This window comes from Solanum lycopersicum, chromosome 1 (assembly GCF_036512215.1).
Source record: "Solanum lycopersicum chromosome 1, SLM_r2.1".
Lineage (NCBI taxonomy): Eukaryota > Viridiplantae > Streptophyta > Magnoliopsida > Solanales > Solanaceae > Solanum > Solanum lycopersicum.
The window spans coordinates 91644928-91710482 of NC_090800.1; the positions used below are offsets into that span (position 1 = coordinate 91644928).

A 65555-nucleotide genomic window follows, 5' to 3' on the forward strand; every position below is an offset into this window, starting at 1 on the left:
TCCCAACTTTTTTGAGGTGTCAGTATTCTCTTTGAACTGTTTGCGTTGTTTTTTCCTCTTTCGGAATACAGATTCAGAAGATGACGACTAAGATGACTAATGTGATTGAAGGCTACACTCAGATTCTTCAGCAGAGCAGTAATCGTGGTTGTAGGATTGCCTCTGCATATGATGATCCTTTTCCCCAAATAGACTTAGCTTGACTTCTTCTACGCTTTTATAATCAACTATACAATTTTTTGGGTTTGATCATTTTATAGTAATAGATCTTGATAGCATTTGATGTGGGGACATTTATCAGTTTAACTTGTCGTTACATTTTTGGTGTACAAAATAATAGGCATCTCCTTGTATAATTGTTTCCCATATTTAAAACGGTTTAAGCAAACCATATTTACTTGGTCTACATCTGTCATTACATATTTGGTCCAAAATAATTAGATAAATATACACTATTTTGTGATAAAACTGTATATTTATTGATTAGTAATAATACGTTTATGAAAAAAAAAAGTATATATATATATATATACTAGTATATTTTGTGACAAAAATGTATCTAGGCAGCTATATTATAGTTTTCCAATATAATTTGCAGAGTCTGGCGAAAGAAATTACAGTCGGTAGATTGTCGAAAGAATTGACTGTACTAGCAATGGTAGAATACTTTATACATTTGATCAAACACTGAAAGAAAAGCACTGACACGTTGTTCGGATGATTGGTACGTTGTTTCATAATATATTATAGTGTTATATTATTTTAATAAATGTGTTTGATAAATTGTATTGTTTTTCGTTGTTACAGTGTTTACACATTAATAATTTGAATGATAAATCTACGAGAAAAGTAGGGTACAGGAAAAAATTATTATGAACTGTAGGATAAAATATAAAATATAATTATTAAATAATAAATAAAGACAAAATAAAAAGAAAATACTAAAATAAGAATGCGATTCACAAAATGAGAAAGGAGATTTAAAAAGGTGAGATATTTTGTAGATTGAAAAAAAAGAATGGTCCGTCACAAGCCACATCATATATTTAGTCTCATGGACGATGACTTAGTCAACTTTTTGTATATTGTGATCAGTTAAAAGAAAAATGTGTAAGCTAATTATTTCATGGGAAAAAACTGAATGTTTATATTAAAAATAAAATTAATCCAACTAAATAAAAAAATAATTCTTTTTTTAAAATTAAAAAAAAATCAACGTTTTAGCCGTATAGGCCATTTTATGAAATAAAACGAACTACTAAACAAGTACCGGCCTAAGCCAAAATTAACAAACAAACCTATTTCTATTGGTTAGGGCAAAGTCAAACCTTTCTATAAATACTATAAATACAAAAAATAAGTCAAAATTTGTAATTTATAATAAAAGTTTTTAACATAATTGTCGATATTTTCCAAGTCAAACACTTTGACTACTTACTACGTATTTTTGAAAGTTAATGACTGAGTCAATTTTTACTAAAATTAGAAGCCTGTACTAAAATTAGAAGCCTGAAGCCGTATGTGGCCACACGAGACCTTTTTAGCGTGAAGTACGTGGCCACACTAACAATAAAAAGTCAAACAATATTTATTTCTTTAATACTTTTGTCAATTGTCATTTATAGCAATGTCTATGTTACTTTTGTCAATTGTGGTCTCATGCCTTTTTAAATGAAATTTAATGGTGTTGACACATTATTGTTATGTTCCATCTGTTTTATTTATTTCGTTAAAAACTAGAAAAAAAATTGGTGATCAATAAGATGGATAAACTTCTTATAAGGCTTAAACAATTTTCTTTTATTTGACTTAACTCACTTTTCTTAAATGAATTCAAAAAATCGTAGAACGGTCCTATTAAATTATGGATTAGGTCACGCCGGTCTAACGAATCTAGTCCATATTGACGACTGTAGATGTGAGTTAAACCTAGAACCTAATTTAACATATTTGACTAATCTTTACTCGACACATTTTTTATTAGTATTAGATATCATTTGCTTTTATAAGAAATAATAATTCATATGAATATTTCGTCATATTATTCACATTAATTGTTGTATTATGTTATTACTTTTAAATAAATTTGTATCTTACAATAGTAGCGAAATTAAATGAGATATATAGTTTATAATTTGGCAGTCTTCCACTAATGCCAGTGTCAAATGCGAGTATACTCCAATTTCTTTTATTTTTGAAATTATGCATTCTTCAACTTTAAAATTTGTTTGTCATATCGACATTAATTATCACACATATATTTGTTTATTGTACTCATTGCTTTTCTCTGAATAATAATTTGACTAATTTATTATTTTTTAGATGCAAATTTGTAGACAAGACCTTTGTTTTTTTCCCTCCATTTTATAATGCATAAATGAGTCATGAGGATAACTACTTAATTAGTGCTATTACTATTTATTCAGTCACATGAGGAAACTGCATATACCGACGTCTGTTTTAGAAAAGAAAAGAAAAAAGGAGGAGGAAAAGTGTCGTTGTTTGAATTAAGTGACCTTTTTTGAGTCAAATCAAAATGAAACTTCAAATCAAAATGAAACTTATCATTGTTTGATTCGAACAGAAATACTCCTTCTATGTCGACTTATATTAGTTGTTTGATTTGAAACGAAATTAGAGAAAAAATTTTATTTTTTTAAAATGTATGGCCTAAAATAATATATTATGTCACTAAAAATTATTTTTAATTGATAAGATGAATATTTTAAAATTAAATTGTTATTAGATAAGAAAAATATTTTATTTTAAATTAATTAAATTTTATTTTATTTTTATATAAATGGAGACAGAAATATCACTGATAGAGATCGAAGCTAACAACAAAAAGGCTTCAAATCTATTTGTGTGGATAGAAATCCACATCTATCCATATCTTTTTTTGTCCTAAAACTATAGTACCATGTGCTTCAAATCCATTTATATTTATTTGCGTGGATATAAATTCACATTTATCCATAATATATGTTTTGTCATTTGTCTTATAACTTTTGTGCTATATACGTCACTTAAAGTAAGATATATCTAATAACTTTCAAATACGATTTGTTAAAACATTTAAAATTTATTTGTAATTCGTATGTATTAAAACATCTAGAATTTATCTATAAAGGTCATTCAACTTTAAGAAATCATCTAGTAAATTCATTAAACTTTGTTTAATATCAATAAAATTATTCAATAAAATCACTCAACTCAATTTATCTAAAAATATTAATATAGATCAATAAATTACTTTTATGCCATGTAAATATACACTCCATAAAAAAGTTTTTAAAAAATCATCAAGTTTTTCTTATAGTAAACTTAATAATTATATTAGGATATTATTATATAATTAAAATGTGATGTGATGAGCTTTATCAAAACAAAAAGAAGAGAGAGAAAAAAATAGTAAAAATTTGTCATGACAAATAACTGGGGAGTACATGACTTTTATCGTATAAAAAATATATATATACGTTGGCTTAATTACTGCAACTCTACAAATATTACTCTGTTGAGGCCATTGAATTATAAAAAAAATATTGACGTTCATTCTGATACCAATTTAAAGTGCATAAAAAGATTATACTAATATTTATTTTACTAATTAAATTTGTTCTTAAAATATATTTATTTTGCTATGTTAATTTTTTATAATAAAATTAATTGAGTGGTTTGATAGATACAAATGCATAAATCGAATGATTTTATTTATATAAAGCATAGTATGATGACTTATCTAAATAAATTATTAAAGTTGAATGATTTTATTAATACAAAGACATAAATTGAATGATTTTATTGATATAAAATTAAATTTAATGACTTTATTAGATAAATTTTTAAAGTTGAGTGATATTTTGAGATATTACTCCCCTTATAAAAAGAAAATTCTCAGTGTAATTTTTTGAATAAGATAGAAGGGATAAAAAATTTAACTTTAGCTTAATTTAAATAGCTAGGTAAATGATAAATATAATTGTCTTAGACTGTGTAAGGAAATTAATGATTTTTTAACCATTGATGTGCACTATAATAAAAATGATCATGTATTTTTGGCGGTAATTATCATTTTTTGTATATGTCCCTAAAGCCTTTAGCGACGTTGGTTCTAATGACACTTAACTAATGTCGGTAAAGGCTTTAATACTCTTTATTAATGTCAATTTTTAATGCCGCTAAAAATTATTTTTGTCATAGTGATAGTATACTGCAACACCACCCACACATCCAAGCTTGAACATATGAAGCTCGTACAATTTAAGACTCGGAAATAATGAGTTGAGATAAACCATTTTACTATTGCGATAAAGAAATAGACTTTAGGTCTAGGTTATTCAATAGAAAAAGCTAGCTAGCAGCTAAAAGAAAGAACTGTCCAAGACTAAAAAAAAATCAAAGACCCCTTATCCCACCAAATAATCCTCTTAGGACCCGTTTGGTAGGCGGTATTAGGTAGAATAATCTATGGATTGAAATTTAATTCAACTAATATATTGTTTGATTACTTCATTTAATTTAATTCATGGATTGCTTATCCATCATATGTGGTATTATCTTACCCCTTGAACATGGAGGGATAACTAATCCAAGGTTTGTTAAACCTTGGATAAGATTCCTAAATGACTAAACTAATCCTTTATTCTTTTTTTAAAAAAATTCTTTTGTAATTTAATTTCCTTTTTATTTATATTAGAGTGGTTATAAATGTTCTTTTTTAATTCTCCAAATTTGTTTGGTGTAATTTAATGATTTTACTAATATTTTTTTCTCCATTTTTACTTGATTTTTTTTTATATTCAAGATAATTTGTCAATTACCCACTTGAACTATTGTTTTAAAAATAAAAATAAAAATAAGCTTTAGGTATTAACAATTTAAGTAGTCTTAAATCTATGTTAAGTTTAAGATATATACTTAACCCACAAAAAATTAGAAATACATTGTGTCATCACTGATCTTCTTAGTGGTACATCATACCTTAAAATTAATAATAATTTTATATATATGTATTTGATTTAACTAATTAAATGGAATAAATAATTTTGTAAAAAAATTATCCGATCCGGTAGTTATCTGCCTTGACTTAGTTACATGAAATAAACACTCATAATAAAACAAGGGTATAATAGGAAAGAATTTTTTTGTAGAATTATAAATTAAATACAAAATTAAGTGGAAAGTAGTGAACCAAACACTTGACAAAAAACAATCCCTGCAATATTAATCCCTGCATTACTAATCTCTGTATTACTAATTCATGCATTACTTATCCCTGCACTATCAATGTTTGTACCAAACGACCCCTTAGAGTTTTTTAGTTCCACCATTGATATATAGACATTTGTACTTGTTATGAAGTAAAGAAAGAAGAAGAAGATGAAGAAGAGAAGACGGATTAATTGAAGAGAAGATGAGCTAAGAAGAAGAAGAGTATAGAGAGAGAATATCTCAGCTTTCCATTCATATTATTGATCCATATTCAAATACAAAGAAGTGTTTATATAGAAGACTTAATCAAAGATTCTTTTCAACTAACTACTTACTTGAATTGTAACTAACTACTTTATAGTTATAACTAACTAACTAAATGAACTAATTACTTTCAACACTCCCCCTCAAGCTAGGTAGTGTGAAAATGTTACAAGTTCCTAGCTTGGAATTGAGATACACATGTTGAACAGTATTAAGACCTTTTGTAAATAAATCAGCAGGTTGATCTTTTGTTGATATGTATCTTGTTGCTACCAATCCTTTGTCTATTTTTCCCCTTATGAAGTGGCAGTCTATTTCAATATGTTTGGTTCTTTCATGGTATACTGGATTAGCTGCAATTTGTATAGCAGCTTTGCTGTCTGAGTAAATATCAACAGGTAGTTTCAAGTTTACTCCCAACTCTTTCATCAGACCTATGATCCAAATTAATTCTGAAACTATGGCTGCCATGCTCCTGTATTCTGCTTCTGCAGAGCTTTTTGAAATGGTTGTTTGTTTCTTTGACTTCCAAGTTAATAGAGAATCTCCAAATTTAACCAAGTAACCTGTCACTGACCTTCTTGTATGGGGACATGAAGCCCAGTCTGAGTCACAGTAAGCTGTGAGAGTTGTATTCTTGTTGCTGGACAGCAGAACTCCTAACCCTGGTTGATTCTTTACATACCTTACAATCCTTAGGGCAGCTTCCATGTGTGATTTTTTTGATTGTTGAAGAAACTGACTTAGAGTATTGACACCAAATGCTATATCAGGTCTTGTCACAGTTAGATATAACAATTTTCCTATCAGCCTTTGGTATGCTCCTTGATCTGCTAATTGATCATTTGAGTTGAACTTTCCTAAATTTCTTAATCTGATATATTCATCAAGCTGTTTAGTTGTTAACTTAACATTTGTATCCATTGGTGTTGCGGCTGGTTTAGAACTGTTGAGCCTTGTCTCTGATATAAGCTCCAAGGTGTATTTTCTTTGATGCATAAGTATACCTTGATCAGACCTGGCAAACTCAATGCCTAAAAAGTATCTTAGTTCTCCAAGATCCTTCATTTTGAACACCTGTTTTAACTTCTCTTTTGTTTCTTTCACAATTCTTAGACTATCTCCTGTGACTAATAGATCATCCACATACACAAGAATAATCACCTTTCCAGATTCATCTTCCTTGATGAACATAGACTGATCATACTCACTCTGTTGAAACTTAAGCTCTACTAATGCCTTAGACAACTTAGCATTCTACTGTCTAGGGGCTTGTTTCAATCCATATAATGACTTCACAAGTCTACATACTTGTTTCTCCCCCTGACTTGTGAAACCTTGAGGCAATTCCATGTATATTTCATCAAATAAATCTCATTGTAAGAAAGCATTGAACACATCCATTTGGTGTACACACCATCCCTTTTTTGCAGCTAGTGCCAATACTGTTCTAACAGTCTTCATCTTTACTACAGGAGAGAATGTTTCTTGGTAGTCAATATCTTCTTGTTGGTTGAATCCTTTAGCTACTAGTCTGGCTTTATACCTTTCTACCTCTCATGTGGATTTATATTTGATTTTGAATATCCACTTGCAGCCTATTAGAGTTTTTCCTTGAGGAAGAGTTACTAAGTCCCAATTATGATTACTTTGTAATGCTTCAATTTCTGACTTCATAGCTTCTATCCATCTTGAATCTTTAACAGCTTCTTTGTAGGACTTTGGTTCAGTATGATTTGAGGCTGCAGCTATGTATGCACTATATTTGTCAGAAATATTCTCATAACTTATATAGTTTTGAATACCATAATCTGATTTCTTCTCGATATTGAGAGAAACAAAGTCTTTTAACCAAATAGGTGGTTTACTGCTTCTTCAAGACTTCCTAGATGGTTGTAAAGGGATCTGTGTTGTATCCTCATTTATCACAGTCCTTAACTCCTCTTCCTCATTTTGTTTGCATGATTCCCTACTTTCATATTGTCTGAGTTACTGAACTTGTTGAGTAGGTGTAGTAACAGGAATACTCGACCATTGACATGCATGATCTAAGATTGAATGAGTGTCTTTAAATACAGGTTCTAACTGTTTTCCTTTACCAAATGGAAATGTTGTTTCATTGAATATGACATCCCTGTTAACAAAGAACACTTTATTAGTTAGATCATATAAAATATATCCTTTTTGCACCTCTGAATATCCCATATGAACAGACATTATAGACCTTGATTCAAGTTTATCATATTGATTTGGCACTCTAGCAAAGCATAAACACCATAGAACTCTTAGATGAGCTATAGAAGGCTTTTTTCCATAAAGTTTGTTAAAGAGAGTTTCTCCTTTTAACACAAAACTAGGAAGCCTATTTATCAAGTAAGCTGCAGCTAGGACACAATGTCCCCAGAATTTTATAGGTATATTAGCCTGCAACCTAATGGCTCTAGTTATTTCAAGAATATGTCTATGTTTTCTTTCAGCTACCCCATTTTGTTGGGGTGTATATACACAAGTTGTTTGATGAATAACTCCTAATTGTTTAAATAATTTTTCACATACATAGTTAATGAATTCAGTTCCATTATCAGTTCTAACTATCTTAGCTGTTTTACCAAACTGATTTCTAGTAAAATTCATAAAATATTGAAGGGATACACAAAAATCATATTTCTGTCTCAAAAGAAATATCCATGTATATCTTGAATAGTCATCTACAACTGTTAAGAAATATTTGTGTCCATCATATGTATTGGTTTTATAAGGACCCCATAGATCTAAGTGAATCAATTCAAAACAACTATTACTTTTTATACTGCTATTCTGAAAAGGTAATCTACATTGTTTAACACAAGGACATACTACACAATCTCCTATCTGAGTTCTAATAGAAGTAAGCTCAATGTTAAAGAGTTTATGTAACACTGAAGTAGATGTATGTCCTAATCTTTTGCGCCACAAATTTATCTTGTCTGTTGACACATTCTTAACATCTTGAGCAGCTAGACTGATAGATCTTCTTGCATCTTTATTTAGTAGCCAATATAGTCCACTCTGCTCTCTACCAATCTCCTTCACCTTCCCAGTGAAGAGATCCTGCAAAACAAAAAAGTCAGGGAAGAAAGAAGCAGAACATTGTAACTCTTTTGTTAGTTTTGAAACTGATAACAAATTAAATTTGAACTCTGGCACATACAATACATTAGATATAGTACTACCATCAGATATACTACTTAATCCAGTATGAGTGACTTTTGTTTCATCTCCATTAGGCAATTCAACAGTTCTATTATAGCCTAACTTATTAACTGATAACTTGTTTAGTAGCTCTAAACTTGAAGCCATATGATTTGTTGCTCCTGTGTCCACAATCCAATTAGGCTTGTGAGACACATTCATAGCCATTGAGTTAGTCATACATGCTGTGTTTGTAGCTGTGTTAGACATAGAATTCTAGTTGACTTGAGGACTGTGTTGTGCTAGCATCTGTATTATATGATTGTATTGATCTTGTGTAAAGTGACTAGCCTCAACTCGACTTGGTTTGGATTGAACTTGATCCATGCTACTTGAACCTTTTCCATGACTGAACACATTCGTATCAGAACCATACTTGAACTCAGATTGCTCATTTCCAGCCTGAAGTACCTCATTTTGAGTGTTTTCTTTTGCACTCACATTGTAAGCTGCACTTCCACCTTTAGATAATTTCCTTTTTTTGAACTTGAATTCAGGGGGATATCCCACTATTTTCCAACAATTATCCTTATTGTGTCCTCTTATTTTGCAAACATCACAATACAAATGAGAATTTCTTGTAAACTTTTGATTACCATTTGTTCTGCTGTACAAGGCAGACTCATAGTTGCCTGTATGTGACATTGGATTTGCACCCAAGATTCCATTCATAGCTGACACAGACTTTTGACTCTCATCACCCATCACCATAGCATAGGCTTGATTTATTGAAGGTAATGGACTCATGAGTAGTATCTGACTTCTTGCTTGATTATAAGTGTCATTCAGCCCCATTAGAAACTGAAATAGTTTCAGTTTTTGCAAATGCACTATGAACTCTTTAGATCTTTCACAGTTACAACCAGGTGGTGGTACCAAAGCCTCAAGTTCCTCCCAAAGGGTCTTGAGTTTGGAGAAATAGACTGTTACAGAGTTCACTCCTTGAGTTAGAGTGGCTATTTCCTTATGCAGATTGAAGGTTCTTGAACCATCTACCTTGGTGAACCTTTCTTGTAGATCTTCCCAAACTGCTTTAGTTGTGGCTGCATACATAATGCCCCCTAGTAAACTCTTAGAAACAGAGTTCATCAACCAAGATTGAACAATAGCATCAACTCGATCCCAGTGATTCCACATATTTTCACTATATTTTTCTTTATCACAAGATCCATCTACCATTCCAAGTTTATTTCTTCCTAGTAGAGCAATTCGCATAGATCGAAACTAGATTGCATAGTTTTCCATACCTGTTAGCTGGAATGAAATGATTTGATTTCCACTAACATCTGATGGAGATAAGAACAATGGATGATTGTAGTCAATTTCTTGACCAATGTTGGCAGCTCGATTGGTATTCTCTTGAACAATAACTGGTTCATCATCTCCAGCCATTTTTCCAGAGATTTCGATTTCTTCAATGCTTTTCACGATTGATTAGCGGAAGCAATTCAGATTTCACAGGTTAGATCCCCTGCTCTGATACTATGTACTTGTTATGAAGTAAAGAAAGAAGAAGAAGATGAAGAAGAGAAGACAGATTAATTGAAGAGAAGATGAGCTAAGAAGAAGAAGAGTATATAGAGAGAATATCTCAGCTTTCCATTCATATTATTGATCCATATTCAGATACAAAGAAGTGTTTATATAGAAGACTTAATCAAAGATTCTTTTCAACTAACTACTTACTTGAATTGTAACTAACTACTTTATAGTTATAACTAACTAACTAAATGAACTAATTACTTTCAACAACATTCCCTTTCATACTCCAATGACAGTTATCATGGAGTAGTACTTCATCCTCAATCAGAGATTTTAAATTTTGATATTATTTGATATCGAGTTATTTTTATTAGAAAGTGTTTTACTTAAATATAAGACTTTTTAACGTGAATCCGATTTAGTTAGATACAAAAAATGTGCACCAAATAAGAAAACAAAAACCAGGAAAGAAATCAATACTCCCTGGATTCTAAATATTTAAACCGGCAATATAATTTAATAATAAATTAAAAAAATTAAAAATTTATAATTTAAACAAATTATATATATTTTTACGACTATAAATCATCTTACAGAAATTAAAAAGGAAAAAGAATGTAGGACACACAAAATGACGGAAGAAATATAAAGACAAACCCACAATTACTTATTTCTATTATTTAATTGAAGAATGATTCACAGCCAATAAGTTGAGAGTTAATTTTAGCCTTTATATCTAACTCATGCTATTATTATATCTTGACTTGAAAGAGGGAATCTTGAGTCTTTATTTGCCGACCTAAGGTGCACCACACTATATATTAACAACACTTATTGCTAAAATATAGAGTGTACGGACTATGTAATAAGTGAATATTAAACCTCAAAATTCTCACGTTGTTGGGGGCGTTTGGTGCCCACAAAATTACAACCTTATGATTCCATGAGACTTCTAATCAACATGGCTCCATAAAAGATATTTTTTTGGTTTTAACTTATTTTTCAAATGATTTAATAAAATATATTAAATTAAGAATATATAATTTGTTTGGACTGATTTTAAAAAGTAGCTTTTAAATATAAAAATAAAATAATAGTTAAAATTTAGTGATTTTAAGTTAAAAATTAAAAAAAGAGGAGACTTATTTTTTTAACTTAAACTTTATTAGAATCATTTTAAATTTATTATAAATTATTTTTAACTTTGTCAAATACTTATAGAAGCTAAAAGTAACTTTAAAATAAATTGTGTGAATGTTAAAAAAGGAAGGAAGAGCTTTTTTCACTTGTCAATATCATTTGTACAACAATCGAATCTGCAATTAGGACAAAAAAAAAAAGGAAAGTATCATTTGTACTAGCTCTTTCTTCTTTTCTCAATAGCACGAGTTTAATTGTTTCAAGTTTTAACTTTTTTTTAACGTCAAAACAATAGAGCTTCTTCTCTTTTTTAACGTATAAGAATCGAGAAATTTTGTAAGTGTTCCGTAACTTTTGGGGTTTTCATATTTATGGGGGGAAGAGGTTCGGGGGAGATAGTTTAAGAAATCAAATTACATGTTCAAATAAAATATCAATTTTATATTACTCGAATTTAATATCGTGGTTCTTATCACATGTTTAGATCGGCTAATAATGGCGCCGTCAATAGTCTAGGCCCGCCTGACCTAAACCGGGATTTAATAGGATTGAGCTATGATTTTTGGAGCTCATTTAAGAAAAGGGTTTTTTAGCCCGACCTAAATAAGTTTGCTGATTTAAGGGGCTTGAGAAATATTGATAGGGCAGGCCCGTAGGCCAATAAAATTTAATTTAAAAATATAATATAATATTAATATTTAAAATTAAAGAGAGTCCAAACTCAAAACAATTAGGTTAATATTTTTATTTAGATATTCATACTTTTACTTGAAAAAAACTTCATAAATATTATAAAGAGAATTGGCTTTGATTAACAAGTAAAAATATTAATATGATATAACATTATTTTATCGATATTTATGATAATATTTTTAAATTATAATTTATAAATTTAATCTAATAATTATTAAAAAATATATATTTTTTTTAAAAAATAGGCTGGCTCGCAAGCATGTAGCCCACGTACTTGTGGGTTGAGCCGTTTGTTATTTTCTGACCCACACAAAAAATGAGCTAGCCTGACCTGATCCTTAAAATATCAAAGCATGTATGAAATAACTCAAATGGAGCAGCTAGCATATATTGACAGCTCTAGTTAATAATATTGGTGGAGTTTTTAAAATAACATTGGAAGATTAGGAATCAAATTAAGTAATCAGCTGTGTTAATTGAGTTGTTATTGGCTTATGTTAGTATATCTGCTAAGTGAAACGCGGATCTCTTTTAGATATTTGGTCATTTACAGCCCTGAATTAACAATTTATTATTTGAAAAATAACACAAGAATTTATTCATTTTGTTAATGATGAATTAACAGACTAATATTGTATCATTATTAGACAGGCTGGATTACGACTTTGCGCTTTAGTTATATGCTCTACATTTACCATTTATTTCCAATGTAATATTTATCTAATTAATCAATTATATATACTAAGTATAATATATATATTTTGTCTTATTTTATAGGTAATGTTTTGACTGATTTCACGAATTTTAAAAAATTTATTTTATTTTTATATGTAAGTTAAACACATTGATTTAGAAAATAAGTGATGATAAGAGTTTCATATACATTGTATCAAAAATGATATTGTAGTTATTGAAATTTTGTGGGACTCTACAAGATGCGTTTAATTTGAGGTAGGACTATATAAATTGTATTCAACTCAAATTAGGATTCTTGGAGGCTACTCAATCCTAAATCCTAGTTTATGCCTATATAATGGGAACTAAATTTCCTTAAAAGGCATCTCAAAATATCCATAAAGAAATCAAGATCACAAAAATCATGAAATGTTCGGCTAAATCTAAACATCTTGAGAAATACCTTAAAATAATGGATAAATTTTAGGGTTAATTACTTGGGTGAGTCCCTTTTAATTAATAATTACTATTTTTAAACATATTCTTTAAATATTACCATCTATAGCAATTTATAACAATATTATGTATACTTATTTTATTAGATTCAACTTCTCTTTTGCGTTCTTTCTCCCTTTTTTTCTATCTCTTGCTTCTTCTTTTTCTCACTGCACCTTCTCTCTCTTTATGTTATTTTTCTCTTTCTTTTCTCTCTTCATCGTCTCTTTGTATGCTTTTTTATCTTTTTTTTTCTCCCTGCAACTTTTCTCTTTATGCTCTTCCTTGATCATTCAATATTATATATAAAAAAAAAAATATCAGAGGAAAGATTTATAAAATTTTTAGTGATTCATAAATCAAAGAATCGGGGTTGCTTAGTTTGTAGAAGAAGTCGATAAATTATTTATTTATTGCTTGAGGTGTGTCGACAATTTTCATCACAATGAAGATTGTATAAATAATTGCATTTATACTTGATCAGAATTTGTGGATTTGAGTATATATGAAGATATGAAGGTTTAAATAAATGAAGATTTGAAGATATGATGTCATATATATGGTCTATACTTTCTCAAATCTAAAGGTGTATTAATAAGAAAAAAGTGATATTTGAAGATATGATTCATCTTTTGTAACAAATGAAGATATATAATAAACAACAAAATGAATTAAACTTGAATAAAAATGTATTGCATACATATTAAAGTTGAATTAGAATAAAATCAAACATGAATATAAAAATGTATCAATCAATAACATGCAAAATGAATTAAACTTGTACTAAAAGTGTATTATACAAATACTAAAGTTGAATTAGAAGATAGAATTAGCATGAATAAAAAAACATCACTAATCAAACTAGTCAATGATCTATATACTGAATTAAACGTATATCAATAATGAATTAAACCAGTAATCTAATAGTCACAAATCAACAAATAGACTGCAAAAATGAATTAAACTTGTATTACACAAATATAAAAGTTGAATTAGAAGAAAGAATCAAGCATAAATAAAGGACGTAACTAATAAAAAACCACATTGATCTATAGAAGTGAATTAAACTTGTATCAACAATGAATCAAATAAGTAATCCAATAGTAACCAATCAACCAATAAACTTCAAAATAGAATTAAATTTGCATTAAAAGTGTATTACATAATATTAAAGTTGAATAAGAAGAGAAAATGAAGAAGGACTGAAAAAACTGAATTAAACTTGTATTATTCATGAATAAAACATGAACTGTATATGTCTTCTAAATTATTTTGATTTGTATCACTACGAACGTAAGTAATGCTTGCAATATGTATTAAAAATGTATTGTTTACGAATAAAATTTATATTATGTGTCTTGTAAATTATTTTAATTTATATCACTAAAAAAATGAGTGACGACTGCAATATGTATTTATAATGTATTGTGTGTGTTTTAAAGATGTATTATTAGTGTGTTACCTAAATTATTTTTGTTGGTATCACTAAGAAAGAAGTGAAGAGTGCAATATATATTATAAATGTACTATTCATAATAAACGTGTACTATATATATCTTATAAATTATTTTGATTCGTATCTCATAGAAAAAGAGCGATGTTTGCAATATTTTATTACAAATGTATTGTGCATATGTTATAAATGTGTTTCTCAAATTATTTTAATACAAGTTTAATACAATCATGAAGCATATCTAATAAAACTTTAATGCAATTGCCACATAATTTTGTAAACTTCACATTTTTTGGGTTTTAATATAATATTTCTTCTAAAATCAATTGTATAAATTTAACCAAACCTTGTTAAAATTGAGATAGAAATCCAAACGTCATTTTCAATTATTTGTAGGAACAACCTATCGAAACTATAAATTCGTAAAATTTAAATAATGAATTCAAAATTAGAAGCTTTAACAATGATCATCAATGATGAACTTTTGATGTAGTGATTTTAGAGATTTGAAATATCTTCTTGAAAATATAATTTTATACAAATTTTTGATATCTTTGTTCCTCTACTCGTCATGATTTTGAAAAAAGAAGAAGTAAAATATGAATAAAATTAATTTGAGGAGAGTTATTTAAATAAATATTTCAATAAAAAAGAAGAATAAAAAGAAGAGGAGGAGGAGAAAGATAAAAAATGATAGAAAGTTGAAAGAAGTAAAATAAAAAGAAACAGAGGAGGAAGGAAACAAGGGCACAGAAGCGAAGTGTGGTACTTCTTTTATCAAAAAAATATTATAATCAGTTAGAAAAATTATATTGTCATAAATGATAAATATTTTTTTGATATAGCATATTTATGTGATTTATCCTAAATTTTATGACAACAGAATAACGAAATTGTACTCGCAATCTATTTTGATCAATTAAGTTATGTTTCTAGTAATCACAATTTATTTTCTGTCACTTTAAAATTTATTGCAAATAGATATTTAGGGATAATTAATTATACACATCAATTTAATTGCTATTGAATATATATTTTTTTAAAAAATTAACACTTTTCGTAATTAATATTAATAAAAGTTTATTTATTATGTTAAAAATTATTACAACGATATATCTTCATCATCATTTAAAATAAGTAACAGCGAAAAGTTAAAATTTATTTTTATTAGAGCTATGTATCTTCGATCATTTAAAATAAGTAATAATGAAAGTCTCTTCTCATGTCTTTGTTATGTATCCCTTCGAGAGGCTCATATTATCGACTACTTGCTCTCCTGATATCACCATGTAATGCCACGTGCTTTAGATAGTTTCGTCAACTATAAAATTATGAGTAGTATTTTAAAAGACAGAGCATAAGACGATACATTTTATATTGTACGAGGTGAGGCATAAGATTTGAGATACGGAAAGTAAGTATCACGAATTTAAGAAGCGTGTTAGTAATAAAATAAGTAAAAGTAAATCTTTCAATGATTTTTACACATAATTTTTTATAAATAACCTATATTACATAGAAATTATATTATTATTTTTATTTGAGATAACTATTAATAATTAATAAAATATTATAATTACAGTTCGAAAAATATCATTATATTAATATTAAAAAATATGACTTGAAGCCAAAAAGGTTTAAAAAACAAATTTAAAATGACCCTTTATATTCATAGGACTTACATTATTATGCTCGAGGCTTGCGCCTCAAATTTTAGGACTTACGCCTTATTGATCTACATTTTTAAGTTACGTCCCAGAACATTTTTAGTACAATCCATCCCAAGACTCGCCTTAAAAATACTTTTGAAAATACTGCTTACGACATGTTAGATTTAAAATATATTTTAACCAATTATTGTTCGTGTAAAAAAAATAATTTACATTGGTATCAAATCAATCACTATATACATATTTAGAATATAAATTTAATCAGTTAAGCAATTAGGTTCTTATCACTAAAAATCATAATTATAAGTCCTCATTAATTCTTTTATCTTCAAATAGTATATACATACACATCCAATTTAATAATATTTAAAAAAATACAGTGCTCAATTTTTAATGTGATGAATTTGAAAATTTTGAGGAATTAAAGCTATATAAAAAATCAATAATCACTTTTAGAGGGTCAATATTATTCAATTTTGAAAAGAAAAATAAAACAAGAAATATAGACACTCTCTCTCTCACTCACACACACATATATATATCAAGAAATATAGACTCTCTCTCTCACACACACATATATATATTGTACAAATTGACATTATTATAAATAATTTTAAAAAGAAAATATGAATTTACGTAAACTCAGTTAACTCTATCACATATTTCCTCGCCGCGGTCCGCAAATGACTTAAATTGGAAGTATAATTTCTAATGCAAATCTCAACAATTTCTCAATTGATCATTCCAAACTTTCAAAGTTTAATATACTCTTTTATCTTGATTGCTGTGAATGTATTTGACATTGCGAGGATATATTTAGGAAGAGAATTATTTTTTAAAATTATGTAACTTTTTGTCACTGTAATAAATTTTATGAAGTATACTAAAATGAAAAGTTTAAAATTGAATGATTATGCAATATAAAAATATATTTTTTATATATACTAAAGTAATAACGCCATATAAATTACATCTTTAATTTTTTATAGAGTACAGTTAAATTTAATCGTGTGCTTATAATTTATTGCAAGAGATAGAGGAACGGACGAGTGAAAAAGAGAAAATTCTGAGATGTGCATCAAGCTGAAGTTGTTTTTACACAAACTTCTTTAGGAACATTTTGTCGTTTAATTGTATCGTTAAAATATTTAGAATAATAATTTCAAAAAACATCGTAAGAAATAATAAAAGTTAAAATATATAGTAATTAGGTATATAAATCGATGATGGAATGGATAATAATTTCATTTTTAAAATCATCTTAATTTTAATTATTTAATTTATGAATTTATTTATAGAATTATTGATTTTTAACTTCTAGTTGATTTTTAATAATAAAATTATAAAATTAAATGTATATAAAAAATTTACACCATAACCTATAACCTAAGTTATCTAACGCTATTAAAACGTCTCACCTTACGCGTCCACTTTTTAATTATTAAATTTATACGTACAGTTCTTAAATAGCCTAAAAAATTAGAGGGAGAAAAAATGGCGTTATATAAGTGGTGAATGGACCCCAAAATTATCTTTAGCGCAAATATAACTGATAAGGCGGTCCAGGCGAAAAAGTAGCGTGTGAACGCGCCCCCACAAATGGTGTCATCAAATACATCACCTGAATAACTGAATCAATTTTTTTACTTAGCTCTAAAAAAATTCTTATTCCGTGTATGGTAAGTGTATGAGCTGTCATCTTCCGCGGTATATAAACCACTGCTTCCCCTTTGACCTTACTTCATAACTCAACACTCTCAAACTTACAAGAAAAACAAAATCAAACGAAAAATTTCAAACATGCATTGGTTAAATAAAAGATTTAGACAAGAAGCAGGAATGAATTCGAATTCGAATTCCCTCCAAAATAACAATCAATTTCAACAGCAGCAACCAAGGCTTACTGGAGATGAAGAGTACTCTGTTATGGTTGCAACTCTGAAAAATGTGATCAATGGTAATATTCCAACGCAAAATTATCAAGAATTCAATGTCTTTTCGCCATATAATTATTCTACTGCCACCACAACCACGAATGTTACTTCTTCTTCTTCGCCTTCTACTAGTATGTCTACTAGTTTCGAACAAGTATTGGGTGTCTCTGCTGAACAAGAACCTTGTCAATTTTGCAGAATTCAAGGTTGTTTAGGCTGTGACATTTTTGGTACCACATTTTCTTCTTCTTCTTCAGCGCCTGCTGCTGTGGCTGCTCCTGTTGCTGATAATAAGAAGAAGAGTAGTAGTAGTAGTACAGCTACAGTCGCAATCGCGAAGAAAAAGAAGAAGAATTACAGAGGAGTGAGACAGAGGCCATGGGGGAAATGGGCAGCAGAAATTCGTGATCCTCGAAAAGCTGCACGTGTTTGGCTGGGAACTTTCACTACGGCAGAAGAAGCAGCTAGAGCTTATGATAAAGCCGCCATTGAATTCAGGGGTCCACGAGCTAAATTGAATTTTTCATTTGCGGATTATACCGTTGACACTCAAGAACAACAGAGCACTTTATCTTCTTCACCACAACAATTACCAGAAGAGCCTCAGCAATCCCAGACAGCGAATAATAATTCCGATTATGGAAATGAAATTTGGGATCAATTGATGGGTGACAATGAAATTCAAGATTGGTTGACCATGATGAATTTCAATGGCGACTCTTCTGATTCTGGCGGGAATGTTCACAGCTTTTAAGTTCCCGTTACTTAAAAGGACAGCCCAGTGCAATAAACTTTTACCGTATGCAGAGTCCAATAATATTAAAAGAAATTAAGCTTCAGTTACTCAAATTGAAAAAAAATAATAATAAGTTAGTATATTATGGTACTTTGCCCTGTTGTAAGTTTTAAAATCAAATTTGGGCTCTATAGTACCTAAAAAAAGAACATAAATTGCGAGTCTATTCATTTTCGGGTTGTGCAGTATGTAGTTCGGCAGAAATCATTATAGTCGAATGAAATGTAAAAATCATGAGGTATTAATGTAAGTAATATTTTGTTTTTGTAAATGTCTTCGTATTTTTAGAGTCAAATAATTTACTCGCTTTACGTTCTTATTTATCATAATTTTTTAGACATTTTATAATGTATATTTTTCATATTAATATGTAAAAAATTATAATTTATAATAATTTTTAAATATCTAATTTTTTTATTTAAAATATTAAATTTAACTTTAAAAATTAATCTAATTAATTTTTTAAAAACGTGATATGACATTAAAAGTGACAGAGGGAGTAATTTCAATCGTAAATTTAAACATATTGTTTTAATGTTCTTTTGACCTTTTAGTGTATGTAAAAGCAAAAAACACTATTTTGTTTTAACAAATATTAAACTATGAGCCTTAAGATTTTTTTTAAATATAAAATTCAAATAATGAAAGATGAAATTATACGGTTAGCGTGAGATTAGATGAAATCACCTGGTGATTTTGATGGCACCGGGCCCACTACATTTGGCAACATGATGTTAAAAAGTTTATTTTATATGTCGACTAAAAAAACGTGCCATATATTAAGCACATCTGAAGCATATTTAACATGTGCTAACTTTATATATAAGGAAAAAAATATTCCCATGAGCGGATATAAATAAAAAGAGTGCTATGCTATCTACTCATTAATTTATTGGGAAATTTACACGAATATATTATTAATAGAAAATATTTACTATTTATAGTAATTTTTTTATTTAATCACTTTTAATTTATTTATAGTATAAATTTAATATATATTACAAAAAACAATTTATCATTTATATATAAATACAAGTTTAAATGATAGTTAATATATTTATCACACATTTTAATACACGTATAATACAATGTTTCAATTTTTTATTAAACAAATATAACATATTTCAAAAAATAATTATAATTCATATAAATTGAATACATAATTCAATTTTAATATATATTACAGATTTAACATAATATTACTATAAATAAAAAATATAGCTAAAATTTATAATTATTTATTAAAATATATCAATTTATATAATTTTTCCTAGTTTTAATTATTCTACTATACCCAAGTTGGGGCAAAGAAAGCTAAACAATAAACATTAAAGTGAGTCCGATATATAGTCACACACCTCTGCTAATATAATATTTTCTTCATTTACTTAAACTTGATTATTACATTAATTATTGTTATTAATTTTTTACTTAATTTTAAAAATTTAAAAAAATAATTTATCACATAGTTTATAATTTATTATTACTTTTATCAAGTTTATAATTTATTATTATTTTTATCATTATACTATGACACTATTTAATTTAGCATAATATCTTTTATCTAAAATACTTGTAAAATTTATTGTCTTGAATAATTTTTTAAATTAGAATAAAATATTTTTTATCGAACTAATAAAAAGTTAACACATAATATTGAAAAGGATAGAAGTGGGATGGAGACATGGAGTGGGACAGAGTCCGTTACTCGGAATTGTTGACACCCCAAATATACCGCGTACGGATTTGATGTTTTTGATACTAATGCTCTTTAATTTCTTGCAAAAAAATTACTCCATTATATTAAATTAATATAATTTTTAGTACAATGTGATTAATATAATTTTTACTATAATATGATTTAACATAATAAAATATATATTAGTTAATTTAAATAAAATTAAATAAATAATAATATTAAACACATAACAACATGTATTTAAGTGGTGTAAACATTCGATGTGAAAAGTTTTACCCAAAGAAAATGAAATATTATATATATCAAATTTTTTAATATTGTAATTTTGGTGTTATAATAATGGATATGGTTAGGGTTATTTATGGGTTATGGTTAAAAAATAAAATTGAATTTTTTGCAATTTCAATCAAACCGATTAAAAAAATTATATTTAATGGGGTTGGTTTTAAATTTTGAAAATTGATATTATTTTATTTGGTTTTGGATATACTAAAAAAAATTACAAAAATAATAAAATCGAACAATTTATTATATATATAAATTTTAAAATTATTTATAAATAAAATATAATTATTTTTGTGAAATTTTAATTAATTTAAGAATTTTAACTTTATAAATTTTTAAAGCCCAACACTTTATCCCAATTGTAACAATCTTAAGTCTAAATTCATAAAAATTAATTTTAGTCTTTACCTTCACATAAAATAGTTACACTTTCTCTTAATTGAAACACTTTTTTCGTGTAATGATAATAGATTTTTGTGGGTTGTTCATGTATTAGGTGTTTGTGTTTTATCTGCGTAAGTTCTCAAAAAGTTACTATTACTTTCAAATCGAATAAACCAGACAAATTGAACCAAATCAAATCAAATCAACAATACCAAACTGACGGTCATTTTTTTCGTTTAGTTTGATTTTAAAAATTTAAAATTCGACTAGATTGATTTGATTTGATTTTATCATATTATTTATATGTGTAATGTGTTAATATAATACAATTGAAAACCTTTTTCAGAATTGCAGAAGTCATAATATTTTTCATTATATGAATACATAATAATCAAAAGTTGACGAACTATAATTTTCATTTTACTATTAATTACAACAAAAGAATATCAAAATTGAACTTTAAAGTACAATTATGATAAAATAATTTTAAAACCAAATCCCCAAATTATGGCATCAAAATTTTAAATACAATACCGTATCCACCTAATTCCAAACCTCACTTTACTATTTTTTCACCTTTTACATTTACTAGAAAAAAAAATGTAAGGTATAATTATAAATTAAAGAGTAATACACAAGTATCATTCTAGATTATAATAAAAAATTCACATATATTTTTAAATTGGGTAAATGTCCAAATATGCTCTTAAACTATTTGAAAAGGTTTAGATATACCCTCATTTTAAAGTTTGATTCACTCATGTCCTAGCCATCCAATTCTTGGTCCAAGTATGCTCTTATGGGCGTTAGTTGTCATGTTGGACATATTCAACTCATTTTTCATTTCAATAAATACCACATGAAAATTGTCATGTCATTTTGACCTTACCACGTGACATTTATATAAAAATGGAAAGATATTCGGACTCATAAATCAACCCCCTTTTAAATAAATTATCCGACCGATTTTCAACAATTATGTTTAATTTTTATTTTTTGATAAATTCCGAAAATAAGTAAGTGATTAATAAAAAAATAGGAAGAATATGAAAAAGATATAAAAAAATTAACACCAAAAAATCATAAATAAATATAGTAACCTTAAATCTAATATTTCAATATTTTTTAGAATTTTTATTTTTACAGTAAATCTCGAAAATGAGTAATTAATTAATAAAAAATATGAAAAGCATGAAAAAGTATAAATTAACGCCAAAAGTTTACAAATAAATATATTAACATTTCATTCTATAATTCTTTTTTAAATTTTTATTTTTTTCGACAAATCCCGAAAATGAGTAATTTATTAATAAAAAGGGAAAAACATAAACAAACTAAAAAATATTACATCAAAAATCACAAATAAATATACTAACCTTAAATTAAATAATTTCTACAATTTTTTTTTAATTTTTTTTTCACATTTTCCTATTTTTATTTGCGAATTTTTGAATAAGTTTTATATTTTTTCTTAATAAACTCATTTTTGGGATTAGCCGGAAAAATTAAAAATTAAAAAAAATATTGAAATTGTTGAATTTAAGGTTACAATATTGATTTTTTTAATTTTTGGCGTTAATTTTATATTTTTTTCATATTTTTTATTAATCAATTACTCATTTTCGAGATTTATAAAAAAAAAAGTGTTTAAATTGAATTTAAGGTTATTACAATTATTTGTGAATTTTGGCATGATTTTAATTTTTTTTTTCATATTATTCCTATTTTTTTTATCAATCAATTACTCATTTTCAGAATTTATCAAAAAAATAAAAATTACACAAAATTGTTGAAAATTGATCGGATAATTTATTTAAAAAGGGAGTGATTTATGGGTCGGATTAGATGTTATGAGTCTGAATATCTTTCCATTTTCATATAAACATCATGTGGTAAGGTCAAAATGAAATGACAATTTCATGTGACATTTACAGAAATGATAAATGAATTGGATATCTCCAACATGACAACTAACGCCCATAAGGCATATGTGGACCAAAAGTTGGACGGCAAGGGCATGAGTGAATCAAAGTTTAAACGGATGGTATATCTAAACCTTTTTGAATAGTTAGGAGCATATTTTACCTTTTTCCCTTTTAAGTTTAATTGGGTCTTATTATTCATAGATTAATATAAAATGAAATAAATAGATTACAAATGCTGACATGGCATAGTGAGCGTGCGCACTATTTGGGAGGCAAGTGATGAATTACAAATTGGACATATATCATTTTTACTTTTTAACTTTATAATTAGTTAATACACATATTTATTGATATTAATATATATATATTTATTTTTAAATTATGTATATTTTTTCTAAAAGTGATTTAAAAGTGTCCTTTAATTTATTTTTATGTTTTAAATTGTTTTTCTTCACTTATTTTGACATTTGTTCAAAATTAACTTATCTTAAACTCAAGATAGTTGAAATTAAATTTGAATTCAAATCAAAATAAAAGACAAAGAAAATAAAAATAAATCAATAGGAAAATAAATAGAAAAAACAACGAATAAAGGTAAAAAGAAAAGATTGATACAATGTAAAAAAATGTGTATTAAATTAATTTAAATACAAGATAAAAAATATTTGAATATTTTTTTAAAAGATAAAAAATAATTTTAAACACAATCATCTTGGATGGTTAAAGGTGTCACGTAAGTACAAAGGTGCACAAAAATAAGAAAAATAAGTGTAGAGGTCTTATCCTTAAATTAATTATATTTAATGAAAATTAATTTTTTATTTTAGATGTTATGCATTCTTAGTTAATATTAAGAATATAATATAAATAATTATCAATTTTAATCTTTTGGTTGAAAATTTATTTTATTTTCTTAGTTAAGCATTTTCATGAACTATCATGCAATAAACATACCTAATTAAAAGGGGGGGAAACAATTCAAATTTGCCCTTTGAAAAGAAACTCACAATAAACATACTTAATTAATATTTTGGAGTTATTCTTTCCTTCCCTTCCTGTTTATCAAATCATATCGTTTTTACTTTTGACTTTAGATGAGTTCTAGCATGGATTGATTGAATTTCACATGTCAAATTATTATTATTATTATTATTATTCAATTGGAAAAACTGATATTTACTTTGAAATTTTGCACGTTTTTTTTTTAAAAAAATAATTGATATTATGATATTATAGTAAACAGTAAATGATATTTAGTACTAAATTTCGACCGACAATTTGAAATATTAATAATTAATACTAAGAGTAAAATATGATTATTTTTTATCTTCTTTTTTTTTTTAAATGTTAAAAGTAAAAATTATTTTTAAAATAATGGACAAGTAAAAGTTAACATAGTAGTATATAGTAAATTTTTCGATATTGGTATTTCATATGACTCTGCTAAATTAAAAGAATTATTCAAGTCTTAAATTTAATTTACTAATGGTGAAATGCTTAAGTACTCGAACGTACTAATAAAATTAGGGAAAATTGTATATAATAGCAAACTAATAACCTAAATTAAATAGAATAGCTAGGGTTTGATTTAATTGTGCTCCATAGCAAACATTAGCTAAAATTTGCCAACGTCTCTCTCCCAAAAATCTCGCTCGCCACTCTCCATTCTCGCTCGCCTCTCTCGCTTTATATACAGAAGTGTATAATTCTGTTTCTGTTTTGTATAAAGCGAGAAAAAATTGTATATACACATGCAAAAATGTATATCTTCGTGTTATACACTTAATTATACAATTTACAAATATTTTACTTCAAATATTGCAGAGAAAAAGACCAACGGATTATACAATTGAAGTGAAATACAATTTTCTCTAGCTTTATACAACAGAAGTGTATATATTGTGTTTCTGTTTTTGTATAAAGCGAGAAAAACATATATCTTCTTGCTATACACTTATAATTATGCAATATACATACATTTTAATTCGATTCAACTGTATGCAAAGCGAATTATACAATTGCAGCGAAATAAGCCAGCGAATTATACAATTTAGGCCAGCGAATTATACACTTGTATATGTATAGTGAATTATACAGTTTTTATGTTTGTTATGGAGCGCAATTATGCAAAGTTTGCTATAGCATACAAATATGAATTTTTTGTTTGCTATATGTGAAAGTTTACCAAAAAATTATTTGCTTATTTCTACGGATGATTCAAGCAAAATATATTTTTAAATTTTATAATTAATTAAACTAAGACATATTAATTAGGACAATACATAGAATTTTATATATAATTATTTAGATGCTCTGTCTTCTTTACTTATCATCGTATCGATCTAATAATTTCATTTAATAATTTTATTCTTTTTGTCTCCCAAAAGGTCACTTATTCGTAGACTTGAGTTTGGGACGGTAGCACTTGCCAATCAATTGTAGCAATGTGAATGGAGCATATTATATTATAAAATTAATTAATTAACTTTTGGGTATCTAATTAAATTATACAAATAACGTGACGAATGATTTACTTGCTTAAATAATGAGATGAAAAAGTACATATTTTATTAACTTTGATGCTGTCATGATGACATGAAGGTGTGTTCAGTAGTAAGAACGAAATTTTTGGGTATTTATTTATTTGTGTTCAATATATAAGTTTTAAAAAAAAGTAATTTTAATTTTTTTATATTTTAATATAGGCAGTTACAGTGAAAGGTGATTGTATGAACAGTTGGATTGAAAAACATAATTAATATGGAATATCATTTTATGTGAATTTTTTTTTCATTAAAAAAGATATTTTACTCATTTATAAAAAGTTATATTCTAAAAAAGAAAAATTATCTTAAAATTTTGAGAAAATTAAATATTTTCCTCGATAACAAACACACTTTTAAACTCATCTATATGTGAAAATGTAAATTACCAATAACTGGACTATATGCTTTGATGGTTTATAACAATTACATTTTGCCTAATTAAGAAAATTGTAATAATGTTCTTTTATCTTTTTCCATCGATTCTTTTTGGCTTTTTTGTTACTGTTATTTGTCCGGCCTCTCGAGTTATTTGAAGTTGTTTTTAATTAGATACAAAATTCAAGAAAAAATAAATACTCTAATAAAATTATAATTATAATTTATTAAGAATAAATAAAAAGTTTAAAGTTAAATTATTATTAAATATAAAAATATATTATTCTTTTTAAAATTGACTAAAATAATAAGCCGAATACATTAGTTGAGACAGAAAAAAAGTTAACTAGAAATGACATATATCTAATTCTTAACATTTTATTCCAAAACAACAATGACAAACAACTAGAATCAAATTTTGATTAGTTTAATTCATATTATTTAGCATAACACAACTTTACTTTAATTTGTCTGAACAAGTATGATTCGAAAGGACTATATACTATGAATCGACTAGATTTTGAGGTTCCAAATTAGTATAGTAGAGAATATAAATTTAATAATAAGCGTATCAAACAAAAAGAGGATTTGTACACCAAATATGCAATATTACAGGTCTCAAGTCACTTTCAAATCACCACGTGATACCTTCTTATATGCACTTTTTATAATAATAATAACAATAGTAAAAAAAAAAAAAAAACATGTGTTATTTACAATGTTGATTTTAAGAGATGAGTCAAAAACACACCTAGGCTATTCCTTTTTTTTAGTTTTATACCTAAATTTGAGAGTGTGAGTTTGATATCTAAACTATCATTTTTTAGTTCGAGAAACACATCTCAGTGGTGAGTGTAATGCACTCTCTCTTTTATTTGAAAAACCTTGACATATGACATTCCACGTTAATAAAATATTTTATATTGACAAAAAATAAATAATAAACTATTAATATTAATTAAAAATTAAAGATTAAACTATTACTATCCATTAAAAAATATTTTTTTAAAATTAAAAGTTAAATTATTTTTTTACCCACTCCACCACCTCCTCCACGTAACCCCCGCCTCAAATTTTTATTACCCTCTACTCTTAATTTTTATTTTATTTTACATTTTTCTCATTATGTGTTAGATATGTATGTACATATATTTTTTAGAATTTTTTTTCTACTAGTGTACGAATATAATATAAATAAATGAAAAATAAAAAAGGTCTTGCGGTGGAAAGTAAAAAATATTTTCGATATGTATATATGAACCACAAAATGATTAAAAAAAATTGGAAGCGGAGGGTTAGGTGAGGCGGGCAGAATTATTAATAAAAAAAATTAAAATAATATCTAAATTATTTTTTTGGTTAATATTTTTTTAATTTTAAATTTTAAATTTTAAATTTCTACCAATACGAATATTTTTTAAAAAAATTATTTTGTCCATGTGGAGTATGATGTGATAATTTTTTAAAATAAAAGAGAGAGTATATTACACACAACATGATGAAAGTGGTATAAAAGAGAGTTGTGTTTCTCAAACTAAATAGTGATAGTTTAGATATGAAACTTACACTCCCAATAATTTAGGTATGTAACTCAAAAAAAAATATAATTTAGGTGTGTAATTTTAAAGTAATTATAATAACACATGCAAGATGTTATTATGTCCAACGAATTCCAAAGAACTAATATTGTTAGTATTATAATCCACTAGCATATACTAAATCAAGACATAACCAGAGGCGGATCTAGAATTTGGAGATCGGGGGTGCCACAACGTTTAAGTAAGATGAAAGGATTGGTTGCTTTAATTTTGGATTACAACTCAGGTTATTAATTTTATTTATTTTTACAAATGAATCGATCAAATATACATGTAGTAGTATTTTTTTTTGGATATTATGTGATTAGATATACTTCTTTTCTTTTTGAAATTTGATATCTTCTTCTCTGAAACTTTTAAGAAAAAAAAAAAGATTCTTCACATTAAAATTTTGAGTATACCATCTAATAGTATGAACATAATATATTTATTTTCCATTGACTTTATGTGTTATTGGAAATATATAGTTGAGAAAGAATAAAAATTATACTTTGAGCCTAGTCATCTTACATAGCAAAAATGTCGATAAAGATCACAAGAACCTTTAAATTAAATTTTTTTTTTGAAACTTATGTTTTTTTTTAAACTACTATTTAAATATATTCTTCATAATATTTATTTGTTGTTCATAATTCAGTACTCATTAGTTGATAAAAAAAATAAACACATTACACTTATATCAAAAGATTAATAATTAGTGCAAGAGAAAATTAAAAAAAAAACTCAAAATTAATTATGAAAAGGGGTCAATTTGAATTAATAAAAAATAGTAATAAACAAATAAGAAATAATGTTAAAAAAAAAAAAAAAGAAGAAGGGGATCAATTTGAATTAATGAAGAATAGTCATAAGGATGAATAGAGAAAAGAAAAGAAAAAAAGGAGCAAGCAAAAAAAGAAAGTGGTGATGGTCAGTTTCGAACATGCATAGCCTAGGTGGAAGATTCGCCCTTTGCTAGCTGAGCTATTACGCAACACAATTACTATGTGGCAAAACTAATAAACATACAATTAATATACACACACACACACATATATATATATAACATTTTTTCGAGATTATTGGGTGCCATGACACCCCTACATGGCCAAGTAGATCCTCCCCTAGACGTAACAATTCTATATTTTATGTTTGTTCATGCATATCTTTATTTCTTTGTTGAGAAATGAAGTTTATATTAGGGATGACTATGGGGCAAACCAGGTTTAAGGCTATAGTGGCAGATTTAAGGTTGTGTAGGGCGAGACGGAATGCGGATGGAGCGAGTTGCGGCTCTATACGTGTTTAAATTTAATCTCAAGTATTTTTTACAAGTTAGAAGAGTGATAAAACATTATCTATTAAGACAATTCCTTAGCACTTTTTTCTATGCTTACCAATTGACATCTAAAAATAAAACTTCAAGTCATTATCAATTAAATTGATCGAACTTAATGAAAAAATGAATTAATTGTTATAAATATTATTTTAGCATTAAACTTAACTAGAAAAAAATGTATTAACAAAAATTATGCATAAAAGATTCATACAGGAGTGGGTCTATGTCAGGGTATAGATCGAGAAATTGTCATAAGTAGGTCCTTAACTGTAGGAGTAGGTCTAAAATAGTCTCTTAACTATACTTTTATCGTATTTCGTACTTTAATAATTCAAAATTTTGTCAAATTTAATCCTTTTACCATATATTTATTGATTTTAATCCCTTAACTATATATTTATTAGATTTAACCCTTTAAGTATTTAAAAACTTATCAGGTTTGATCTCTGTTTATTTTTCTATAAAATAACCCAGGTTTATATAAACGAAACTCATGTCTCAATAAATTATATTCTTTAGCTATTTTTTAAGTTGTTTCTCTCTCTCTACCCTTATGCAAGGAACTTTAATCTCATTGATTCAAAATAAAATTTACGAGGAAAGAAATATAAGTCATGATTTTATTTAACGAATGGTATAAAGAAGCATATTATTGCTATAATGACATGAATACGCTAAAATTTATTATTAAAAAAAATTACTACCCTTTGAGTCCATAATTTGTATTCCAAAGACTTTATGGAGGGCATTTGTTTGATTTTTCAGACTATGCAATTTATAAAATGATAGATTTGCAACTTTTTAATTTATTTATTTTTAAATAGATTGATTTTATTATTCTATTCATATTAATTTATAGTGAGATATTTGAGTTGTAACATCAAATCTCTTATTTTTCTTTTATATGGAAAATAAAATTAAAAAAGTTCGCATTCATCATGCACCATTAAGCGCCAAAGAAGGGAACACAACAAATTCAAGATTTCAAGTCATTACCAACTTATATGCTTCATTTTTCTACTTCATTGAATAAAATTAGGACTTGTATCTTTTCCTCTCATTAATTTATTTTGAACCGCCGAGTTTATGTTTAATAAAAGTAATTTGAGGAAAACTAATGAAAATAGAGAAACAACTTTAAAATGAGTTAAAATTTAATTTTACGAAGAGTAATGTTAATATAAACCTAAACTATTTTGTAACTAAAAAATGGACATAGACCAAATCTGATAAGTTTTTGAATATTTATAGGACTTAAATCGATAAGTAATAGTTAATGAATCAAAGTTGATGAGTTATAAATAGTTAAGAACTAAAACCGGTAAGTGTATAGCTAATAGATCAAAACTGATAAGTTTTTAAATAGTCAAAGGACTATATACCGTAAAATTACAATTAATGAACTATTTTAAAGCTTACTCCTAAGGTTAAGGGACTATTTATGGCCTTTTTCTCCGTATAGATAGAACAATTATGAAACAAGGAACAAGCATTCTCCCTCGAAACTTACTTGTTTGGGCCCTGTTCTTAAAGCTGAACTAAGCCCAATTAATAACAATCCAGCCCAACTGGTCAATTAATTTCGGTGGCCCATCATTTCAGAAATGGCCCTAAGATGGGTTGGTCTTGATATTTTGTCATCCATAAGAAAAGTATATCTAACAAAAATGGCCTCCATAAGGGATTATTTCGAGTTTTTGGTCCATCTAAACAAACATTTTTAAAAACAAAAAAAATACTATAAGCTTCAAAATATTCTAATTTTTGTCCCTGAAGCAGATGTTCAGAATATTTTAAGATAATAAACTCTAAACATGCTTAATTGGAACAAAATTTATCCTTATAGGCAAAAGTAAAACATAGGTATTTTCCATTAATCATAATTTCTAACTTTTTGTCGATTTACAAGACAAACGTTCGTGATATTTCACTTGAACTTATTCAATTGATCATAAGTTTTGCCTTACGGAAAAATATTGAAATTTATGCATGATAGGCAATATAAATTAATGACATAATACATAAATATAACTCTTAACTTGGCATTAGTTTGCAACTATGATCCTTAACTTTGGATGTGCACAAGTAGGGACTTAAAGCTTGTATAAAATTGAACAAGTAGACACATGTGTCTTAGATGGAATGATACTTGTAGGACGCCACATAGGACACAAAATTTTCATGTAGGATGCCATGTAGCATGAATGTGTCAATTTGCTCAATTTTACACAAATTTAGGTGCCAATTGTGCAAATTTAAAGTTACGGATCATAATTGCCAAATGACCCCAAGTTAAGGATTATGTTTATATATTCCTAAATTAATTCGTAATTCCCATCAATTTTTTCAAGTGAAGGTCAAGATTTTATTAGGTGGGTATAAAAATGGGCAACTTTCACATATAGCAAATAAAAAATTCATATTTGTATGCTATTGCAAAGTTTGCATAATTGCGCTCCATAGCAAACATAGAAACTGTATAATTCGTTATACATATACAGTTAAAGCAAATTGTATAAAACGAAGTGTATAAAACCAAGAAAGAGAAAGACACTTGGGCAGAGAACTGTATAAAAAATGAAGTGTATAAAACGAATTGAATTATTATAAGTGTATAGAACGATTATATAAAATTTGAATTTGTGTAAAATGAGAAAGAGAGAAATACAAAAGAGACTCGACAAGGAATACAATTGAATCGAATTGTATAAAACGAGAAACAGAGAAATTAGATACAATTTGAAAATTATATAAAACGAGAAAGAGAGAAAGGCAAAAGAAACTGGGCAGGAGAGTATTTCTATTGTATAATTATAAGTGTATAGGACGAAATTAGATGTACTTGCATGTGTATATACAATTTTCTCACGTTTTATACAAACAGAAACACAATTTATACATTTCGCTTCTGTTTGTATAAGTGAGAAAGGCGAGGGTGGTGAGAGAGATTTGGGAGAGTGGCGAGCGATATGTGGACGAGGGGAACAAAAATATATGTATTTATACAATTTTCTCTGCTTTATACAATTAGAAATAATTTTTTTTACATTTGTGTTTGTATAAAAAGTGAGGAAGCGAGTGAGAGATTGGAGGAGAGTGGCGAGCGAGATAATTAGGAGAGAGGTGCCTGACAATTTTTTGCAAACGTTTGTCATGGAGCACAATTAAATCAAACCCTAGCTACTCCATTTATTTTAAGTTATTAGTTTGTCATTATATACAATTTTCCCTAACCATACACTTTGAGAGGCATTACGCGTAATCTCCTTTTCTACCATTATAGGCCCAAAATCTCAAGCAATCATTTGAGCCCAATATTTTGGCCCTTCAAATATTTGTAAAAAAGCCCAGTAATTTTAACGCGCAAAAGACGAAAAGCGTGCCGCCATTTACTTAATGACGAAGCTACGTGTCACCGTCAGATATACGCTATCTTGCGAATTTACATATATATAACCATTTTCATCCGTCTTCGTCTATTTCAATTTCGTTTTTTAATTAAAGCTAATCAAATTCTCTTTTTTTTTTTCGTCTTTTAGCTTTTCCACTTTTTCCGTATTTTGAATTTTGATTCGTTTGATTCGTTTCTTCCAATTCAACAATATCTACTTTTCCGGCGATCAGCGGTTGATCGTTATTTCAATCATGGGAGCTTCTCACAGTCGCGAAGGTCTAGAACTTTCCGATGAATCGGATTACGAGGACGAAGAGGGAAGTAGCAGAACAGAAAGTGAAGAACAGTATGAAGACGCCGCTGACGATCATGCTTCGATGAGGACTCCACAGGTGAGTAACAGAAACCTTGATGAATTGGATTCCAAACTGAAAGCGCTAAAACTTAAGTATGGTTCGCCGGTGACGCCGACTAATCTAAGAAATGCGGTGAAGTTGTACTTGCATGTTGGCGGTAATACGCCGAAAGCGAAATGGATAATCTCGCAGAAGCTGACTAACTATGAGTTTGTTAAAACACTGAAAATCGGAGGTGATGATGAAGACGATTACGGATCGTCAAGTGGAGGAGATGAGGGCTTTTGGGTTTTGAAGGTGGGGAAGAAGATTAAGGTTAGGGTTTCGACTGATATGCAGCTGAAGATGTTTGGAGATCAGAGGAGGGTTGATTTTGTGGATAACGGAGTATGGGCTTTGAAGTTTTTTGTGGATGACGAGTATAGGAATTTCATTACCAAGTTCCAGGACTGCTTATTTGAGAATGTGTATGGAATGGAGGCTACGGAGGCTAACAAAGTGAAGATTTATGGGAAGGAGTTTATTGGGTGGTTAAAACCTGAGGAATCAGATGATGCAATGTGGGAAGATGCGGATTCTGGAGTCTGGAAGGGTAGTGGAAAGAGTCCCATGACACCGGCTAGGGATAGGCAAGATTTGCTGGAGGAATTTGAGGAAGCTGCTACTGGTGGAGGAATACAGAGTTTGGCATTAGGGGCTTTAGATAATAGTTTTCTTGTGAATGATTCAGGAGTTCAAGTTGTGAAAAATTTCAGCCACGGAATCCACGGGAAGGGTGTTTATGTGAAATTTGATGAGAAGGATAAGTGGTCCGGAGGCTCAACTCCCAAAAAGGCTCTTTTGATGCGTGGAGAAACCAATATGATGCTAATGAGTCCTTTTAAGGAAGGGAAGCCCCGTTCAACTGGACTTCACCAATTGGATATCGAGACTGGTAAAGTTGTTACTGAATGGAAGTTTGAGAAGGACGGGACTGATATTACCATGAAGGATATAACAAATGATACCAAAGGGTCACAGTTGGATCCTTCTGAATCGACATTTTTGGGTTTGGATGATAACCGGCTGTGTCAGTGGGACATGCGTGATAAGAAGGGAATTGTTCAGACATTAGCAAATACGAGTTCTCCAGTGTTGAATTGGACTCAGGGGCATCAGTTTTCAAGAGGAACGAATTTTCAGTGCTTTGCCACGACTGGTGATGGCTCCATTGTAGTTGGATCACTTGATGGGAAGATTCGCTTGTACTCGAAGACCTCTATGAGGCAAGCAAAGACTGCATTCCCTGGCCTTGGCTCTCCAATTACACATGTTGATGTTACTTACGATGGCAAATGGATACTGGGCACGACTGATACATATTTGATCTTAATATGCACTTTGTTTACGGATAAAGCTGGGAAGACCAAAACTGGTTTTACTGGTCGAATGGGAAATAAAATCCCAGCTCCAAGATTATTAAAGCTGACTCCTGTGGATGCGCATATAGCTGGGGCAAACAACGAGTTCCATGGTGGACATTTCTCTTGGGTAAGAATAACAAATTTATTTAGCTTTTTAACATATAAATGTTGCATAGCTAATTGCAACTTTCATGTTGCTTGTTTGTTGAAGAGGCTGTATGTGAGGATTCATGTTATCTCCATGAAAATTGTTTTTTGTGTTGTGAGTTCATATAACTTGGTTGTTGCTCCTTCCGTGTAAACTCTTTTGAGACTTCAGTAAATGCGATGACCTTAGACTGAAATGATCAGTATGGCATAGGTAATGAACCTCTACTTCAGTAAATGTTCTGAAACCTCATGCGACTAGCTTACAAACTCAACTGCTATTAGAATATTACAAATCTTTACTTTTTGGTCGATTAAAATTCAAGTATCTTTCCATTAAAGAACGTACTCAAGGTGCAAACTTCAATTGCCGTTGAAACTAGCAAGTTTCAGATGAGCGACAATGTAGTATCTTCTTTGCTTCCATATTTTGTTTGGTCATAGAATATTCTTAGTAGAGTTGGCAATAGATTAGTAGACCATTACACCTCTTTGTCAAGCTTCATACATTTTTCTATGTCACTGGGAGTTATCTTCTTTGTTGCCTGCCCTCTGTCACTGTGCTGCAGCAATTCATTGGAATGGAATATGACCACCCCATAGCTATGGAATGACAGAAGTATCACTTGAGTTTGCATACATTTTTTTACTTGCACCAGATCCACCAAAGATCTGGTTAATGTTTGTTGCATGATAAATTTGTTTGTCCTAGCAACTCTTACCCTCTTTTTGCATGACAATAGATTGCTTGGAAATCTTTTTTTCTTTGTTAGCTGTTTTTATTTTTTTTGTGCAGAATAATACTGTAGTAGCAGTTCATGCTTGTGTTTTACTCATCCTTGAGCTGAAAGTAAGCGACTGATGTGACCTGCCTTGTATGTCATCTTCCAGGTTACTGAAAGTGGAAAACAAGAACGCCATTTGGTTGCAGCAGTAGGCAAATTTAGCGTGATATGGAATTTCCAACAGGTGAAGGACAGTGCTCATCGTTGCTATCAGAATCAGCAAGGCCTGAAGAGTTGTTATTGTTACAAGATAGTGCCCAAGGATGAATCCATTATTGAGAGTCGTTTCATGCATGACAAGTATGCTGTCAGTGACTCACCGGAGGCTCCCCTGGTTGTAGCAACGCCAATGAAAGTTACTTCCATCAGCATGTCAGGCAAGAGGCGTTGACTTAGGAACTAGTTGACTGTTGATTGATTGATCAGTGTGCAAGAAGATTTATCTAGTGTGTATATAGGGTGGTCCTAGTTATGTTCTTTTTCCTTTTTCAGTCCATATATTGTGTTCGATTATTCGCGTTTATGTTTGAGAAATTTCTTTGCTTTTTACACTATGGGTGGAATTCTTTATGTCATGCGCGGTTTTATGTCGACGAATGTTTGGGTGAAGAAGTGAGTGCATTGATTCAAGACTTATATTTTACTTTTACAATTGTTTATGTTGTCCATCTGTAGTGCATGGATATATCTTTGTACCCTTTTACTTAATCGTGCTCTTATTTATTGGAATCCACAGGTGCAAGGTTGTATCAACTACAGTATAAGTATCAATTAAGTAAGAAATTCTGTACAGTCGGTGAAGCTATAAACCAGTCAACCAGCCATATTTTACTTTTAGAAGGCCTGATTAGCCATGATTAGTTTTTGCAAAATTTATCAAGACGTAAAAAACAAGCAAGCCAAGGTAAAAACAATCACAACAGCATGAAGGGAGGTTTCTAAATCTATGGAATGGTATCTCACACAAGGTTGGGAAAGTAATTGTCGAGATCCTGACATAATAGTTTACACATAAAAAGATGAAATGAATAGTGCAATAGGCGTGCAATGCTTATAAAGCGTCTCTGGCAGCAATTCTGCAGGTTATTGCATCTGCAAGTGACGATATCTCCAGCTCCAGATTAGATATCTTGTAATGCTGTCAAAAATTCGAATTATTAAAGTTCATTATAAATAAAGGAAGCAAGATCACCATCACGAATACGAGTTCACCCAGCACCCACCTTTTGAATCTGAGCCTGGTTTATTCTTTGTTCTAATTCCTTCAGGTCAATCTCATTGCCCTTTATGAGTTTTTCTATGGCCACCATCTAGTTACAGAGTAAGATCACATCATTACTGTCGGGAAAAAAAAAATCAGCTTTGGTGACATAATATTGTCGCCTTACCTCATCAGCTGAAGCACCAAAGCGTGCTGCCAGGATGTAGCTTGTGTTGTCTGCGATACCACATCTTTTCAAAGACTCTGAAATCTACTATGATAAAGCCAAGTAAAAGTAAATTGACCATAAAAAGATAAATCCATTCTATTTCAGAACCCTTGGAGCTTCTTACATGCTTAGATCCTGAGAAGTTGTAAACAAGCTCAGAATGGGGGGTCCGTGTAGTCAGTGAATCCCGTGATTTAGCTACAAGTGTCTTGTGTGCAGCTGCTAAAACAGGAAATACATCCGGGATCTGTTGAAATATGCCCAAAGATGAAATCAGCTACCAGTGAGTGAGCTTTGAGAATGAGTAAAGGGAGTGTGCTTACAAGTGATGCATTCAGAAATGCTACTTCTGGCTCCAATGTTGCAGACTGCATTAAGTCCAATAGTTCTCTGCAAAAGATGAATCACTCCAATTTGTTTAAACTCGTCTAGTAACGCACTTTTGTTTGAAGCATAACTTATTTCTCTGATACTAATAATTCACTTTTGCTGATGTAGTCATTTACTTAGTTAGAAATAAATGCCTGACATTAATTCTCTCCATATATAATGTAGGTTACAGGCTCATAACCAAGTTACGCAATATCTTTTCAAGCTTAGGCCCAAGTGTCCAAAACTTAACATTGAGCGTATAATTTCATTATCTTTGTCAAATACTCCATTTTTCTACACCCAGATAACTTTTCCAGGCATCCAATTCATTTCCTGAAACTTTTGGAAGTATCATATCCTTCAAAGTAACCAAGGATTTACCAAAAAAATGTGCAAGAATACTTCTGAACAATACTTAGCAATCCTGGAAAGCATCCTGTTAACAGTCCAACAAATTTGTAAATGCTATATTCTACAGTATCAGTAAATAGTTCTTCAGGATTGCCAAATCTCTGCAGAAACATGAGATAACGGCAGACATGAGTATGCACATATCTTCATAATGGCTGCACTTGATGTCTCAAGTGTCTTTTTTTCCATTAGTTCCAATTGAACAAACTTCTTAACTGCAATGCAATGAATAGAGAACCCAACTTTACAAGTTATAGACTGTGAAACCATCTACTAAAGTTAAGAGTTGTGGTCTACCATGTATCTTTACAAACTTAGATAATGCTTCCCCGTTAACTCCTCATGAATAAAAAATAAAACAGATGGAAGAAACTAACTTATAGTCCCCCATGATAGCTCTTTGGTAGTCCAATCCAAAAGCAGAAAAAAGTGACTAGAAAGTAGTAAGCTTGTCTCTCTGTGACATTCACATCCATGACAGTCATCGAGCCATTTCTCAGTCCAAAGACGGAAAGGAACATGTACAATTTTTAGCAGTGAAGAAAAACATATTAGCAACAACACAAGTTAATAAATCAACCAAGCAGGTAAAAGCTCATTTATAGACTCGCACCCGCTTTTATACGCATCTACCCTTGCATATTTTCCATGTCTATAACAAACAGGACTTGTAGTTTTCCAAGTTAACCACATTGCTAGATATTTGATTAACTGAAGCATTGAATCTTTTAAGGGTAAAAGAACAAAAATTAGAGAAACTTCAACTTAAGCATCTCTTTTGTATGTGCAACCTGTCTACATATACCTTAAACATAGTGGTGAAACCTCAACTTACGTCCATCCAAGTCCATCAATATTAAAGATAGGTCCTTTAAAGATATTAGAAAGAAACTTACTTAGAATTAGTAACATCGCTGAAAAGGGCAAGACAAAGGGTGGTTCCACCAACTTCAAACGCCTTCATTGTTAACCCTAAACATGAAATTCCAAATAAAATCGAAAATTTGAACTACCAAAATCAATTGAAAAAGCATAAACAAGGAACCATGAATTCTGGAAACAGAAGAGACAAGTGACAACCTTGAGGGGCAAAATGAATTGGAAAGAGATATCTTTTCTTTCGCACTGAGCTTAGTTCAAAAAACTGGGAAGAAAACCAGGCTCGTCAGCGGTGGCTCAGAACAACTACTATCTTTTCATCAAATGTAGGGTTTTTTATCCATTGGTTTGACTAGTTTTAACTATACTTAATTTTTTTTTTTTTTTGTATGATTTGGACAATTTTTTTTATATTGGAGCTAATTTTTTTAAGTTAAATTAAGTCTACGATCTATTTTTATATATATTATCGAGCTAGATTCATTTTAATTTATAACAATAGATGTTGCATCTTCATACTAAATTATTCACGCACAAAATGTTCAGTCTTAGCGTGAGATGGGTATTGATTCTCACGCATTGATGAACTTTATATATGACTTGAACAATACTCTTCCATTTAATCTAATTTTTGAGTTGGTTAGATCCAAAATCAATTTTTTTTACCTATCAAACTAATAAGATACTCAATATCAACTTCATACCATCGGTGTTCCATTTAATATTTTCAATATTTGACATTTATAATAATGACTAAAATGTGGAAATCTATGAATTTTATTTAAGAAAATAACCATCTCACTTACTAATACTTAATTATAATTAGAGTTCATATTTTAGATTATACACAATTCTTTACTTCATTATTAAACATACAAAAATAAATGCAACGTAAGGTGATCCAATCAATCTCCGATGAATGAATGGCACAATTTCCATCTCTTAATGCCCAAAAGCCTTTAATTCCTTTTCTTTTTTCTCTCCCCTTTACCAGGAGCAACCAGGCCTCTGCCTTGTTCTGCCAAATTATTATTTTCCCAAAAAAAAATGTCCACTTCCATTTTCCTCCTTTGGCTTGTTAGCATTCCCCTGACAATTCATGCCGCCATTGATGTTAATCAACCTCAAGGTAAATTAATTAACATTGCTCGCGTTTTGTGAATTCAACTGAACCTATTAAAACGTATACATATAATTATATAAATGTTGTTTCAGGTTTCCTGTTAAATTGTGGTGGAAATGAAAAAATCCAACAAGATTCACTTACATATGGACCGGATGATAGGTTCATAAAAACAGGGAATAAATCAGAGATAAAACAAGAAGGTCTAGTGCCATTATTGTCTTCTGTTCGTCATTTCCCGGCTGATGCTGAAGAGAAATTTTGTTATAATTTCCCAGTGAATAAAGGAAAAAAATTGATTATCAAAACTATATATTATTATGGAGGTTTTGATGGAGGCACAGAGCCACCAATATTTGATCAAATCATTGATGGTACAAAGTGGAATATTAATACATCGGCGGATTATGCAGATGGCCTTAGCTCTTATTATGAGGTTATTATGGTTGCTCAAAATAAGGTTTTGCGTATTTGTCTTGCTAGAAATGAGCACACAACTTCTGACCCTTTTATCTCAGCTATTGAAGTGTTGTATCTTGATGATTCCCTTTATAATACTACTGATTTTGGGAAATATGCATTGGTTACTCTTGCTCGTCATAGCTTTGGATCTCATGATAAACTAACGTATGTATGCCTTTTTTTTTTAACCTTTTCTATCTCTTTCTTTGGTAGGAGTAAGGTATGCGTACATTCTATCCTTCCAGATCCCACCTGTGGGATCACATTTGGTTTGTTGTTGTCGTTATATTCTTCTTTAAATGTTTTTCGTCACGGGAATATTAACTGAAATTTGATTGATGATGTTGAACTAGCTTTCCAGATGACAAATATAATCGACATTGGGATCCATTAGTAGACGACAATCCAGTTGTGACAAGTCAAGCCTCGGTAACTCCAACAACATTTTGGAATATGCCACCAGAGAAGGTGTTTGAAAATTCAGTGACAGCCAGTAGAGGGAAGTCTCTTGTGGTAAATTGGCCAAATTTTCCACTTCCTAAGACTTATTACTACCTTGCTTTGTACTTCCAAGATAACAGAACCCCAAGTCTGTATAGCTGGAGAGTTTTTGATGTCTTAGTGAACGGAGTGAAATTCTTTAGCAACCTTAATGTCACAACCAGTGGTGTTACTGTTTATAGCACAACTTGGCCTCTTGAAGGGGAGACGAAGATCACATTGGTTCCCGCGAATACTAGTCCTGTTGGTCCAGTAATTGCTGCTGGTGAACTCTTCCAACTTTTGCCTCTTGCTGGAAGAACTCTCACTAGAGATGGTAATGGTTCTTTTTCTGCAATTTTTTCTAGGCAGTCTTTACTAGTCAGTGACGGAACCAGAACTCTAAGTTGATAGTCAGTACCATCGTATGTCTAACTTATCTGTCAATTTAGGTGTTACCCTCTCTAGTAACACATTTTTATTGCACTTAAACAGTGTCAGTGATGACCGATTTAAGAAAAAGCTTTAACAAAAAACCTCAAGATTGGCATGGTGATCCATGCCTTCCGAAGGACAAGTCATGGAGTGGAGTAACATGTTCTTCTGGCACGAACGCACGAATCATCGCCCTGTAAGTTAAATATTTCTGATTTGATCCACCGTTAATATTAGACCAACGATATACCACTTTTTGATGCAACATTTGTGCACTTGGTTATGTTTTCTAATAAAGGAATTTGACGAATGCTGGAATTTCTGGAGCATTGCCACCAAGCATATCTAAATTAACTGCACTCAGTCATCTGTAAGCTATACTTTATCATATTACATTGCTTGGTTTTGTTATCTATAGATGGAATATATATATATACTAATTGTAAATGACTCTTAAAGGTGGCTTGGAAGCAATGAACTGACAGGTCAAATACCTGATTTAAGCTCATTGCAGAACTTAGAAACTCTGTAAGTTCCCATTTGTTGTTCTTCATCCTACTCTCTTTTTCTTATGACCGAGAAATCTCAGAGAGACACCTGGCTCATTGTTCCGTACATAGATAATGAGCCTGCCTCTCTACCCTTCTCCACGCAATAATAAAGTTAGATTTTCTTCCTCCTACTTTACTCTAATTCTTATACTAATTTGTATTTCTAACGAATATATTCATCTCCACTGCAATGGAAAAGGCACTTGGAGAACAACCAGTTGGAAGGATCAATCCCTGAATCATTAGGAAAACTACCTAAACTTCGAGAAGTGTATGCTCCTTTGTTTTTTTATTTACTTAACTCAGTTTTTGATTTTGTATATTTGATGATTAATGTTCATCTCTGTAAGTCCATAACTAAAATTTCTGGTTTTATAGGTTTCTCCAAAACAACCGTCTCAAAGGGAGTGTTCCAGGAAGCCTAAGAAACAAGAATGGCATAAACCTTAAGTAAGCAATCTGTGGTCTTGAATTGAAACATGTCACTGTTACCAATTTGATACAACTTCTGATCCTATTGATATTATACAAATATTTGTTGTTTAGGGTGTCGCCTGGAAATGAAGTATCAAGTTAGGGACTGGCGTAACAAGAGAATTAAATGAAGAACTACAGAACTTGTTACATACTTCAGAAAGTGGACAGAGTTATTTGAGACCTCGCATGAGAAACATAAGTTATAATCACTTCTAATACTTTTTAAAAAAAACACAAAATAAGTAGCAAAGTAAAGATGTATTTGTACAACAGTCATGACTAGTAATCATTTAATAGAAGATAGATGTTACCATGTTTTCTTTTTTGCTTCAAATGAAAGATATATATAAGCAATTCACAAAACAGTGTCAGATGCATGCAAGATTTGATTAAAACTATCTTACATTTAGTAACAGAAGAAAATTTACAGCTACAGAGTAAGCATTACTGTGAAATTATATCATTACACAGTAGTTTTTGCAATAACACGCATTAATTAGAAAGTGGAATCAAGCAATACATAACAGCAACAGTCACTAAAGAAAACAAAGAGCGGAGAACCTGAATTGCTGCAAACTTGCATTTCATATACAAACAGTGGATACCAAAAGATCGCCCAGCTGATTAAGATCTGCGAAAGTCAAACTGGTTATATTTGATCTGTTGTCAATTTAGACATCCACATATCTTTTACATTGCATAGACAATCTCTCCACTGCTATCGATATCGAGGTCAGGATCACTCTCCAAATCTTCTTCCATGTCATCGTCAATGTCCAAGCTTCCAGTGAGGTAATGATTAAGGCTGTTGGTCCCAGCAGCAGGAATGGTGGCCTCAGTTATTATCTGCATGATTTCGTCAATGCTCTGCATACGTTGATCTGGCTCCTCAAACTGGTTGTTTGTAGTATTATCCATGAGATCTGCAGGAAGGTTCTTCAAGAACCACTCATGGTTCTTGATCTCAGGGATTGATATCCTCTGTCGCAATGCAAAGATAAAGCAAGATGAGAGAAAGAAACCTCACATAAGAACCAAAATGAAGGAGTTAATATCTTATAAGGTTACTGAACTATGGGAAATTATCTAACAAAGTCGTTGAACTCCAGAAACACTTAGTACAAGATTTTCGTTAGACACAATTGAAGTTCAAATAGTTACGAGCAATGCACCACAGTGTTACAACACCACTACAAAGCCTCAAATCATATTGAGACTGAAGATCACCAAAGAAAATATGAATAAAGGACACTGAAATTATTTGTGGAAGAGATTACCTTTGCAGGATCTGCAACAAAAATCCTTGATATTAGATGACGACATTCAGGAGAGATATGTACATAATCAGGAATCGAATATTGTACGTTCAAGATTCGCTGCATAACAGGAAATGATTTGAGTCAAATAAGACAGATAATGAGGATTTTGCAGTAACAATATGCATAAGAAGTTACCTGTATTGTCTTCCGAAAATTTTTGGGTTCCTCTGGGTCTTCAAAAGGGTATGCTCCCACCAGCATGACATACAAAGTCACTCCACAAGACCAGACATCTGCAATCTGCATTAATTTGAGAAAATGAAGAAAAAGAATTAACAAGATCATCAGAAAAAGAAAAGTTAAGTGAATAAAATAGATTGCAAAAAGGAAATGTTAAATCATTGAAACCATAACAAGATGGAAAATTTTCTACTACTTATAAATACTGATTTAAATGTTTACTAAAGCATTGTCAAATTGTTACAAACATTAATACAAACAAAATGGCTAAGGCACTGTCAAAGTGGCAAAAAGTTTGACCACATATTTGAAGATTGAAATTATTTCAGTTAACTATTTCAAGTCCTTCAATTGTTAGTATAGAAATGATGATTTTGCACATTAGGTTCTATTGGTTCACTATATCATTTACTTTATCCAAAAAAGTAACATTAAGTTAGCCTCCTCACAATGATAAAATTGTCCATCTCTCCGATACTTTCCTGTTTAGAAATAAAGAGAGGAACATCAAAAAAACATTACCCATTCAGCATTTCTGGTGAAAAAGGAACATCAAGAAAAGATATTCTTTTCGAATCTTCTATATAATTTTCTTTTCTTTTTCCTTAAATTAGAAAAGATGAATTATAAATGATGGCTGCATTTTCCTTTAGCCTGAACATAGTCCTGCATAAGTTGAAAAGTCCACACACCAAGTAAGGAACAACACTCCTAAATTTCTGTGTTCCCTGACCAACTTTCCTCCATTGTAACACTGATGATCCACATCTCAAAACATTCACTTTGTTCTTACTCAATACAACAACATTGTCTAATAAATATTGTCATTATACACAAACTAACTTAACAAACCATCTGCTCTAAGTAAGAACAAAATCAAAAAAAGATATACCTTTCCGTCATATTCTTTCTTCAATAACACCTCTGGAGCAATATATGCAGGTGTACCAACAGTTGACTTAGGTTGTGAATGCAACACCGAGGACTGCATATAACAATGGTCAAAATGACGGTAAGGACATATGAATAAAGGAGAAGGGAAGAGAGAAGAAAGAAGCAAACATTTGACCGAATTGAGGTATAACAGCATATATACAGCAACAACGCTTCAATCCCAAACTAGTTGGATCTGCATATGAATCCTCACTATCCATTTCACTCTACTTGGACCGGTTTAATCCAATAGTCAATAATTTCTTTTTGAGAATGTCTAATACTCAATAATTTGTTTTCTTTCTTTTCGGGAGGTTAGGAATCAACTTGTGGCAAAACCATAGCAGAGTGAAGAAAACAGTACCTTAGAATATCCAAAATCACAAATCTTTAACCTTGGTGCAGGACTTCCATCCAGTAATGTATTCTCTAATTTCAAGTCTCTATGGCACACTTGCTTCATAAAAAGAACCAATTGCAAGCAAATCATCAAAAATTTCAGAAACTCAAAAGATTTTCAATTATGAAAGCAGAGAAGAACAGTGGACTTACCATAGCATGACAATAACTGACCCCTGATATGAGTTGTTGGAAGAAAAACCGTGCCTAAAATTACAGTTGAATAGCCTATAAATATATCCAGGACTAAGTGCCATGACAACCAAATTCATCTTTATAAATATTTACCTCATCCTCGCTAAAACGACCAGCATTACATATGCGCTCAAACAGCTCCCCTCCAGATGCAAATTCCATCACAATAGCCAAATGAGTTGGTGTGAGTATGACCTGAAAACCAAATTTCCCATAATTAACTATAAATAGACCAGTATCGAACGACTATCTTGAAGGAATATAATACCTCTTTAAATCTGACTATGTTAGGATGCCTCAATGATCTATGGTTGATGATTTCTCTCTTAACATTTTCATCAATCTGCAATTCATAGGTAAAAGTAATTTGCAGAACAAACTACATAGATATTGAAAATCCAATAAAAAGGTGAAATCTCAACTAACCTTCTCACCTCTCTCGATGTACTTAACAGCAACAAGTTCATTAGTCTGCCTATCTCTCATAAGCCTTGCAACACCAAAATTCCCAGCACCAATATCCCGTACAAGTTCATATCTATCGCTATCGTGCATGATCGGTACGTCCATACCTGGTCCTACTGTCACTGCCGTCCGATCCATAGTTCAACACAACCTCTCTCTCTTTTTAACTTGAACAAGCTACCTCTCACATTATTACAACCCACCTAAAAGCGTCTCAATAAAAAAATCACAGCATAAAACAAATAAGAAAAAAGACAAACTACTCTTCAAATTGATGAAAAATCATTGAATCAAAAGTGTTACGTGGAGTAAACTGAATCACAGGATTGAGTACAGTTGGTAGTTGTAGACAGGGACGGCAAAAACAAAAAGAACAAGTGATGATAAGCTCAATCTCGTGAAATCTGTACTTACCCTTTTCTCTACAGCAAATTAAAGTAGATGATGAGATCGCAGTTCTGTTAGGGTTTTGATTGAGCAGACGTGTTCTTCATCAACCTGCATATATATATATATATCAATATCTTTTTTGTTGTGTGCTCAGAGGAGCTCGTGAAGTAAGCTGCTTTTCTTCTTTATTTCTTTATTAGTTTTTTCAGCTACTTCTTCTTTGGGTTTCCAAAGTGCACACGCAGACATCATTTTTTTGGTTACTTTACTCATTTTGTTACTCTATTTTAGGTATATGACAATATAATATTCGAAATTCATTCATTCTCGTTAATTCAAATTTATATGTATAGTTTGACATTATTGTCTCTTTATGAATTTTTGTAAGTTGAGAATAAATTAGTTTAAATGACAAAAGTGGCCTTGTTTATTTATTATTAGGTTAAGTGGCGTGAGAATGACGAAATAGTCCCTGGATAAGGTTATTACACAGAGCATGAGAAAGCGTCCAAGTGTTGATGTAGGATATGGTGTCATTTGCACAAATTTTACAACAATTTTTTAGTTTTTTGAGAAAAGGTAGGCATGATCTGTGGAGTTGATTGGTTCATAATTGAGGCAACATGGGGCAGCGATCTATCTATGGAGGGATTGGTTATGTGGGTCACTACTCACCACCATACACAATTATCACAATTACTTGTATTCCTATCGCGTTTGATATTAGTTGTTTACACTATTAATAAAATTGTATTTGTTGAGTTTGAAAAAACAATAACTGCTCTGTTATATCAAGTGATTTGAATGCATTTCTCAACTTATAAAAATACATATAAATAATATAATAAAATTATCATATTCATATTATTTTTAAGAAATTATCAAATCGATATTGAATAAGTAAGCTTTTATTGAAAGAGTACATATCGATACCAAATCAAGATATATTTAATTTTGTTTTTTTCATTTATTCCTTTACTTTTTAAAGTAAATATATTGACTTCTATTGAAAAAGGTTTAGGAGTTTTAAAAATATATATTTATGATTTATTAAAAATCATATAGAAAAATATGACATTAATATGAAATGGCAAAAATATAATATATTGTCTGTCCAATAAAGGCCTCAATGTTATAAATTCATTGAATGAGTGGATAGTCTGTAAAATAAGTACATGAACAACTATCCATATTCACTAGGTTTCATGAATCTTTTTGGATAAGAATGTATTTATTTATTATGATACTTAATATGGTGACTTTTGGAGTGATTTCTCAATCAATAAATAGGGTTGTTCATTCACTATTGTATGATATACATATGAGACTTACATACACTTAAATAAGAAGAAAATTCCTCCTCTTCTATCTACCTTTTTAGTCTTCTTCTCTTTATGATTATATTCTTATGATCTTTGATTTTATAACACTCAAGAAAATTTATCTTTTTAACATTCTTCTAGTATACAATGTATAATAAGTATGTCTATAATTAATGTACACGTATAAATAGTTATAATATATCGGCAATAATTAAAAATTATTATGAGTAGAAGGTAAAAAGTATTTTAATGGGCTGATTGAAAATATAAATCTCACAAAAAGTATTTGCATTTGATCTTATAACAAGCAAATGAATTTAAACTCGATAAGAATTAAAGAATATAAGCATGAACTTTAACTCAATAATAATTAAAGAATATGTATTCTCATTTTTGTATCTTAATATTTCTATTTTCTATAAAGTCTGCGGCACGATATAAAAAGTGTTAATAATTACATTAATTTTATATATCGTACAAAAATGAAGAGAATGAGTACTATCTTCTTACAAATTAATTTCTAAAATAGTTCTAATTTTATTTGACTTCAGTTACCTTTTAACTTATTAGGCATATCAATAAGAAAAATTACACAATTCCATAGTATTAAGATCTAGATATATTCTATTTATTTATTTTTTTCTAAATTATAAGAATCTCTTACAACAAAACAATTTTGAATGCATCAACACACATGTAATAGATACATAAGTCGCGATACATTTCCATTCAGAAAATCTTTACATAGTCTACGCTACAAATTTTCATAGAGCTAATCAAAATTTTTAAAAAAATTGTGATTTTCATTGATGAATCTTATGAGTACAATTTTATTGTTTTCTTGATTATTCTCTCATAAACTTCTTCATGATTCGAGGATCTTCAATAATGTATTACTGAAATGTACAATGATGTAGACTTTCTTGAGATGTTTTTTATCTCCAAAAATGTCAGAAAATACTTTAGCGTTTCAAGTTGATATCCGAAAAAAACTGTATTGACCAATTATTTGAAGAACTATGTTAGTTGGTATTATGGCTTTCTCAAATGCTTGTTGAATGTTTGTTGGGGTATTTTCTTAAATATATTTAGGATGTCCCTTTGAATGTCATGTTTATCCCTATTCTTAGTTGTAAGGGGTGGACAAGGTTGCTTATGATTGGTCAAAATATGTTAATTTGACACTTAATGGATTATGTTTGGTTCTTGAATTTGACTGTGACTACTATGTTATTTGCACACGGTACTGTATCTATTTGTTCATGGATATCTAGTCATCGTGACACGTGACATGAGTTTGGATTTAATAAGGAATTTTTGACTTGAATTCAATAAAATATATTTTTTATTTATAAAATCTAAATTAATCATTTAAACGAAATGAATATGAATTTTGTATTAATTTAATTCAAATAAATTTATATGTCTGTAAATAGCTCACACATATATCTAAGAGGGGATAAAAATGTATTTAAGAGGAGATATTTGTAATATTTTTAAATTATAGAGAATTCTATAGATTATGATAAAATAAAATTTGTATTTAGGTAAATTTTTTCAATTAATTTGTAGTGTTCCACGAAAATTTTCACACGATAGAGAATATTTTTAAAAAATAACAATTATATTATGTAACTTAAATATAAATTACAAAGGAAAGACTTAAAAAGCTCTGATACCATCTTATCTATTAGAGTAAAAGAGTTTTTCAATTATTTATTAGTTTTCGCAAGATCTAAAAATTTTAACTTGTATAAATAATATTTGTTGACACCTAGATTTGGCTTAACATTTTTAAAATTCGTAACTTTTAAATTTTATTATTTTAATAGTTTAAATATATATATTTTTTATAATTTAAATAAATTTATCGATAACTATCCCTGTTTGTCAACATTTAGAAATTTTTATTGGTTAATCTTAATTATATTTTGCATATGGAGATTGATTAATAATTTTGGGCTACAATTCCAAGTCCCCACATTTGGGCCCATTGCATTTTTTTCTATTTAGGTTTAGATTAGATCAAAAATAGGAAAGAGTGGATATGATTTTTAGGGGGTTATTTTTCAGATTTTTTATTTTTTATTACTTATTTTTTTCCGATGAAAAGTTCACCGGAGTTCCGCCACAATCGAGCAAGTCCACCCCGAAGGACCCCAATTGTTCTAACTCGTTCCTTTCTTCATTTTTTTCGATGGAAAGCTTCCCCCACCACCAAAGTTTCAACCACCTGAAAAACAATCAAGAGAGCAACATGAAAGCTCACTGCCAACAGACAACTCCATCACATAGCTAGACCACAACTTCCATCTCTTTCATCACTCAAAGCGAAATACATCTCTGTTCACTCTCACAAAAACCAACAACCAAATAAAATCACAAACCAGACCATTTCCCTCTGAAACCCATACTTCCATTTTTCCAGACCACCACCAAATCACCCCATTTCCCTCTCCGATCAGATCCAAAACTTTCGACCCCGACCCACCAAAGACTTAATATTAGGGGTTATGGTATATGTCAAATTTTAATCAATTTATCTTCACGTATTATAGGTTGTTAGACTATATTTATTGATAATATCACATTTTAAATTTCCTAGTGATATTTATTAAATAACTTATATGAAACAAAATAAATTCTGTATCGAAAAAGGGATAGAGATGTAATCGAGAGAAGAATTTTGTAACATTTTTAAATTATAGAGAATTTTAGAGATTATGGTAAAAAAAATTGTATTTAGGTAACTTTTTCTTTTAATTTGTAGTGTTCCACGAAAATTTTCATAGGATGGAGAAGATTTTAAAAAATAATTGTTATATTGTGTAATTCAAATATAAATTGCAAAAAAAAAGACTTAAGAAGCTCTGATATCATCTTGTCTAGTTAACGTAAAAGAGTTATTCAATGAATTTTCAGTTTTCGAAATATGTAAAATCTTTAACTTGTATATATAATGTTCTTTACAACAAAATCTAATTTAGCTTCCAAGAAATCAATCTTTAAAGTAATTTTAATCGTTTATACATAGTGCTGACACCATATTTTGATATGATATTTTTAAAGTTGATACTTTTAAGTATTTTATTTCATTAATAGTTCAAATACATGCATTTTAATGCAATTTGTTGATAGTTATATTTATTCTTAAAGTATTATAATTTTTATTTATTAGTTTTGTTTATATTATTTTCTCAGAGTCGATGAATACGTACAAATATTTATGTACTTTTTTACTAAAACATTATTTCTATCTAATTGCATTTTTATATGCAATTGGTTACATATTTTTTTTTATATTCATTTTACCCGTTATATTTGTTATTATTCATTTTGTTATTTTGCACACTCTAGAAATTCATTCTAATATAAAGAAGAATTTATTATAAATATTTTTTTGACTGTTAATTTTGACCCACAATTTCAAGATAGTTGTATTGTATTGTCAATGGTTTTCAATTCCACATTGAAAGAATAAGTTGCTTATTATGTTAAAAGGGTGGTGAAATAGTTTCAGATTAGGTTTGGAAATTTTCAGATTGTTAAAAGTTTCACTTTTCATTATTTTTCAGTCACCTATACCCTAAATTCTGGCTAACTCAACCCTTATTTTTTGTTTTTGTTTTCCAATGACCAATTAGAAAAACTTTTCGTCGGTTTTAGAGGCCTCCCTATTGTTAAAAGACGAAAATTTAATTTAAGTTTATACTAGTTGTATTTTAAAATTGGCCTATGAAGAAATTACCGTCGATTTTCAAGTTCATAAGTCGGAATTTTATTTTTAAGTTATTACTTGGTTCATAAATTTTTATTCATATTTATTCATTATTAACACTTTTATTAAGTGTCTTTACGGGTGCATGGAGTTGCTTCCCATTGAAGCTATTTAAATGAAGTTCGAATTATATTTTTTATTCATTATTTTGTATAGGAAAAATGCACAAGTACCCTCAACCTATGTCCGAAATCTCAGAGACATACTTATACTATACTAAGATTCTATTACCCCCCTAAACTTATTTTATAAGTAATTTTCTACCCCCTTTTAGCCTACGTGGCACTAGTTTGAAAAAAAAAATCAACCATCATTGGACCCATAAGATAGTGCCACGTAGACTAAAAAGGGGTAAAAAATTATTAATAAAATAAGTTCAGGGGGTAGTAGGACCTTAGTATAGTATAAGTGTGTCTCTGAGATTTCGGGCATAGGTTGAGGGGGTACTTGGGCATTATTCCTTTTGTATACATCGATGTTAGGCAAACTTTAAGTCGTTCCTTATATTATTGTGTTATTTTATTATTTATGTATATCACATGTTGATTATACTTGTATATTTGTTTTATCTCATCCTCAATCTGAAAAAAATGAATTTAGTCGGGATTCACAGTTGTGGATTTCGAAGGATATCTAATACATTCACTTCGAAATAGCTTGAACTCCTTACCTAGAATCTATTAGTTTCGCTAATATTTTTTTAAATATTAATTGATTAATTAATTTTCTAATTTATCTTAAAATTAGGTGACGACTTCCTTTAAACTCTTTTTTATCCTTTTTAAACTTCTTGCATTCTTTAAATCGACGTCGCACATTCTCGCGAAATATCAACTCATTAAAAAAAATCTTATTGCATATTAAAATATTAAAAGAAACATTAAGGTAAATTATGTAAAAAGCAAGTCACAGTTCTTAAACTATTGAATCTATTGTATAAAAATGAAGAGAAAATGAGCATTAACTCTTATGTTTGTTTTTAGTTGTCTTCTAAGTTCTAACTTGTTAAGCATATTAAGTGTTCAGACAGAGAAGACTCAATAAAATAATTTATCGAGTTTAAAATCAAATTGAGCAAATAAAAATTAAAAAGTCTTGATATAATTTTACTTGTTAAAGTAAACGAGTTACTCGCCATACTATATTTTTTTTAAAGGTCCATACATTCCAACAAATCTATCTAACATCCTATACAAGAAAAATATTAAAATAATTTTCAACAAATTGATCTATAAGTCCGATTTTTTTGTTTGCACAAAAAAGAATAATTATACATTAAAATATTTAGAAATGATACATAAAGAGTATTTTTTTAGGACAAGTTAGTAATTGATTTTTTGTATGTTGCATAGAAACAGAAAGAAGATAAACAATAATTTCTTACCTATTTTTCCCAAGATAGTTATACTTTATTTCGTCTTTAATTATCTTCCAACTTATTAAATACTTAAGGACGATATTTATAGTGTTTCAAATATTTTTGAAAGAATGTAGATGACAAATCAAACAACTATAGACTATAGTAATTTGAGGAGGCCAAATTAGGCTTATATTTTGCCCACCAACGACCCAAGTCCAGATTTATCCATTCTAACAAAAAATATAGGACTTATAATGTAATGTACTTTTATAAAATATGATGACTATATATTTTTTGTATATTCATAGATTTTAAAATTATATTTTATGAGTTAAAACGTTATAAATTTAAACTCAATAAATAAAATGGAAAAGGGCCTAAAATATTCTTAAAGTATTAGAAATGGTACAAAACTCCATCCACCTATTGGCTCCAAAATACCCTTGTCATCCATCTTTGAGTTTAAAATTGACCACTTATTGAACGGTTTTAAATTGAAATTATTTAAATATTTTTTTATATACGTGACACTCAACTATTTTTTTTATAATTTAACTTATATATATAATTTATAAACTAATCCACCACCGATTCATTACTAATTAAACTCACCCAATTAATAAATCCGCCATATTACTAATGCAACAACAAAAAAGTTACTGTCAATGAGTGTTTCTAAAAATTTGAGGTCAAAATGTCTATACAAGTACATTATCATACTTTCAATTCCTCAGTCAAAATATATTATAATTCAAGTGTCTAAGTAAAACTTACCGATTAAACTAAAAAATCAAATTATGTTCGTCTTAATTATTTCTTCTTCTCAATATGTAATGTCACTTAATAATTAACTAATATATTAAAATTTTAATATTTAAAATAAATCATAAATATTTAAATATTATATTTAAAAAAAATGCATGAATTAATTTGGGATGTACCTCTTCTTTATCTTTAATTATAAATTTCGAATTCAAGCTTGAAAGAGAATCCTATTGAAAGTGTCCTCCTAAATACGCGGCTCAACCTATATTTAAATGGGACTTCAATTCATACTCGAATAATTTTGGATGTAATTTTCAATAATCTGTAATTTCGTTGTGTTTTAGTAGTGATTAGGGCGATTTTGATATTAGAATTGGTTTATTGATTGGGTGGGTAGTTGGTCGGTTTATAAATGATACTAATAAATTAAATTATAACTAATAGTTGAGCGCCAAGTATTTTTAAAAATATTTAAATAGTTTAACTTTAAAATCGTTAAATAAGTGGTCAATTTTAACTCTAAAGGTGGATGAGAAGGGTACTTTGGAGCCAATATGTGGATGAAAAAGGTATTTTTGAGCCAATATGTGATGGAGGATAATTTCATACCATTTTCAATACTTCGAGGTAATTTTAGGTCTTTTTCGATAAATAAATATAAAAAAACAAAAACTCAAAGCTATGGAAAATAAAAAGGGTAAGGTCGCCAATTAGTAATTAATTAGTTCTTTTAAAGAATTAACAGAGTATATTTATAGGGGAAATTTCATATATGGCAAACATATTTTATGAAATTACATTTTGTGGGTATAGTTTAAATAATTACATTTCATGGGTATAGTTTAGTTTGTTAAGTGACTTCAAATTTGTATAAAAAGTTTTTTTAATTAAATTTATACAAAAAATTATTTTTTAATTAATGGTAACAGTATCACAAAAGATAAAAACAATAAATTCACATAATTTCCATGATTTAAGCAAAACATTCAAAATCAAGTATTTTTCCAAAAAAAGAATTTTAAAGCTATAGAAAGACAATACTAGTTCAAAGTCAAATATTTTCTCAATATTTTCTCAATTTCTTTTAGGAATTTGTAGAATGTACAATAATTTTGGTATATATATTACAGTTATAGATGTGCATCTGTGATTTCAAGTTTTTAAAAAAAAAAATATTAATGATTAAATTGATTGTATAATATTCATTTGTTAATTGTATATATAGTAAGCTTGAGATATGTTTTTACATTTGAGTGTGTAACGTTTATATATACAATATTTTATTAAGGTTCATAATTTTTTGTATATATCGACGAATTTGTATAATGTATTATAATTTTGTATATTTATTATAGAGTGATTTTAACAAATTTCTTCTATAGAAAATTAAATAATTGTATACAAATAGATATTGCCTCATAAGACTTTGTATACATTACCCTAATATTCAACCCACTACATACTTAACTTTAGTAATTGATATACAACTAATAAAATATACAATTAAGACCTGTTTCATAATACTTTGTATATATTACCTTAATATGCAACCCCCTATATACTTTGTAATTTGTCTAAACGACTTTGTATATACTACATTAATATACAAACTTGATATATACTTAACTCCAGTATTTTGTATATAACTACTAAAATATAAATTACAATATACAATTATAAATTAGGCATATTCCTATAACAAAATACAATTGATTTTTCTATATATATACAAAAACAAAAAAAAAAGCCTTTAAGATACAATTCTCTACTACCCCCAATTAACTTAGTATACTAGTCATTATATACATAAATTAAAGAATCTGTATAAACTAATCGAATATACAGATCCGTACAATAACTAATGGAATATACATATAACTAAAGGAAGATACATATAACTAAACATGTGTGTATTAAACATGCAATATACTATATACAATTATGTGAATATACAAACATTACTTAAACAAATAATTTTTGTATATTGACACATAAGTAACAAAATATTCTATCTAAAATTGTGTTTTAAGCCACTACCTCATGATCTTGATGTTCTTCGGATCCGTCAATTTTAGATTCACTCTCCTCTGAATCACTGGTTAGTTTTTTCTTCTTTGTTCTTTCTTCGACAATTTTAATACCTCTAGCTATGACATTGTTAACAACATACATATACAATTGTTGAATAATGAAAGTTGAATAATGAAAAAATAAAAACAATTGATACACGCCTAGATTTTAGGAGTTACCTGCGAAAGTTGAATTGAGAAAGTGATTTTTTTTGTTTGAAATTCAAAATTGGATAGAAGGAGTGATTATAGGAGAAAGGGGTGGAATATAAATAGGAGAGATAATATTGATTTATATAAAATTATATATAAAATCAAAATAAAGATTTTTTACGGTTAATTTAGGAATACGTGATGGGTCTCATTAATTATGGCAAAAAAAAGAAAATTACTTTTCCCATATTTATATTTTCCTTGTTTGACAGTTGGTAAGAGTTATATTTTCCTTTTGTTTACTCTGTTCAACTCTGTTTCTCTTACCAAGTTAGGTTTACTTTACTTTGTCCGAAAAATAGTTCCTGTTCCTTTTCCATTTTAGCCAAGAATGGTGTCGGATTCCGTGTTGGTTGACCGGCTCCGGGAAATACTTCGAGTTTCCGACCTTGATATTGCCACCGCCGGTACCGTTCGTCGGAGGCTTGAGGAGGAATTTGGGGTCGATTTACTTGACAGGAAAGCATTTATCAGGGATCAAATCGACCTTTTCCTTCGAAACCAGGTTGAGGAAACTTCAAAGAACGACGTACACGAAGAAGAGAATGAGAAGGAAGGTGAAAATGATGATTCTTGCTCCCAAGAAGAAGAACAAGAATCAAAGGAAGATGAAAATGGTGATTCTTGCTCCCAAGAAGAAGAGGAGGGTGAGGATGACAGTGCCAAAAGAGCAAAGAAGAAACCACGGTATGATTTCATGATAAACTTTAATCCCAAAGTATTAAAGTTTGAGATTAATACTTAATATTGTTACACTTAGGTTCGGCATTGCCAGGAACGTATTGAAGTGAAAGAATCTCTAGCTTTGCAAACCCCTAATTTACCTTGGAAGATAAATTATCTACTAATGGAATAAAATGGGTATAAGGGAATTCTATATAAAATCATATAAACGAACCCAACTAGTTTGGGATTGTAGTGTAGTTGATTGATTGATCAGTAATTCATCTGATTGCGTTGATTCAAGTTTTGATTTTGTGTCAATAAATTGTTCAGTGCTATCTCTAATCATCAGACATTCTGTAGATAGTAGAAGTGCAAGAAAAAAGTAATTGAAGGCAAGAATTTGTATGCTAATACATAATATAAGTGCTATTGTTTACTAATAATTCTCACAAGTATCAGCAATTACATGTGATATAGCAAAGCTACAATAGGAGCAGAGAGAGAGAGAGCTTATGTGGTGTAATTTTGATCATCCACTTGTAATGATGTTTTTTTTGATGTTGATCATGTCGAACTGTTTTTATTATGTAGGTCTGAGAAAATGAATGGAGAAGCAAAGAAAAAAGGGGGCTTTAACAAACCATGTGCACTTTCTCCACAACTTCAGAAATTGGTTGGCGAGCCAGAACTTGGCAGACCAGAGGTGATGCATTACTTCTATGGCTCGTCTTTGTTATGATCCTTACTCTATCTTCGATCTAATTTCCTGTATACTTTTTGGTGATGTCTTTTTGTTAGTAGGTCGTCAAGAAGATTTGGGCCTATATCCGGGAGAAGAATTTACAAAACCCAGAGAACAAGCGGAAAATTTTATGTGACGAAGTTTTGAGTGGAATTTTTCAGGTGAAAAGTATAGACATGTTCCAGATGAACAAGGTGCTATCCAAGCACATTTGGCCCTTAAATGAGGAAAATGGTATTTTTACTTTCCTTTTGACAATTTCATTATTGAATTTTTTGCAATATGAGCTATTTTGCATTGTCATGGTATTGCTATAGTTGTTCGGAATATTGCTTTTAGGTGCCTAAATGATTGCAGAAGAGCACTGTGCCTATGGTCAGTTGTTTTTTTGGTTCTCGAATCAATAGTTTCTTACTTTCCTGCTTTATTGCAAAATTATTTGGCATCAGACCGTTACGGGGTTAAATTAAGGGGTATCAGCAGTACGAATAGCAGCATGTGAAGAGGAGATACACGATGCCCCATTGTGGAGGTGTGACAGGTTGGCTATGGATGAATTCAGGAGAGGTAGCACTAGCAGTATACTTAAGAAATATTGGGAGATGTGAGTAGATATTGACATAGGGCTAGTGCAGCTTCCTGAGGAAATGGTCTTATATAGTAAGGTGTGTAGGATACAAATTAGGGTAGAAGGGGATAGTTGGTAGGACTTAGGATCGCATCCATTACAATTAGGTAGGAGTGTATAGTCTTGCTGTACATACTAGTAGTCGTAATATTACTCTTGTAGTTTCTTGTTCTTCCTTTTCTGTTACTATTTACTGTATCCTGTAGTTTGATTATTGTATTATTTTGTAGTATTGTTATGCTATTATTTGCTATCTGTTGCTTCATGTACTTCTATTACTTTTCTTGTATGGACTGTTTTCGTCTTGAGCCGAGGGTCTATCCAAATCAACTTCTCTAACTTTGAGGTAGAGGTATCGTCTATGTACACTCTACCCTCCCCAGATTCCACTTTGTGGGACTACACTGGGTATTTTGTTGTTGTTGTTGTTGTGCATAGCAGCCTGTGTAGATTAATATCTCTGCTTGGTAGTGACTTCAGAGTTGCTTGTGGCTTCACCTATCATATCCATAAGACTCAGAACTCAACTTAGTGGAAGTGCTTGTGAAATTGTGAAAGCTTTTATGTATTTAGGATACTTTTCTTTGACTAATGCAGGCACTCAAGTCAAAACTTCTGTGAAGAGAAGGCTACCGAAAAAAGGCAGAGAAGAAGGTGAGAATAAATTGTTTGAAGTGCAAAGAGTAATAGTCTTCGATTTCGAAATGCTTTCTGCTCTTTATAGGTTGCTTGCAGTACGATGAAGCCTTTGCTTCAGCTTTTCTCCAACTAATGACATATCCATCATTTTGCTAACTCTCAATTAACCAGATTCAGATGAGCCAAAGCAGAAAGAGAAAAGGCAGAAAGGCGGAGGATCTGGTTTTCTTGCTCCGGTTCAATTATCAGATGCCCTTGTGAAATTCTTAGGTATTGATGAAAATGCTTTGCCGCGAGCTGATGTTATTAAGCGAATATGGCAATATATAAAAGAAAATGAGCTGCAGGTTTGTTCCATTTTCTGTTGACATCCTTCTCTATCTTTAGTTCTTGTTTTGTTTTTAATACTCATTCAGTTAGCATATTCCTTTTTATAAACAAGTTGGCACTCTTTGAGCTTCCTACGATGTAGCATTGTCATTGAAGCTGTTATGATTTGGATGATATCATCAATTAATTTAAGTGATGGTGATTTTGGTAGTGAAAACTTTTCTCTGGTTCACACATTAGCCAGCATCTAAAGCTTTTAATTCTAGTATGAATCATTCCATCTGGACTTAAAAAATAAGTCTGACTGGTGTTCCAAAATATGTCATGCTACCTTAAAATGTAATCATAATTTATGCTTATGTATAGTAATATGAGAATATTAATTGTTTCATGGCGTTCAGGGTTTGACATTCTGTTTCTGTGTTCCGAGAATGTAATTGTATGTACATCACTTAAGATAATCCATCGGACTTCTGACCCTACAAACTAAATTTGTCTGAAGTTCTCTCTCTTTTTTTTTGATATAAAAAAATTGGATGCAGGGGAAACGGGGGAGGGGATTCGAACCCTCACCAATAAGGTGAAAATTCATGTAACCAACCAACCGAGCTGCTAAGATTCCCATATGAAGTTCTCATTAACTACTACGTTGTACCATTTTAATCATGACTTCTATTGGTTTATGTCTGCAGTCATCTTGTTTTATTTTTCCTCCCTGTCAATTTTGTTTTGATTTACGTCATGACCCTTCCCAATAAGTTATAGGATAAAAAGAATTCAAATATGAGATAATAGCGACCCTTATTTCTTTTGGACAGCAAACTATTTCATTTTTAATTATCCGACTTATCTTACCTCTTTTCTCTTTAGTTCCTTTCCAGGAAAGAATATTTGAAACCTCCTATAACTTTAATTATTTGAGAGCAATACTGCTATATGGTATATGTATGTGTTTGTGTATAAAATTAATATCATCTTCCTTCAAAAATAAAGAGCTCCATCTGATAACTTCTTTACGAGGCATGAATATTTCATGGACATCTGTCATGAACTAAAACGGTATTGATCGTTACTGGAAAGGAATTCACTGGAGCAAATGCCATTCCTTAGCAATTATCCATTGGTTGCATGTTAGTCATGTCAAATCACCAATCTCAGGATTTGACAGTGTGCTTGTTTCTTTCCAGGATCCATCTGATAAGAAGACAATCATCTGCGATGAAAGGTTAAAAGAACTATTTCAAGTTGATTCCTTCCATGGGTTCACAGTTACAAAGCTATTGACTGCTCATTTTATCAAAAGAGAAGACTGATATTGTGGCTTGCTTGCAATTGGCAATGAGAGGGTAAATTATATTCTATCTGGCCCTGTTAGTGGTTGCTGCTTCTGTCTTAGTTTCTATGGCTTTTAGGTAATACTTATTCAGCCATAGTATAGGAATATATGATCTTGAATGTTAGCAAAATACTACTTGGTTTGAAGCATCCCTTTCTGCCAACACAAAAAAAGAAAAAAAAAATGAAGAAAAAACAAAATAGTTGCCCCTCCTCGGACTCTGATGAAATTTGGAACAATGAAAAAAACAAAATTGTTATATCCTTTTTTTGGTAACTGACTGTATTCTATAAGTCACCACCAAGTGAAAACATTACAACGCCATATCGTAGCAATCACTGCTAGATATCTACAAGGTAAGTCTCAATCTAACAGTACAATTGTATGCTACTTCTTTTGCTTAGTACTTCCATTCCCTGCTTTTCTTGGTGACGACTCTTTGATTCCTTTCTGTCCATACGGCATCTGTATACATCATCTTGAAGAGTTGATCATCTGCAGTTTTGCCTTTAGCATTGTTGATCATCCAAATGCTAGCAAGTATGGTCTTTTTTCTAAACCACAGTAAGTACAAGCCTGTTCCATATATTCCAGGTATAGGAGCACTCTATTACCAAGTTATATCTGGATTCATCATCACATGTTAGGGCATAAAGAACTCTTGTTTCCGCTTTCAATCCCCATCTTAAGATCCTATCAGCAGTGAGAAGCATGTTTTGCATTAATAGCGACAAAGTAAAACTAGCTTTAGGTCAGGTATGGCTGCTTGATAAATGCTCATTCCTGTTAAGCTAATCTGAGAATTCAACAACACCTCTTTAGCCTCAATAATACCATCGGACAAGCTTGCCGAGGAATGGTAATATCTTGTAGCTGAGACCCTTTAATATAGTATGCATGGATACATTCCTGGCTATATCAGCCTTATTCCAAGCAACAAGATACTTCTGGAGATGGTATTAGAACATGTCCATAGGTAAGTTCTACAGTAAGTTTCAATTATTTCCACAACCTGAACAGGCATCATTATAATTGCAACTCTGGATAATCAAGTTTTTTTCTTCTTCTAATTAGAGGTATATTCGTCCCCAATTTTTTTTTCTTTTGAAAGTTGAACTCAAAATATGATCAACAAGTCGAGTTTTGGAACCTGAGTGTATTCTTTTTACTCCCGACTTGACCACAGAGTTTTAAGAAAGTAAAGAGGATTTTTGGTCTTAAATTAAAGATAGTGAATGTGTTAAAATATCATTTGATCTTGTGGTCTTATATATATTGGGTGAAAAGGTAGAAATTAAAGAAGTTGAAAAAGAAAAGATATATTTCTTTTTAACACAAATTATAAAAGAAAGGAAGACAAACAAATTGAGACCATTCAATTCTCCTGAAATAGGTGTAAACAAATAGTCTAATCTTTACTAAAAAAGATAGAAATCACGTACGTTTAAAGCAGAATTATTATATATTATTCATATTGTCTCTTATATGTTTATAATTACAAAAATCTTTCAAACTGATGCGATAATATAAGCGCTGATACATTAATCTGATGCATCAGATATATTAATCAGTAAGTTAGATATATTACATTTTATACATAATACACTAATCTGATGTACATTTATACATGATACACTAATCTGATGTGCGAGATACATTAATTTGATGCTCTGATACATTAATCTAATGTATGAAAAAGAGGGATTTTAGAAATTTGTAAAACTGGCAGGGGATAATAGTAATAAGACAACTTAAATGTAAAATTTCTGTCATTTATCCATTCACATTTATTTTTCTGTAGCGGCACCTTTAAGTTGTTTTATTACTATTATCCCATGCTAGTTTTACAAATTTCTAAAAACTCTCATTTTCACACATTATATTAATGTATCAGAGCATCAAATTAATGTATCTCTCGCATCAGATTAGTGTATCATTTATTTATCCATTGTTTTTCACTTAGCTCTTCTTTTTCCCTCCTTAACCTTATACCCAATTTATACCAAATCATCTCGAATTCACATGTATTTTTCTATAGCGGCCTTTTACTCTTTTCAAAAAGGGCCAAAATATGAATAGAAGATAGTAAAACAGATGTTTAATTAGTCACAAAACACACTCATTTCTTTTTTAAAATAAATAATTTACGCTTTTTTTACGATTGAATTCATTGTACCTTAATTTAAGTATTTCTGAGAACTCGAGCGTGAGAAAGAATGTAGCAGTACTCTTACGGTAGCTTGGCGTGAAGGATTACACCAAATAATTCTGAAATTAAATTATACTACCACTTAATTTTTGTTGTTTGTTTGACAGTTTAGAATAACTTATTTCGAGATTAATAATTACTTAGATGGTATATAGCAATGTGATAAAATAAGTAAATGATAAAAATATCGCTTTTGAACTCTTTTTATACATTACTAATCACGTTTGTGGCGGTCCGACGGATAATTTTTTAAGCAAATAAATTGTTCTTAAGAATAAAACAAACCAAATATTTAGTAAAAAATATTCTTAGCATAACTAACTTCATCATAACTTTGAATTCAACGAAACGACTCCTCAGATCTTAGAATGTGTTTTTTGGGCTTTTGGAATTATAGTCTCTGAATGGCTAAATTTCAAACTAAAAAAAGATTGTCTACTCCAATTTAACTCTAAAAATTTGCTCAAAGCTTCGAAATTTCCCAAACTAACTAAGATAAAAAAAATATATATATATCACAATGAATCAAAAATATTTAATGTGTTGTCTTAAAGTATTTTGCATTTGACCAAGAAAGGAATCATGATGCTGGAAAACTACTGAATTTGCATGCAGCAATAATATGATTCAAATGTGCATGTGATGCAAAAAGAGGAAAGTTTTTTTTTTTATTTACATACTAATTGAAAAACAAAAGATTAATTATAAATTAAGAATTAAATTGTCATAGAATCATCGATTTTTTTATTTATTTAATAATTACAAATTCTAAATTTAGTAAGAGGTGCATGTGTGGTGTGGCATTAATGAAAAAGCCCAAATAGGTGATGAAAAGAAGAAGATAGTAAGTATATTAGAAATGATGAGTGGCGTGACTTAAATTGAAGGACAATAGTGCTCAACACTCCATTTTTCATCACATTAGGTTTACTTATTTTGTCCCTATGAAATATTCACATTCATCACTACTTTTTTTTTGAATTAGATAAACTAAAGTTTTAGAAAATTTGTTAGTTAGAGAGATTACGCTTCAATAATATGTTTTTGCAATCTTATATATCATTCAAAATTGAAACGACTTACATAATACAATTTTCTTTTTTGATCTTATTCTTTTGGGATGCTTGAACCGTAGATAAGTATGGTGTAAGAATTTTCATTAATGAGATTCAAAAAATTAAAAAATAAGCTTGAAATAATTATTATGATTTCAATATCTATTATATTTATATATATAAAAAAGTTTAATGAATCCATCGATGATATGTGACTAGCGGGAAGAATTTTAGGAGTACTTGTGTTTGCACCAAGTACAAATATCTTTCAAACAAAATTCTCATACATTTTCGTTTTTATTTATTAGAAGAATAAAAATAAATAAATTTAGTTCTACTACTAAACGTATTTGATGTAAACAAAAGGAGAAAATGACAAAATGGTCCATTATGTTTGTAGATAGACTTGATATGTTCCTTCAATATACTCTCAAGCAATATTGGTTCTTTAACTTTATCAAAAGGGGCATCCTTGGTCTCCATCAATTTTTTTAAAAAAAACATCGTTTGTTAGATTTAACAAGAGTTCGTATTTGGAGGCGTAATTTTTCTATATAAAAAAATAATCTATTTTTAGTACTTGGTATAGCTTCTTGAGGTGCAATTTTTACTCAGTTTTTTTTTAATATATAAATTAATTCAGGTACTTTTTTTATGTAAAATATAATAAATTAGTTATTTCATCTTTAAAAAAAAAAAGAATAATAGCTGATTTTATGAAACATCTTTTCTTGTTCACCCCATCTAATAAAACAATCCCTTAATATATATAGGGGTAAAATGATCTTTTTTAAGGCTTAGGATAGTATCGTAATTATCTTAAATATTAATTAATTATTTAATTAATAAGATGGAGGGAAATTTTGGATAGAAAGGACTGAAATTGGCCTTTGAGCAAAATTTTGCTCCATCTGAATTCAAACTTAGCTGGGAGTAATGATATAACTTGATTATTTAAATTTTAAATTGATGAATCTCTGCTTAATTTTTTTTTTTTTTTGTATATTTTACATAATATCTAATTTCATGAAACATTTTTAACCCATAAGCTATAATTTTGTCATTTCATCTTATCTCGCATATCAAATAATTTCTCTATGCATAAGGGTATTTTTGTCATTTGATCAAGTAGAGATTGAAGACAAAAGAGAGACTTTGTGAAGATGGGTGGGACCCGGTGGCATTTAATGGTGGAGCACCGCCGTTAGATATGCGGCGAAACGATGCGAGTAAGAAATAGCCGACAATTCCACGTTTTTATCGGATTCCTATGGAATCTCTACTTCTCTTGAGACCCCACAACTTTTTTTGTTTTTTTTTCACAGCCCATCAATTATTGCAATGCTGTCTGTCACTACTACTATTTTTATTATTATTTTTTTTGGAATATAGACAGCACTTTGTGAAATGTTTTTTTTTTCAGTATATGTTTAATTATTTTATAATTAATGTTATCTGAAAATAAAATTATTCTAATTATTTTCTGTTAAACAATTTATTTAAGTCTATGATTTTACTCAGAATTTTGAACAGCCATAGTTTAAAGGTTCGAAAAGTTTTCATACGTTGATTAATGATAATATCTTAAGTACTATTAAGATAACTTTTTCACACATAGTAAATAAAAAATTTATGTTTGTATGCAATAACAAAGTTTGCATAATTGCGCTCCATAGCCAATATATAACTGTATAATTCGCTATACATATACAATTGTATAATTCGCTCGCCTAAATTGTATAATTCGCTGGTCTCGCTGTAAATATACAATTGTATGATTGGCTAGCCTAAATTGTATAATTCGCTGGTCTATTTCGCTGCAACTGTATAATTTGCTATCCTATTTCACTGCAATTGTATAATGTGCTGCCTATTTTTTGCAATATTGGTATAAAATTTGCTTTGCATACAATTGAATCGAAGTAAAATGTATATATATTGTATAATTATAAGTGTATAGGAAGAAAACATATGTTTTTCTCTCGCTTTATATAAAAACAGAAACACAATTTATACACTTCTGTGTATAAAGCGAGAGAGGCGAGCAGAGGGAGAGTGGCGAGCGAGATTTTTGGGAGAGAGGCGACTAGCAAACCTTGGCTAACGTTTGCTACGGAGCATAATTAAATCAAACCGTAGCTAATCCATTTATTTTAAGTTATTAATTTGCTATTATATATAATTATCTCTTAAATATATCAATTAATTTCACTTGTTAATGATTTGAATCCATGTTGATTTTCTTCAACTATTAATGTACAACATTAGTGATGACTAATAAAATTAAGTCAATAAAGAAGGAACACTAGCTAGATGGCACAGTGCTATAATTTTCTGCTGCTTAAAAGTAGTGCATTTAGCTTTAGGTTACTAACCATAGAGAAAAATAATTACTAATAGATTTTTTCTTCTATTAGTAAATAAATAGAGGAAAAAGTTACAAGTTATATCATTGGACATGTTATGCAACCTGTAAAGTTGGGTTGTAAAAAAGTGAGAAACAATTATGAAGTCGAATTTTATTAAGAGGAAGAGATGAAGGGGGCCACAAATAAAAAGCATAGCGTAAATTACTTCTTTTAACAACTTCGAAGAAGGCGTGTGTTATAGAATCTTATATCGATTTTTATGGACTTTTTAGTTTCTTTATACAATTTCTACATCATTAATTTAAAATTGT

General features: G+C 29.5%; 8 protein-coding genes across 11 annotated transcripts in view; 5 read left to right on the plus strand and 3 right to left on the minus strand.

The window, feature by feature from the left end:
• The window catches only part of LOC101267275 (ceramide synthase LOH2), a 9836-nt gene extending 9430 nt beyond the window's left edge, over positions 1 to 406 (plus strand). For both annotated transcript variants that reach the window (XM_019211882.3, XM_004230742.4), the window contains exon 6: positions 72 to 406. In XM_019211882.3, coding sequence (XP_019067427.1) covers positions 72 to 91 — 20 coding nt within the window. In that variant the 3' untranslated portion in view covers positions 92 to 406. The remainder of the gene's footprint in view (positions 1 to 71) is intronic.
• Positions 407 to 8925: 8519 nt separating this feature from the next.
• On the minus strand, positions 8926 to 10101 carry LOC109119826 (uncharacterized). Its single transcript, XM_019212907.1, has 2 exons — positions 9957 to 10101; positions 8926 to 9905 (listed from the first exon to the last, which is right to left on the minus strand). The coding sequence occupies exons 1-2, from the start codon at positions 10099 to 10101 to the stop codon at positions 8926 to 8928; spliced, it is 1125 nt and encodes a 374-aa protein (XP_019068452.1).
• Positions 10102 to 17954: 7853 nt separating this feature from the next.
• On the plus strand, positions 17955 to 19318 carry ERF-D3 (ethylene response factor D.3). The gene has a single exon (XM_004230743.5). It carries the CDS (start codon positions 18118 to 18120, stop codon positions 19003 to 19005), a length of 888 nt encoding a protein of 295 aa, XP_004230791.1. The 5' UTR covers positions 17955 to 18117; the 3' UTR covers positions 19006 to 19318.
• Positions 19319 to 32822: 13504 nt separating this feature from the next.
• On the plus strand, positions 32823 to 35732 carry DEM2 (Dem2 protein). The gene is made up of 2 exons (NM_001247470.2): positions 32823 to 34457; positions 35369 to 35732. The coding sequence occupies exons 1-2, from the start codon at positions 32823 to 32825 to the stop codon at positions 35651 to 35653; spliced, it is 1920 nt and encodes a 639-aa protein (NP_001234399.2). The 3' UTR covers positions 35654 to 35732.
• Positions 35733 to 36167: 435 nt separating this feature from the next.
• On the minus strand, positions 36168 to 38714 carry LOC101268037 (uncharacterized). Its single transcript, XM_004230744.5, has 7 exons — positions 38556 to 38714; positions 38372 to 38447; positions 37016 to 37082; positions 36817 to 36939; positions 36651 to 36734; positions 36486 to 36572; positions 36168 to 36400 (listed from the first exon to the last, which is right to left on the minus strand). The coding sequence occupies exons 2-7, from the start codon at positions 38437 to 38439 to the stop codon at positions 36314 to 36316; spliced, it is 516 nt and encodes a 171-aa protein (XP_004230792.1). The 5' UTR covers positions 38440 to 38447; positions 38556 to 38714; the 3' UTR covers positions 36168 to 36313.
• Positions 38715 to 39085: 371 nt separating this feature from the next.
• LOC101268325 (probable LRR receptor-like serine/threonine-protein kinase At1g67720) lies at positions 39086 to 42201 on the plus strand. The gene is made up of 9 exons (XM_004230745.5): positions 39086 to 39483; positions 39570 to 40104; positions 40293 to 40756; positions 40915 to 41050; positions 41153 to 41224; positions 41314 to 41382; positions 41605 to 41676; positions 41784 to 41855; positions 41952 to 42201. The coding sequence occupies exons 1-9, from the start codon at positions 39402 to 39404 to the stop codon at positions 41980 to 41982; spliced, it is 1533 nt and encodes a 510-aa protein (XP_004230793.1). The 5' UTR covers positions 39086 to 39401; the 3' UTR covers positions 41983 to 42201.
• Positions 42202 to 42266: 65 nt separating this feature from the next.
• On the minus strand, positions 42267 to 46114 carry LOC101268620 (serine/threonine-protein kinase SRK2E). Of its 2 annotated transcripts, none has more exons than XM_004230746.3 (10): positions 45788 to 46114; positions 45335 to 45576; positions 45177 to 45251; positions 45002 to 45103; positions 44867 to 44920; positions 44679 to 44771; positions 44274 to 44366; positions 43337 to 43441; positions 43160 to 43258; positions 42267 to 42863 (listed from the first exon to the last, which is right to left on the minus strand). In XM_004230746.3, the coding sequence occupies exons 2-10, from the start codon at positions 45509 to 45511 to the stop codon at positions 42573 to 42575; spliced, it is 1089 nt and encodes a 362-aa protein (XP_004230794.1). In that variant the 5' UTR covers positions 45512 to 45576; positions 45788 to 46114; the 3' UTR covers positions 42267 to 42572. The 2 variants fall into 2 exon arrangements, with proteins under 2 accessions (XP_004230794.1, XP_010315239.1); XM_010316937.4 differs by having other exon boundaries at positions 45335 to 45586.
• A 9351-nt stretch (positions 46115 to 55465) lies between these two features.
• Positions 55466 to 59887, plus strand: LOC101243645 (SWIB/MDM2 domain-containing protein). Of its 2 annotated transcripts, none has more exons than XM_010316938.4 (6): positions 55466 to 55957; positions 56528 to 56639; positions 56738 to 56912; positions 57904 to 57960; positions 58123 to 58292; positions 59463 to 59887. In XM_010316938.4, the coding sequence occupies exons 1-6, from the start codon at positions 55602 to 55604 to the stop codon at positions 59586 to 59588; spliced, it is 996 nt and encodes a 331-aa protein (XP_010315240.1). In that variant the 5' UTR covers positions 55466 to 55601; the 3' UTR covers positions 59589 to 59887. The 2 variants fall into 2 exon arrangements, with proteins under 2 accessions (XP_010315240.1, NP_001304898.1); NM_001317969.1 differs by having other exon boundaries at positions 55511 to 55957; positions 58117 to 58292; positions 59463 to 59784.
• The last annotated feature ends 5668 nt before the right edge of the window (positions 59888 to 65555 follow it).

Coding starts and splice junctions, on each gene's coding strand:
- LOC109119826 (XM_019212907.1), bottom strand. CDS start 10,101: ATGGCTGGAGATGATGAACCAGTTATTGTTCAAGAGAATACCAATCGA. Junction 9,906..9,956: donor CATTTCATTCCAGCTAACAG/GTATGGAAAACT, acceptor TTGCTCTACTAG/GAAGAAATAAACTTGGAATG.
- ERF-D3 (XM_004230743.5), top strand. CDS start 18,118: ATGCATTGGTTAAATAAAAGATTTAGACAAGAAGCAGGAATGAATTCG.
- DEM2 (NM_001247470.2), top strand. CDS start 32,823: ATGGGAGCTTCTCACAGTCGCGAAGGTCTAGAACTTTCCGATGAATCG. Junction 34,458..35,368: donor ATGGTGGACATTTCTCTTGG/GTAAGAATAACA, acceptor GTCATCTTCCAG/GTTACTGAAAGTGGAAAACA.
- LOC101268037 (XM_004230744.5), bottom strand. CDS start 38,439: ATGAAGGCGTTTGAAGTTGGTGGAACCACCCTTTGTCTTGCCCTTTTC. Junction 36,940..37,015: donor CATTTCTGAATGCATCACTT/GTAAGCACACTC, acceptor ATATTTCAACAG/ATCCCGGATGTATTTCCTGT. Junction 36,735..36,816: donor ACTTCTCAGGATCTAAGCAT/GTAAGAAGCTCC, acceptor TTATCATAGTAG/ATTTCAGAGTCTTTGAAAAG.
- LOC101268325 (XM_004230745.5), top strand. CDS start 39,402: ATGTCCACTTCCATTTTCCTCCTTTGGCTTGTTAGCATTCCCCTGACA. Junction 40,105..40,292: donor GGATCTCATGATAAACTAAC/GTATGTATGCCT, acceptor ATGTTGAACTAG/CTTTCCAGATGACAAATATA. Junction 40,757..40,914: donor AAGAACTCTCACTAGAGATG/GTAATGGTTCTT, acceptor GCACTTAAACAG/TGTCAGTGATGACCGATTTA.
- LOC101268620 (XM_004230746.3), bottom strand. CDS start 45,511: ATGGATCGGACGGCAGTGACAGTAGGACCAGGTATGGACGTACCGATC. Junction 45,252..45,334: donor ACATCGAGAGAGGTGAGAAG/GTTAGTTGAGAT, acceptor TATGAATTGCAG/ATTGATGAAAATGTTAAGAG. Junction 44,367..44,678: donor GTGATTTTGGATATTCTAAG/GTACTGTTTTCT, acceptor TGTTATATGCAG/TCCTCGGTGTTGCATTCACA.
- LOC101243645 (NM_001317969.1), top strand. CDS start 55,602: ATGGTGTCGGATTCCGTGTTGGTTGACCGGCTCCGGGAAATACTTCGA. Junction 56,640..56,737: donor CAGAACTTGGCAGACCAGAG/GTGATGCATTAC, acceptor TTTTGTTAGTAG/GTCGTCAAGAAGATTTGGGC. Junction 56,913..57,903: donor GCCCTTAAATGAGGAAAATG/GTATTTTTACTT, acceptor TGACTAATGCAG/GCACTCAAGTCAAAACTTCT.